This window comes from Atractosteus spatula, chromosome 1 (assembly GCF_055471065.1).
Source record: "Atractosteus spatula isolate fAtrSpa1 chromosome 1, fAtrSpa1.hap1, whole genome shotgun sequence".
Classification (NCBI taxonomy): domain Eukaryota; kingdom Metazoa; phylum Chordata; class Actinopteri; order Semionotiformes; family Lepisosteidae; genus Atractosteus; species Atractosteus spatula.
In genome coordinates this window covers 5042701-5114789 of record NC_142706.1, presented here as the reverse complement: position 1 = coordinate 5114789, position 72089 = coordinate 5042701, and the positions used below count along the sequence as shown (strand labels likewise).

The 72089-nt window shown below is 36.5% G+C and overlaps 2 protein-coding genes across 2 annotated transcripts; one reads left to right on the top strand and one right to left on the bottom strand.

Annotated features, from left to right (window-relative positions):
- The first annotated feature begins 22315 nt into the window (after positions 1-22315).
- neil3 (nei-like DNA glycosylase 3) lies at positions 22316-35929 on the top strand. The gene is made up of 10 exons (XM_088912613.1): positions 22316-22509; positions 23123-23232; positions 24401-24535; positions 26488-26701; positions 28095-28169; positions 31578-31744; positions 32950-33119; positions 33230-33653; positions 34058-34232; positions 35294-35929. Exons 1-10 carry the CDS (start codon positions 22411-22413, stop codon positions 35462-35464), a joined length of 1740 nt encoding a protein of 579 aa, XP_088768739.1. The 5' UTR covers positions 22316-22410; the 3' UTR covers positions 35465-35929.
- Positions 35930-38323: 2394 nt separating this feature from the next.
- On the bottom strand, positions 38324-48831 carry aga (aspartylglucosaminidase). Its single transcript, XM_088916906.1, has 9 exons — positions 48288-48831; positions 46842-46995; positions 45408-45520; positions 44306-44418; positions 42739-42847; positions 41542-41617; positions 40450-40557; positions 39594-39727; positions 38324-39351 (listed from the first exon to the last, which is right to left on the bottom strand). The coding sequence occupies exons 1-9, from the start codon at positions 48400-48402 to the stop codon at positions 39251-39253; spliced, it is 1023 nt and encodes a 340-aa protein (XP_088773032.1). The 5' UTR covers positions 48403-48831; the 3' UTR covers positions 38324-39250.
- Positions 48832-72089: the final 23258 nt, after the last annotated feature.

Sequence of the window (72089 nt, the reverse complement as noted above, 5' to 3'; positions counted from 1 at the left end):
TATGGTGTGTGGATAGAGGACCACCCGGTGTTAACCCATGAGCCACAGGAGCGCTATGGAGTTCCAACACTTTACATATTATTGCCTCTCACATTCAAAACAGCTGTTAAAACTTTCAGGATTTTCTGAGGGGAAAAAAAAATCTTTGTGAGCAAGAAGAGCTTGGATGCTGTTTAAACAGTATGCATGCGTATCCTACAATCTTTATTTTGGGACAATGTTTATTTATTCACGGCTACATGTTAGCCTCTCACTATGTTCGTGGTAGATGCTGACTTGTTTCTGTTCCAGTCAATCATTTGATTTTTGTTTCACCTGTTACATTGAAATTTGCCTTGAATTTATGACATTGCCTTGTGTAAGTCGCACGCCTGCTAACTACAGCTCAACGCTAAGATCTGTGTTGCTGTTTTGTGTCACAGCTGATAATTATAACTGATGAAAAGAAGAGCATTAGTGTGGGGCACTCTTTCAAAGAGATAGTGTTTCATCCAGAGGATGTTATCAAAACACTTTTTTTCAATGTTGTCACAGTCATAATATAATGCCAACAAACTCATGCTGCAATGTTCACTGATCACCCTGGAAATTTGTACCATTCTGATATCTTAATAATGTACAAAAAACATTACCAAGAATATGGGACAGAGACATACTGTATACAGAATGTAAATGCCTTATGGGTTTTTAGCATGGACATTAATTTCGTTAATTCATTTTCTTTTACTATGGGCTATTACAAAACATATAACATAACTCTAAGAACTTGTGCTACAGCAAATTTAAAAATATATTCGACTTTAGATTAATGATTTTTCAGCTAGGTATTATTTAGCATTTATAAATGTATTTAAATCTGTGTTTTAGTATTTTACAGAAACTGGTTCACTAGTTAAAATAACTCTTCTGGGTCTGATAGGGGAGGTAACTGTGCTATGAGTCTGAGATTCAATCACTGTAAAATCACAAAATCTCATCATTTGTTTACCAAGAACAGGAGCCACTTCTTTACCAAGTGGTTGTGGGACAATGGAACACGCTAACCAGCCATGTTGTTGAAGTCATAAACCTGGCTTCTTTTAATGATTGGGTAAGATCCTTGTATTAATTAGCTATTGCCAAATGGGCAGAATGGCCTCCTCTTATTGGTGAACCTTCTTATGTTCTTATGTAAAACTCAAGGAAGGCAGACAGCTGTACTGTAAGTATCTTGTGTGGTCACCTCTAGATTCATGTTTACATGTTGCTGCTCAGATGTCTCCACTTCACTTTTGACAGTAGTCTGGAGTTCATCTAGAGTCAGTAGCAAGAACATGTGGGTAGATAATACTTGATTTATAATACCACAGAAGTTTTCAACACACTATAGACTTGGCAGACTAGTTCATTCTGAAGATACCTTCCTCTTTGATATGGTGATACCCATACACTGTAATTGGCCTTCTTATCCTTCATGCCAAAGACTTCTCTGTGAAGTCTGCTGAGAGATAGGGATGCTTGTGTAATTTTGGAGAAAGTTTTCTAAGCTGAGTAATGGTATGAGAGAGATTACGTCAACCCTGAATCACCACAAAACAATGCTAACGTGGCATTGCTGACCTTGAATGGCCTCTGTCATGTTGTCTGTTGACATTAACAGTGGTCTGGTATTGCAGCCACATCCAAGAAGCCACACTCTGAGATGGATTCAGTGTGGCAGCAAAATGGGCTTGTTCAAGCATTATCCAACATACCAGCACCCCTGTTCATCATTTCTTTGATAAGATGTTAATATAGAGGCTGTCTTGACACGTTTCGACTTTTTTCAGCAGACAAGTCAGCGTCACCTAACTGTGCATATTTGTAACTGTGTATCCATATCTGTCAAACATGCTAACTCTTTCAGTGTGACTGTCTCACAATGCTTAATTATTTTGTTCTTAATATACTGTATACTACTCCAAGTAGTAGTGTTACCTCTGGCACATTGCTATCTGGCAATGGTTTTTGAAATCATAAAACCCTGAAGTTGTTTGGGGATTATCAGACACTCATTTTTGGAAAGTTGGATTTACTTATAATAATCAAACTCCATCTCTCCAAAAATAAGTGTCTGATGCTACAGTATGCTACAGTCCACCTTCTTCTCTTGGCCTCACTTTAGCTTAATTTACTAAACTCTAAAGTCACCAAATAAGTATCTGATATCCTTCAATATCGTACTACAGAAACTCCTGCCAAGCATCATTTAAGTCTGTTTTGTGAAGAGTTCAGTGATCATTGTTTTACAGCATGTGTTAGAACCAGCTTGAAAGAGAATCTTCCTCCTCTGATTTTATCTAAGAGTTTTAAGAATTTCAGTGGACAGGCTAGTTTACATGATCTCATCAGTCAAAAAAGATTGGATCTTTTTTAAACATTGTTTTGGCAACATTGTCAACAAACATTCACCACTTATGAGATTTAGAATTAAAATGACAAAAGCCTTCAGTCTAGCCCTGAGCTGTAAACTTTAATTAAGCAAAGGTATCTAGTTTGGCAAACTACTAGAGTCTTGAAGAATCCTATTGATTGGCTTTGCTCCAGAGAAATTAGAAATAAATGTCCATAAGCCATTACAAGCTGCAAAATGAACAGGCATCAGGCCTCTGTCGTATTACACAACCTAAGACATTTAGGAAGTTAGTTAAATTTATGGAGGAAGAAAGCATTACCCTCTCATTTAATCATTTCACTTTATTTACAAATAAATCTGTGTTGTCACAGATAAAAAATAAATGCATTATTTTTTTTCATTAACATCGGTTGAGTGTTTGATAAGTAAATACTTAACAATAATGCTGATTCAGTTCAGTTTGATGCAGTTGTGTTCCAGAGTCCTTTCACATTTGTGATATGCAGTAGTTCTGAACTGTAACCTGAGACTTGATACTAAATCAACAGTGCTTTTTAAAATTGGTCATAATGAACCTGCTGGTCACAAAGACAGTAAAATATTGCTTACAAAGCTTTCTGCTCATTTAATATCTGCTACACTGACCCACTTATTCAATCTCTTTTTTAAAACAGCTGAAATCCCGGCAGACAGGATGTCTGCCATTGATCCTACCTCTGTTCAGAGGGGGCGGTAATACAGAGCCTAACTGCTGTAGGCTTGTATACACTGAGCTTTTTTTAGATAGTAGTTACTGTACTTCTGAAAAGGTGTTTTGTTACTAGTCCTGATACTGCATCAATTCACATACAAAAATACAAAACTATACAGTACTGTGAATAATACAGTTTATAAAAAAGCTACTCATTGAAATTTTGAGCAGCTCCCTTAATAACAGTCAAAATATTTTTTGTTGCAGCAGGGCTGGTTTATAAATATCTACACATCTGTTTAAACAGTGTTGCAACTTTCAAAAATCATGCTAATAATTTACAAACTAAAGTAAAGTCCAGACTTTGTTTCCTCTTCATAAATGTCTAGGCATACAGTACACTAGTATGTTGGTACTCCTCATTTTGGACTGTAATGATGTTGTTTATGGTTTCTGGCTCCTGCGCAAGCCTGTTTTGGATAAAGAAGTTAAACAATGGATGGATGATGCTCTTTAGGGAATGTCTTCTAAAGCTGCTCTTGGGAGACTTGATGTTATATTGCTCCAACTGAAGATTTATGACTGGTTTCTCCAATCTCACTCATCATTATGATCTTCACTCTCTGATTGATTGGCTCTACCTGCATTCTAGATGAATGTTTCACTAATTCAAGTTATTCTACAAATCTTTAGATGGGAAAAACCTTCCAGTTTTAATAAGTTATGGCTGTCCTCTGCCATTCCAAGGTTTTAAGATGTAGTACTTCGATTAAACTGAACCTCTGAAGGGCATCAACCACATTTGGGAGGTAGTCATTTCAATTTTCCACTGTCAGTGATTGGAACAATCAGCAGAGTGAGCAAAAATTATTCACCTGGGTTTTTAGTTGCATTTAAATCATTTTCTGATACTTGTGGTTATTAACACTGCCGCAACATGTTCATATTTGGGTTATTATGTTATTTATGTTTTACAACAATTTACTTCAGAGCTGTAAGTCTTTTGGTGTATCAGATTTTTTTCTCAGCTAGCTTACTTGGTTAAATAAATGTTTTTTATTGTTATTATTAAATATGTAGCCTTGGTGACAGGTTATGATTTTACATAGTAGGGATGCATGGAATGAATATATAATGCATGTTGCACATGCACAAATTGCTGAGAAACCATCCACATGGAAACTCAGATGCATGTCCTACTAAACTGGTGTCTGCACGATTGCGATGTTCATTTAATTGGCACTGTAAGTGCTTTTACTAAAATGAGATCATGTGAATAACTACTGAATCACAAACACAAAACTACAAAAGATATGATATTTAGTTTACTGTTTTTCTCAGATCCCAAGCACATGGCAATTATTATGAATGTGACCTGTCTTGGAAAACAATTGCTACTGTACAGTACAGTGATATCCTGTAAAGTATACCACATCAAGGCACACACTCATATACGGTCTATGCTTATGTGTATTTATTTATACATAAATAAATGAGAGAGAAGTTAGTAATAGGGGGAGAGGGATAAGCTTTGTTCTCATGCCAGTGGGCCAAACCCTTAACACCTCTATGAAAAAAGCAGCCCCATGAAATGTGTACATTAATCTCTGTCGTCGGACTCATACAGATAGAAATGAAACACAAAACATTATACACTGTAAATACGTGTTGTGCAACCAGGGTAAGTAATAAGAAAACAAAAGATGTTTTTTTTTTCTCTCAAGTCATTCAGATGAGGTTCCCCATTGTGCTATTGATTTAGCTCTGGTTAAATTACTTGATGAAAGAGCTTTAAGAATCTTGCACAACTTCAGTTCTCAGATTGGCTGTCAGATTACTAAATAGCTGAGAGGCCTCTCCACAACAAGCACATTCCCACAGTCAAGATAAAGCTAATTAAATGTAAAATCAACTAAGAGGAAAATACCTGTCCTGTGATGTTGTGTTCAACTATGCTAAGCTTGATGCTCATCAATAGACAATATAAATCCAGGCCTTTTTTAATTCTTTGAAAACACTGAAAAATTCCAGATAAAATGTGAGACCTCCTTAATGCAATCTCCCTGTTCAGCTTTCGTAAAATGGGGTTGGAAGTAAGGATAAAAGCTAAAAGCACTATGTCTCTAGAAAGATAATGATCTCTCATTCTTAATTTACACTCTGATTGATGAGACCAGCTTCCATACCATGCTACAGCCAACAGTCTGAAAAGGTTCCTTTGAGCAAAATAAATCAGGCGTTCCTAACAACTGAACAGTACAACAGGAATTGAATTTCTGAATACAGAAAGTAGATTTTCCACGTGTGTAGTTTTCTTCATTATAAATAACCAGAAAATCTAAATTAAGCATTATTATCTCAATGTTACCGTAGTGCCACATGTTATAGAAATGACCAAACTATTTGACACAGTAACAGCAAAATATGCCTTTCAATCTCTTTGATTTTTTTTCCTTTTAACTTTCACAGAGGCAGATGTATTTTATTTTGTCACACCCTGAGACAAAGATGTACATACTAATACCGTCAGGAAGAATGACTTCCAACACAGTCTGTAGGATTTGTTACATTTACAGTATTCCTAAATTGCTTATGAACGACTAAACAGCAAAGTCAATTAGGCCATGTCAAGTCTTTGAAAAATGCCCAGAGGAAGGATCTTTAGGTTCCAGATAAAAAAATAAAATTACAGAAAAACATAAAATATTATATATGTCAGAGTATTTCAAAGCTGCTATTTCTCAAGTAAAATTCCTCCATTAATCAAAGGAAGGTAACCTTAAAATTGAAAAACAATTAATTTAATCCCTTCATGTAGGAGTGTGCACATTAAAGGTGCCTACTACTGCTTCCTAGGTATGATAAATACAATTCTCCGTGAACCACTTGGTACATGTACATAAAATATGTACAACAGTGCTGGTAAATATTAATTGGGTTGAGGATTATGTGTTAATATTAGTGCAAACACATCGGTGGTTATACATTTCAAAAGCTCTATGAGCCTTCACATGATAAAACATATCTCAATGAAAAAGATTATGTACCACAAAAATCTATTTTTTATTCTATAAATGCATAGATTTTCATTTTAATGCAACATTCTAAATACTCCAGAAAGCATTGTTTTCTCTTTTAAATGGTGAATGGAAATTCATAAAATAGCATAAGGGAGTTACATATTCCGCATAATAGGAACATGATAGTAACTTATTGGTTGTTTTCAAAGAAACTATTTTCAATTTGTTACAAATTATTCTCTTTAGAAGTAGTCTTTATAAACTGAGAGGCATTAAAAATGCAACAGGTGCTATTAGTTCCAGTATTAATTTGTTGTGTTTTAATGCCTTTCAATAAGCTCATTATACTGTATGTAAAATAAGATACAGTTATGTTGTCAATATTTTTCCCGCTCGTATAGATTTTAAAACTACAAAGTCTAAATAAACCTTATATAAGACAATGATGAAATAAAAAACACTATTGAAGAGCAGTACAGACACACAGGAAAACTATTAAAGCAATTGTACAGTATATTATTTTCAGTGTTATTAAAATTTGCTTTTTGCTGTCTAATACTGTACGTTTACATTTGACCTTGTTTGTGTTATCTTTTTTAAGATATTAATATCTTGAAGTGTTTTCAAGGGATTATAATATACAAATGCACTTTAGGTCAATAAATCTGTTTAGTGTCTCTTCATACAGTATATACAGTACTAGCTTCAGTACTGATTAGTGTCAACACTGGAGACACTTTTGACCTTATCGGATGTGGGGTTTTGTTTTGGTTTTTTCAAGTTTGTATCTTTTGTGGCTTAACTGCTAATTAGTCCAGCATTCCTGAGCAACTTCTGTTTTTTCAGGGTTAGTACACATTCTAAACTACTCTGGGATAAAGTTCATTTTAGTGGTATGTTCTGGTAGGCTAAGGGCCAAATGCTTGTCTGATAGAGAAGGTTACTCATTTGTTGATTTAACCCTTTTGAAACCAGCTCCAAAGGCAGCTGCTTCTTTTTCACATACTTTTTTTCCTAATAACTACTTACCTTTATCTGATTTCAGATAAGAACTACAATATACAGTACTACATTGTTTTACTTTTCTTCAAAAGGAGTTGCTACTACATCAAAGCAAAGAGAAGAGGTAGCTATAAAGGAAACAAAGTGATTTTTTTTATTTAATTTAAAAGGGAAATGTTTTTTCCCTTTTCATAACATTTGTTTTCTGTCTACAGTACAGAAATCTTAGATATCTTAGACACATTTTAGGAACAATGAGGAGTTACTATACTGTAAATGTACTGTATGTCACAGTACTGTATGTCAATCAGTAATTTACTGAAGGCCTTCAATAGTATTGTCTACTATTATTAATGTAGCCTTATTTAAAATATTAAAAAAATAATTTGTTTGATAAGAAACCAGGTCATGCATTATGAAATTATTGATTTACAATGATCAGAATCGTCAAAAATGTGATTATGCAGTAGCTCAAACTAAAAGATATGTAAGCAGACAGACTTGCTACCTCCTTCACAATAAATCCATCACATTTACCAAATAACTTATCAAATCTAATTGACTCACTGTAAGGTGTTGCTTGTCATTGACATCATTAAAAACTATTGGTATAATTTTCAGTAGATTACAATTCTACAGAAGTTTGCTATAGAATTGTATTTCTGTATAAAGAAGGAAAACATTGAATGAAAAGAATATATCATTGTGAAATGCCAAAAAAAACGTTTGCACAGCAATGAAGATTTTAAAGACTCATGCTGTTTCTGCTAAGAGTGTCATTTTACGACATAACTACAGTATCCGCTATATTAAAATAACTTCAGAAAAACTGTTATTTTTGAGAAAATGTCATTAGGAAGTATACTGTAGCACTGTATTGGCCCATAACGTTTCATTTCATCTTACTATTACCTCTTTCTATTTGCTTGACTTACGTCTTTAGTTAGTGTTTTCAGGATGTCCAGTGAGATCTTGCAGTGTTAGTCTGTAATCTGTATTTTCTAGGGGATGAAGAAAATAAAGCAAAGCAGTTTCCAACTATCTGAAACAGCTCATTATTTACAGAGTAATAGATTTTATATTGTACATGTACATTGATGAACATATTTGTATTTAAGATGATTATGCTCCATGTCATTACTGTTGATTTTTTTCATCTGATTTGCATAGACAGCAGGTGGGTGAGTGGACTCAAGTGTGCCCTGAGTATGATACTTCACTTATATTTCTTTAGCAAAAATTCACAGTTGTACAAATGAGTACAAATCCCTGGTATGTTGGATAAAGGCTATACTGCTTGCAGTTTCCTGAAAGATTGTTTTTTTGTATTTAAGCCAAGCATAAAAAAAAACACATTGAATATTTTTCATATTAGGTATTTATAGATTATGGTGCATGTAGTAAAATGAAGTAAAACTAGTCATGCGAATATGCTTTGAAGTGTTTATCTAAATTACAGTTAATAGTTTTAAATTGTAGTCCCAAAGAAAAACATGGTTTAGCTCAGATGTATAAAATACTCACTAAATGTTCTCAATAAGTACCGAGTGCAAAACAGGATCCCTCATAAAGGAATATTAACACTCAGGAAAAAAATAGTCTTAAAACTTCTGCATGGATTGTTATAAAAACACGTCACTTACATTCAAGGGATGATAATAGCCTTTGTTTTAAACACTTTTACAGGACTCATTATCCCAGACAATCCTACCTGACATGAATTGTTCCCTTAGTTCCTGAATAAGAGAGTAGTGGGAGGTCTGACTGAAAGATCCAAAATCTGAAGGGCTGTGTCAGATAAAGGCAACAATTTTCTTTCACTTTTCTTAGAAGACAGACCACAGTTCTTGTGAAAGAGATGAGCATGTGTATAGCCAGAAGTGTCACGGATGTCGGGAGGGACGAACTGCGGAATGGCAGGAGAGCGAAAAAAGACCCTATGCATAGCAGCGGGACGGGGGTTAGCCCGGGCTCAGCTTTTCAGGAAATGCCACCCCCCTTCATGGGCAGCTCCTGACGCCCAACAGATAAATGAGCTGCACAACTTGGGGGAGGAAAAACCTCATTTAACTGAAAGGAAACCTCCAGGAGTCCACGGCTGAGAGCTACCCCCTCCTCCAGGGTAGAAACATTTATTGGGTAGAGGGTAGAGTAAACCAAAAAACACATACAAAAGCACAAACAACACAAAATAAACCTGGGACACCAGGGTAACAAACCACACAAAACACAACACAGGGATCAGGGGGACCAGAGACAAGGGGTAACCAGGAAGTGAGAAAACCAAAACACCAAGGAAAAAACAAAGTAACAACACAAAACCCGGGAATAAAAAATAGAAAAACACTGCAAACTGGGCAAAAAACACGTTCAACATTCTATCACTAATATCGGAATAGACAACCCGAGGAAAGCCAGGCACTAGACCCAGTCACAGGCACGGATGTCAGGAGTGATATCCAGCAATGAGAATAGAAGGATGGAAAAAAGCTCACCATTCTATCACTGATATTGGAATAGACAACCCGAGGAGAGTCAGGCACAAGGGACGCTCACAGGCACAGATGTCCGGGGTGATATCCAGCAATGAGAATAGGAGAGCCAGCTCAACATTCAATCACGGATGCCGGGAGTGACAACCCGAGGAAAGCCAGGTATTCGTACGTGGATGTCGGGAAGGCATACCGCTGCATGATCCACTCACAGGCATGGATGTCGGGAGTAGCATCCTGCGATTAGAATAGAAGAACCGGGAAAAAAAAGCCCAAAACACTGCAGAAAGACAAAAAGCGCCATTCAGGAGATGGCTCAGCAGTCTGTCACTGATGTTGGTAGGGAAGAACCGTGGAATGGCAGGAGTGCGAAAAAAGACCCTATGCGTAGCGGCGGGACGGGGGTTAGCCCAGGCTCAGTTGTTCAGGAAATGCTGTATAGAAACCTATGCCCTCAGACCACGGACGTGGGGCGACCTGGTGCTTGGCGGGTCTCAGGACATCCGAACCTCAATGCTGAGGGAGGAAGAAAGCATGACCCGGAAATATATAGCCCCAGACAGAGATACACCGGAAGGACAAGCAAATCAAAGGAAACTAGGGACAGGACAGAGTAGGAGCGCCCTCTAGCTGTAGAGGGCGTGACAGAAGTGGAGAAAATGCAAACCCATCCTTTTCCTAACTGCTTCATCTAATTAAGCGTCACATGGGAGCCGTAGTGGGAGCCGTGACAAGAAATGGGAGGAAGGCAGAATACACTCTGGACAGGATGCCAGTCCATCGCAGGGAAAAAGGCAAACCATTTACAAAAAAATAAATTGAGTGTATTAATCCAATGTTTGTAAGGGAGAGGTACGTTAAAAAGTTGCAGGGCCCAGTTCACTCAAAGTGAGTTTGATTTGATTTAAGTAGGACAAAATTAGTTATTCAGATTCCATGGACAAAAATAAATCCTTGACTATTGTTTTTCTTTTCTTCTGCATTCTTTAACAGACATTAATAGATATTAATTGCCAGTGTGCTTAATATTATGCTTTCATGTAAAAAGGAGGAGTCAAAACTTTTGAATCCTGCAGACTGATGTATAAGATCGACACCAAGATCAGAACGCAAATTTGTGTTTTATCTTCAAAATACTTTTGATCCTATTTAATGGTTAAAAAAGAAGAGCAGAATATTCATACAGTACATACATTCTTCCATTGGTTCTTCCATATTAACAACATCATTTTGATTTTTTAAAACCTAGAACATACATAGATTCACTTAATTGTAGTTTGATAAAGCAGAAAACATAACTGATTCTAGATTATTTGAGCTATGGAACTGTAGGCAGAGATAGTGCTTCTCGGTGTCTGAGGGGGTTATCTCATCCTGAAATATCAGGACAAAATTACCTTTAAAACCTGACATGTACAGTACATATGTTTGACATGTACAGTACAGTATATACTGTAAATATATGTATAGATTTTCTTACAATGCTGTTTTGTGGTGTCTAAGCCAATGTGATATATTAAAATGGGCACATTTCTGAATTAGTAATGGTATTTAATAATCAGTATAAGCCAAACATTATGATGTTTTTTTTCAGTTCTTAGTATTGTACTTTAAGCACTAGTCTTGTTGCAAAATTAGATTTTCTCTTACCCTCTTCTATCATTTTAAACAGGTTTTATGATGTTTGAAAACAAAACACGACAAAAAATGAATTACAACAGATACACACAAAATACTAAAGATATAGGAAAAACACATGTGACTAAATAGTTAAAATTTCAGGAAAAATCCACACGATTGTACTGTACTTGTTTTCACATATCAACTTGTGTTTTAGTGCCTCTCAGCAGATATGAAAATGGCGCTGGGACTCACACTTGACCAAGTACTGTGTTTTAATCTGGCAAAGCTCCGGACTATTATGAATTATTGGTAAAGGTTTAGTTTTTTAAAGAACATCTTTCAGCATGGCAATTCACAATCCTTAATACTGTTACTGTTTTTAGATAAAGTAAACAAAGGTTAAGGAGTGTATGAAAAAACATAAATGTTGTTGGTAAAATGCAGATTTAGTGTTTCAGTTACCAATTATAAAGCAATCACAAAATATTATTGTCTAGATTTCTCTGAAATATTTACAGTACAATCTGTGTGTTTAACATACAGTGATGTATTTGTTGCTTAGTGTTTGTTACTTTCAACACTCATAGTGGATTGTTAACCATGAAAAAGAAATAAGGACCTGTACTTCTTCATTATAAAGTATATCTGCACAACTCCTCTCACATTTCTACTCATTTTCACAAGAATCTACTCTTGATTATTAAGTTTTATTGTGCTTACAGAGCACAAGCTGCATATCTAAATGACAGCTCATACTGTATTGTGTTTTCTCCTTCTGAGCCCCCATAGTAAATCTTTTGAGAGGCAATATTTCTTAACAGGACCTGAAGTTAAATAGGCCAAGTCAGCTAAAGTTGGCTTTTATCTGTAAGATGTTTTCACTATCTGTGATATTGGAAAAGCTGTTTATTTAAGGATGTAATTTTTTGGAATACAGTTTATTCAGGAGAGCTCAATATACAGTAGCTAAGCATAAGATGTACTGTACCTATACCATTAGGAGTAAGCTTCTGTCATTCTTTGAAATGAAGTGAATCCATTACTTAAACTGAGGATGAAAGAGAAAATACTGCTTTAGTGACTTGTCATATTATTGTTCAATAACCTATAACTGTAGCAGAGAAGTGTCAGCATACACTTAGAAATCCACTCAAAAATTTCACATTTCATTATCTCATCCTTAAAAAAATTCAGACTCCTGCACTAAAGCCAGTATGCCAATGTACAGTATAAGCAGATCATCGCTTGATGATTATTGTTTATATTAAAGCATGGGATTTTATTCATTTCTAATTGGAAAAAAATAGATTCCAAATGAAGTTGCAAAATGCCCAAGAGGTCAGAGAAGTTAAACACAATAAACTGACAAATGGTTTTCATCCAGCACACTAAAACTATCAGAGTAACAGTACTTGCTGTGCATGAATATTTGTGGTATTATAGTGGTTGCGGTTTTTGTGACCAAAGCTGTTTTCCTGTCGATATAATTCACAGCAGTCACACATTCCTGTAGCAATAAGAAAAAAAATACTAAACGCAAATTTAAAAATTGAAGTCAAACAAACACACGATGATACAGTATATACCCTATATGATATATTTACACTATACTGTAAACAGGCGCCGTCCTTCGGATGAGACGTAAAACCGAGGTCCTGACTCTCTGTGGTCATTAAAAATCCCAGGGCGTTTCTCGAAAAGAGTAGGGGTGTAACCCCGTCTTCCTGGCCAAATATCCCATTGGCCCTTACCAATCATGGCCTCCTAATAATCCCCATCTTGAATTGGCTTCATTACTCTGTTCTCCTCCCCACTGATAGGTGACGTGTGGTGAGTGTTCTGGCGCACTATGGCTGCCGTCGCATCATCCAGGTGGGGCTGCATATTGGTGGTGGTGGAGGGGATCCCCATTACCTGTAAAGCGCTTTAAGTGGAGTGTCCAGAAAAGCGCTATATAAGTGTAATTATTATTAATTAATATTATTATTATTATTATTATATACACAGTGTATACTGCATTAAAAGAGCTATTTTTCTGAATGCATAGTTATGTGTACAATTATTGGGAGCTCTGATTGTGATTAAGCGCAGTGAAAGAAAATAAAATCTCATTGAACACAGACAGTAAGAACACAGACACAGACAGTTTTTTTCTCATTTAAAATGATCATCGTCTGTAATTGGTCTGAATTGTATTTGTTACACAAAATCTGTAGTTGCTCCTCAATCTCTATTACATTGATAGTTCAATAATCTTGACAGTCCTGACATTGTGGTGGCAAAGTGTAAATATCACTGAGTAAAAATGATGAGCAAAGCGTTCGGTAGATATCGGCAACCCGGTGTAGCATAAGTGTTATAAAAGACCTGTCACTTTCCATGAAAAGAAGAAGAAGAACAAAACTGTTTCAATAAACAGCTGTATAACTGTCAATGTGTTGGGACATATATATTAAAGTAAATTAAAGTGTCTAAGCAGTAATTTAAACCAAGTTAAATTAAAACATTTATCTAGTGAAACATTCTAGAGGCTATTTATTATCACAAATAAATAAATGATCACAAATTACAACATGCTTATATATTGCTGTTCTTCAAGCACTTGTGTATTTTTCAAAATAACCAAACTATGTGCGAAAAATGTCTGCTCTAGGTGATTTATTTCACATTCCACAAAGCAGCATTACAATGTCTTGTTCTTAATGTGATCAATTATTCATGGAAAAAAATATTCAAATACAGGGTTGTAGGCACTAAAAGTCCTATACTATACTTACTATCTTTGTACTGTACGCGTAAAATGCTCAATACTGAGAAGACAAAACACCCTAAAAAAGCCACGATCCTGTCATTAGCTTTTCTTTTCTAAAACTTTGATGATTCAGATGTACATTCCTACCTTATACTTGCAGGAACAGAACGCTTCTCCTAATAAATGTTATCTAACAAAACAATCTCACTACATTTCAGTGACCCATTAACTGCAATAAAGCTGTTGCTCCGAGGACGGGATGTGACCCACTGTCTCATAGACTGCACACACTACTGCAATGCCCCATAAGGCAGCATTTGAAGTATTCTGAGCTTAATCCTAGGCTGCACAAAATAGACAAAACATATCCAATATATGCAGTTTGCATTGCAACAACTTACCAGGCAGAAGGGACATCTTTTCAAGGAGCTACTAATACAGAAGGGTCTGCCTCGTATCTGGGGTTATATGTGAACCACCTACTGTACAGTATGATGGGATCTGCAATCCAGGTCCTTTGTGGGTTTTTAAGGAGTACATAATCTTTAAAAAAAACACTTGTATTAAGTCATTCATACGCCAGCTGGAATGAAAAACAGAACAACTTGTGGTTTGCCATGGCCCAGGTTTGCAAACCTTAGGAAAACAGCAGAGGGCCTCCCTTCAATGTATAAGACAGCATTCATCAGAAAACGCGGTACTGATTGGCTGGTGTGATGTGAGCTATTGCATTTGATCTTGAGCCGAACCATTTCAAAACAGCAGCGCAGATAGCTGTAGATGCTCTATAGGTATCTACAATGTGTAGATACCTTTTAAAAAATGGTTTCTGTCAAAAGCTATTCATAAAATATTTACTTCTATTTACATCGTGTGACTTAAAATACGTTACCTTTTCCTGTGAAGAGTGTCTTATTGAACAGGACATGACGTTGGACAACAAGCGTTCTGCAACTTAAACCTCACAGCATGACACACTGTACATGTATTTAACACAAACATTATTGAAATACATGTTATTTGTCCATAAATTAGATAGGAGTCTTGTGGATTCAGAGATCATGAATTGTTAGGTTGAGTTCATTGTGCAACATGGGTTATTTATCATGGGCATTCTTCAGATTAATCACATGAATTGCTTACTACAGTAATTTGAGATAAATAGTTTTATCCCATTATAATTACTACATAATTACTATAAAGGACATTATAATTTGAGATTATAAAGAATAACTGTTTATAATCTGAAGGACCATACTTTACAGTGCTGTGTCATAAGGTGGTCAGACAAACGTTACAATACCTGTCCAGTATGGTGTCACCAGAATGACACATCTTTACAATCACTTCCAAAGTGCTCAGTGAAGCACAGAAACATGCCCCACATGTCACAGGATTAATGCCAGTACTCTTGTTCATGAAAAAAGGAATCCATGCTCATTGACCTAGTCAGTGACCATGTCTTCTTCCTAGACATATTCAAGTTTGAGTTTAATTGGACTAACTAGCATACTCATGAATCTCTGACAAATCAAGACTTGACTTTCAAATAAGCATCACTAGGATGTGATTCATCTTCAAGTCTGGGCGCTTCAAAGGCAATCACTAACCCTTGCAAAGCTCCAAAGGCGGACAATCAAAGCCAAGATTTACAAGGTGAGACTTCAACCTCTGATTCGGTCACTGAGGCGTTGATGGAGTGTGGTCACTGCACACACCCAATAAAGAAACTGTGACTCCTTTGCCTGACCTTGAAAGAGTAAGAGCTGCTGGAACATTAAGAATAGGATTTAACTTGAATATCACATGAAACTGTAAACGAACTGTAAACTGTATCCTAATTATAAACTATGATTGCTTATGGGGACTTCAATCTCTGCATGCTGAAGGCCATCTTTCCAATTTGGACTTATATGTGTGGACAGCAGTGTTGTAAATCCTCTTACGATGTTCTTACAATACAAAGATAAAAAGAGAATCACAAATCTCTTTGGTTAATTAATTATATATTTAAGTATCTGCCTGATGTTTTTTCCAACAATGCAACACTTTACAAATAGAAGGCCAAGAATGAAATACTAATGACGTTAACTAATAACTAATGAAGTTAGTTACACATAACCAGCAACTACACATAACCATGTAGAAGAGTTTAAAATGCACACTGGTGTGAGACAACAGCAGTACAGAATATTTAATAGAGAGATGGATGCAAAGGAGCAAAGGTCTGATACAAACTAATACAGATTCTGCATCAACAATGGATTATAGATCAGACCTACTGAACTCTTCTCCACAATATTGTACATGAAAACAAGTTGAAAAAACAAAGTGTTAATTTGACTGATATACTGTACCAGTATTAGTAATACCAGTGTTTTTTAAGGTTCTAGGACAAACATTGTTCTTTCAGATATCCCAGTCTAACTTGATGCTTTAATTTACCTGTGGAGCAAAAGGTGAGTATACTGTATATTTTGTATTTAGGGGATCTAAATGCACTTGTATCACTCTCAGTATTTCATATTTAAGGAGTAAAAAAAGAAATAAATGGTTATGGACCAAAACAAGTATTGACCAATATCCATTATGCTAATGTAGTTGACCATAAACAAGAATTCTAAAGGAATAAATTATAATATTTTTAAATTGGGGAAGGTCTTCGGCCATTTTTCTCTTTCAGTGTAGACTATGGGTTTGTGTTTAGTTTTTAAAAATGGATGTGGGCTGTAAACCACATAGCCTTAAATGTGCATTTTTCTCATCTAAATTGTTGAGGACAAAATTTAAAAATAATTTCTGATTTCATGCCCAAAAAAACACACCCTGTTAAATGATTCAGTCATATTGTGTGCAGCTTCCTGATATTTGATCTCAAATAAATCACAAAAACATTAATGATTTGTTTATGTTTTTAGAGAAGACTTTCATTTTAAACTAATTACAGAATATCTCTCTAACCTTGTCAGTTTAAAGTAAAATGAAATTATAATTTAAGAAGAATATGTAATTCATTGATAATTAAACCAAAATGTGTATCTCATTGGTGGAGACTTATAAGTTAGATATCTTAAACACAATTCTAATTCTAAGAATTCTAAGACTATTATATTTTATTAATACAGCTTAATTTAGCTGAAAAGAAACCAAGCTTGGCATCATGTAGTCTTTTATTGACATTTTATTAGTCTATTGTAGTCTTTTATTGATGAGACGCTTCAAAAACATAACAACAATTAAAAATAAACTATATAAAGTGCAAGAGTTCGGTAAGATCAGATACAGTAAGATGGAAATCATTGTTGTAACCACATGACCCATAACGTTGTGGAAAATGAGCTGTTGCCCACAATCACCTCACCAGCTCTGAGAAGAGAAATTGATCAAGTGATCATTTAAAAGCCAGGAAGCAGAGAATTATAAGATCACTTTACTGGCCATATACAATTTCTTGCATTAGGAATTTGTCTTTTCACATAACCCAGCTTGCTCTCCATGAGACACACAGGCAGGGAGAGAGAAGCTTGGAGTCAGAGCGCAGGGTCAGTGTCACGGATGTCGGAAAGGGCATGCCGTGGAATGGCCAGGAGAGCAATAAAGACCCTATGCGCAGCGGCAAAACGGGGGTTAGCCCGGGCTCAGGAGGTCAGACGATGTCAGGTAGAAACCCATACCTTCAGGCCGCAGAGGAGACGAACTGGTGCTAGGCGGGTCTCAAGACGTCCAAACCCTCAATGCTGAGCGAGGAGGAAAGGGTGATGCGGAAATATGCAGTATAGCCCCACACAAAGACACAGTGGAAGGACAAGCAAAGCACAGGGAAACTATGAACAGGACAGAGTACGAGCGCCCTCTTGCTGTAGAGGGCCTGACAGTCAGCCATTTGTATGTCGGCCCTGGAACAGCTGGGGTTAAGGGCCTTGCTCAGGGGCCCAATGGAGTAGGATTCCTCTGCCAGCCGTGGGATTTGAACCGGCAACCTTCCTGCCACAGAAGTTAGAGTTACAGGGTTTGACTGATCTGTGGATCCTCTGTGTGAGAGTACTGTTGCGAAACTGCTCTAGTGAGCTTTGATAGAAATTTTGGAGGGAAACCTGAGTTCTAGAAGAGTTAGTGAAAAGTTTTGGGAGAGTCTCAGGGAGATACTTTGTTTTGGAAGCTGAAGAGCGGTTTAGCTGCCTGGGTATGAGTAGAGAAGTATTGTGTAGAGTAATTTCTGGTTTGTGTTTTGTTTCCTGTACTGTAAATTTAACCAATACTTTTGACTTTGTGTCTGAATTCGTGTCTATTTTTCTGATCCTATCTGGGTGTGTCACAGAAACCAATATGAAATATGTGGTAATTAATCCATCACATTTACCAATCAAATTGTACTAACTAATTGTTATGAGTTCCTTGTCATTGACATTTTGTTCCTCGATATCCCTTTATAAAGCTAAAAGGCTTCCTTTGACACTACAATTTCCAGAATAACTTCTTAAAGTTAACAGAATAAATTCTTAAAACAAAAGTGACTAAAATCCGAGTAGAAGTTTGTGTAAAGTTTTCTGTGTACGACAGAGTGAAACTTCACTGTTCTCCATCTTCCTTTATCTTTATATCAGTGTTTGCAATAACTAATGGAAAAAGAACACACTAACCGCCCATACATACTGTAACATTAGAAAGGCTACAAAGAGGAGACCTGTTCAGCCTATTCAAATAGTAACTGCAAGTGGCATGGCAAAAAGACCATCACAGTTTTGATCCTTCATTCACAGGATATAAAACCAAACCCAGAAATAATATGAGCAAAATATCCATCACGTGAATCTCATTTAAAATAAACTATTTAGAGATTTATAAAAAATAATTTGGTATTGACAGGTGAAAGTAATGTTTGGATTTCGATTGAAAGTAGTTTATTATTCTAAAGAATACATGATACGGTCATTTAGGATTTTTTACTTTTTGCCTTTATCTCATATGACAACTTGGTTTTTGAGTCATCGTCCTGATTTGTCTCCATTTTACTTTCACCTTTCCTTAATTGCTTAAAGTCCTTAAACTTTTTTCTTGATCGGCATGCATTTAGGTTGTTTTTTTTTGTACTAAGGATTAAAACATAGACTCATGTGGGCTATGCCATTCAATGTGAATGTGATTCTCAAATGGTGGTGCACAACAGGCCAAGTGCTTGGCAGGTTTTAGTGAGCTTCTCTGTGCCAGGGCAGTGAACCTAGTGCACAGTAGTGACCTCTTCTGGCTTCTTAGTTGACTGAGAGAATTCCAGTATTACTTACACCAGGGTCTGTCTTCAATGCACTTTTAACTTTGCAGTAGGTACTACAGATCTTACAGTAGTAAATAAGACACATACAACAGAACACACATTGCAGGAAGTATGCATGTGTTATTCTGAAAGTTCTATATTATTACTGGCGCTGAGTCGCAATGGTTAGTGCAGCTGAATGACATTTGGAGATCTAAAATAAAAAAAGTAATAAAAAAGGACTTCCATCCACTTTAAATTTTCATTCTTTATGTTGGCTTTCGATCATGAGTTCCTAAGAAAATTCTGGCCCAAGGAACGTTGGCATCTAGCAATTTTTGGAACTTTCACTTGTGGTTGTGTTGACCTTTTGATTTAATCTTGCCTCATTTTTTGGTTTCAGAAATAATCAACTTTAGGCGCACTGTTGCCAAGAAGGCAGAACTCTTTTCAGTTTGCTCACAACTGTTTGATTGGATTGTTCCTGCCTTGTTTATGTTTAAAGGACTCTGAATAGGTTAGGTCAATAGTTAATAATGTGTAATCAAAAGTTTGCATTATGCTTATATCACACATTGCAATAATGGGTATACATTCATTAATTTTGCAACAGCCTAACTTCCTAAATGACTGAACGGCATTGTGAAACCCTGTAAATGTCAAAGGGCTAACGCTAATTTCTAACCTCGCACAACTTTAGAAAAGCTTGAAAAATAAGGAGAAATAAACTGGATCAAAAGTATAGTAGATCAGTTAAAAGATCAATTACAAAATTAATAGCTAATTTAGAACAGATAGTAGTGGACTTGGAGCAGGAGATGTCGAAGACCGCTTGAAAACAAATCTGGTACGGTTATTAAGTTTCGTTTCCTGGTACCTCTTGTCTGAAAACATTTAACCCAATGCTGCCACCTACAGGTTAAATAATATATATATATATATTTATTTGAGGCACCATTGCTTTATTTGCAGAATAACTGCACTCCCTGTTGAAAACAACACATCTTCATCTCACGCTTATTGATTTTTTTTTTTAAATGATAAAGGAAGACTAAGATCTCACTTTCTGGCACTCATATAAAACGTTTGAAGAAGAAAAAAAAACTTCATAACGAATAGGTGGAAAACTGCATTTCCAGATATTTTTTTTTCCCAGAAAAAGCTTTAGATTCCAAAAACATTTATTCCATCAAGCGGCTGAGAATGTATGGATTTTCGGTCCTACACTCTGTATGATTACACAGAACCGTATTTATTCATTTTTAATGGTATGCTAAGCTCTGTGGAGTGCTCACAAGCTCATGAAATTTGTTATTAGATAAGATAAACACATGTAGAAAAGAAGTTTACCAGTGGAAATATGTTATATCTTTAGTACAGGGGGCAACTGTAGATTAAAAATTCAATTGGATTATTATCAGTCAGTTCTGATGAAATTGCCATTATTAGATAAAAAGAAAAACATTAATAAAAATGGTCATCCTATGGAGATTGTTCCTTGTTTTAGTATGTGAGTGCATACAGTACATTGATAACAAGCATAATTTCTTCGACAACACAGGGTATGTTTTTAAAACTGCCATGCAGAGATTATTTTTCTTTATTATTATTATTTTTCTCCATGTCTTTAAAACCTCAATGGTTTCACTGCTGAGAAGGTTGATGAGGTTTGATGTAAGCAAACAGATCTTAGAACTGGCCTACAGTATGTAAGTCTTGTAGAGAGTATGCTTTCTTTTAACAGCTCTGCTTAGTATGGGCATTTTGGCGTCAGGGGTAGAGACAAACGCTCAAGGATTTTGAACATGGCCAGAAAAAATATTGTTCAGAAACAGAACCTGCTGAACCAGTTGTATGCTATGGGTGTTTACAGGTAAGCAGTAGTAGAAGCAAATGATGCCGCACGCCACACTCCATTCCTAATGGCAAATTCCTAATGCAAGAAATTGTATAGGGCTAATAAACTGATGTGTTAATTTGAAATACTACCATCTGGTAGTTTTTCAGAGTACCAAAAGGCAACATACATATTATTTCAAATTATTAACAAATTTAATTAGTAATTTGTTCCGAAAGCCATTTTTAATTTCTTAAACTCTGTGTTAAGCCCCCTCAGAACACTGTATTGACGGGTGTTACTGTACAGTACAATACTGTATACAGTGTATGCATGCCACACTTGAATCGTATGGTGTTTCTATTGTATTGTTATTTATGTTGCATTAATTGTACACATCTTGAAAGTCCATTGAGTGTTTCATGTATTCAGCACCTGTTCCCTTCAGTGAAGTCAAAGGATGTCCACTATACAGTATGTGGATAATAATATAGATTCTGATTCTGTGTCTAGATAAAAGGTAATGTCTATGTTCTTGTCATCTGAGGTTTCTTAATCAGGTTCCATAATGTTCACCACATACTTCAAAACTTTGGTGGTGATACTTACAGTATGTAGACCTCAAGGAGGAGTGGCATTTTCTGATGGGTTGCCTGGCAACCCATGCCATTGTCTCATATCAGTACAAGACTGCATTAGGTCAAAGAAAATGTTATGAAAGCTGCTCATTTACATTATATAATTTGCATTATATATCCACTGATTTATTTCGTTCAAAATGTTTCCAATACTGTACAAATATATGGTCTATTGGCATATAATAGGAAGGCTGTTTTCTGATGCAAATCGACAGCTACTACACATTTTTTGAATATTACAAATTGTCTGATCGGCAGATTAGATAAAAAATTATCTTTCATTACCTTTCATCTTTTTTTATCACTCTACATGTTTACTGTCAGAGAAACAAAAAAATGCCATGGCCGTTTCTGTCATTCAAGAGAGTGTACTGCTTCTATTTATCGACATTTTGTAATTGCTTGCAATATAGCGCTATACATTTTCATACATTTTTGCAGTTTAGCATGGGTTTATAATATCATGAGAAAGATAAATGATTTATTATCCAACAGTAGGCATTATTGCACAGTATATTTGAATACTAGCCCGCTCATGTTATCCGGCGCGAAACTAGGTGACGAAGTTTGCAGATTTCAGAGGTTTCAGAGCGCCTGCGCTAATTTGAAGCATCTGGCGGTTCTTCTGTTGTTTCGTAACACAGTTGCACTTCCTGCGAGCTGTAAAGACAGACTCTTTGTATTACAATACCTTACTTCTGTAGGTGTTATATTTTTAAGTTGATGTACAATGGTGGAAGGACCTGGGTGTACAATAAACGGGGAAAAAATCCGCTCTAGAGTTCAGAAAGGACAAAAAGTGAAAGAGATTAAAGGAGGGGCAACACTGGTAAGATTTCTAAACGTATCCATGAAAGACGTTTTAACTACGCTCTTTACTGTTTTAATTCTGAATACTGTTTTAAAACGTCCATGTCCCCGTTTTCAGCGTGTTCCACATTTACTGAGTGATCGGTTTTTGTCCGTAAACGGCAGTGTTTTCCAAATCCATGCAGTCAATGTGTACTTCTAAGTACATGTCAATAAGTTCTACTGTACATACACACATTTGAAACGCAGATAAGGGGTTTATATATTAAGAAGTTCTATAGTTTCACAAAGCATTGCATCTGTTTAGAAAGTACTTGTATACAGCACCTGAGATGTCAGTCCGTATGGCGCTAGAGGTTATACTGTACTGGTGTTTTGTGAAAATAAAGTATAGAATAAATTGACAAAATATACTAGTATCATGCCCAATGTACTGAATAGTTTATATTTGAGAATACATAAATCAGTGCATCACTTGTGATTTATAATTCCTTAATGTACTGTATTGCATTTATGATCAATTCATCATAATTCAGAGACAATTAATAAAAAAGTGAAGGTAACATGTATGTAATTGTTCACACTAAATGATATTTTTTTTCCCTACTGTTAACACATGTTTCTCCATACAGCAGAATGGACCTCATGCAGGAACTCTTCAGGTTTTCACTGGCTGTCAGTTCACAGGGGTGGAAACTCTGGGAAAGGAGCTTTTTATGTACTTTGGTCTGAGAGCGCTGAGGTACTGTTACTCATTTTTTGATTTTTCAAGCTACACACTGGAACAAAAAACTTTCTTATATAACTTTTTTTTACCGGATCTCTTTCCTAATGCACTGTAGTGGTTATCAAATGCTTCAAAGGATAAAAAATAATAATTTTTGGAATGAATGCTTTTTTCTACTGTAATTCCTTGTTGCGACTTTATCTTTTTTGGTATTTAATATGACTGTCATTGACTTTCAGTTTTAAGATGTTAGTTATCAAAAAGGGTGGTGTGCAGTTTGTATGAAGTATTGTAATGCAAAAGCAAATTCTAATTTTTGGTGACTTAGCACTTATAAACTTTAGCTAGGATTCATTCTTAGAGGGTTCAGTTGAATGGTTGATATTAAGTGGCCCGTAAATGCAGGTTTAAGTAGTTGTCGTGCAGCGCCAGCCAGGAGGCCTGCAGTCTGGTGACTTTTAGATGGCTCTGTAAATCATCTTAAAAGATTTTGGGGAGAGGCTTGGGTTAGCCCAGATAAGCAAATAATGAGACAGTAAAGAGGGCCTCATACACAGAAAATGCCTTTGTAGTTCTTGAGCTACTCACCTTACATTCAAGTGTTTTATTATTTTAAAGTCATCCTAATTATGATCTAGGAGACCTAGAGCACAGTGTCTTATGTCCATGATCTTAATACATGTCTTGTAAAGTAAATCATTATATACTGTAGCACTATGTGTTGTTTTCGATTTCATATACAGGTATTTTAAATTTAGCTGAATCTAAGACTGATATTAATACAGGTATGAAGTATTAATAAACTTATCCATTAAGTAGACTTCATAGCAAATTACTTTGGGTCATTTGAATTTGTCCTACATAGGTTTCAAAATGAACCTATCATACATACTGTATGCATCTTTATTACATTTATTTGTTTCTTAAACAGGCATGCTGCAAATGTCACATTTTGATATTCATTAATTCAAATAAATTTATGAATTTATGAATTTAATAAAATTCAATAATTTTAACATTCTTTACTGTGCAATATGTGCAACTTAGATAGATAGATACTTTATTGATGGTTTTTTGTGTGTGCAAAAATGAGACCTTAAGTAGTTTGATGGCAGTGATTTGTAACCCAAGGAGAAAATGTCCTACTAACATGGCCCTATAAGTTCAACCATTGTCTTTTCAGAGTCCATTTTGGGATGAATGGCTCATTGCGTATCAACCCCAGTGAGAGAAAGGACAGAGGCGGAATGCCATCTGCCCTGGAAGTTAGTTTGACCAATGATACTGTGTGCTTTTTTGAGTCAACAGTTGAAATCAGGTGATCTTTTTTTTTATCTTAACGCCGTAACTCTGAAAAAAAAGGCACAGCATTGGAATGTACTATAAAACGATTATTGACCTCATCACAATTCAGAATTAAGGCAAGATGACTTTTCTTTTTCATCCATTTGATCAAATTCAAATGGATTTTTCACTGAAGTTCTTTCATCTCAACAATCAACCCCTCTTTTTCTGAAGAAAGCTGTATTCCAGCTAAACATAATTCATATTTCTGCATAGCTTCTCATCAGTATCTTAAATGACTTAATCTGTTTTCCTTTAACTTTGTTTTCAGCTTTGTGAATTGAACACTATTGACTTCCATTGCATTTGTGACATCATAAACATTTTTCAAAGTCTATTAGCTGAAGCAACCAAAAAACCCCTTAAAATTCTGAAATATTGCAATATCTTCACCTATTAGTTATAGAAGTGTAACAATACCTTTATGAAAGTGAAAAAAGGAAATAAACATTTCACTGTATATCCAAGATAATTTAGTTATTTTGGCTTGGGCTCGGAAAGTATTCTGTTTTTGTTTTTTTTGTTAATTCAGCACTGTAGTGATCAAGCTGAGCACTTACAGTAAATGTTTTTAAATTGCAAAGAAAATATACAAATTGAATTTTACTGATTGCAAGTTTGCCTTAGTAGAACTTCCTTAGGCAGTAATTAGTGCCCTGATTCTTTTTTGTATACTATTGATCTCTAATGATCAGCTGTGTACAGTGGGAAGGTATATTTTTGCCACTCCTTGGCAAAAATATCTGGTTCTGACAGGCTCATTCAGGTTTGTTTGATTGTCTGTAATCTCTGTAGTTTTCTGTGAGATTGAAGTGAACATGATGACAGGGACACTAAAGGGCATGCTCTCTCCTTGTCAAACCACTACACAAACCAGTGTAGTTTTGGCCATGCCCTTCAGCAATCCTGCCATTTTGTTTTTCCTCTAGAATTTGCCTGCTCCTTGCATGATCCATTGTCCCTCATTCCTGACACACCCCCTTGTCCATGCTAACGAGAGATCCTCTAACTTGATACCACGACCACCATGCTTGATAGTTGTGATGGTTTTGACTGGATAATGCTCTGTTTTGTGTTGTGCCAGACGCAGTTCCTTCCATTAAGACCAAAAAGTTCAATTCAATCTGCACTTCTGTAATGATTTTTATTTTATGAAGACTATTGACTATAAAAGTTCATAGACTCTAGCTTTGTGCAGGGACTGTTGTTGGTGAAGTTTCTGTATAAACACAGACTCCCGTCGTGGATACTTTGCAAATGTTTCATTTACGACTGGTTTCACAGCAGCATCCCTAACCAGTTTCCTGCTTGCCCGGCTGCTCAGCTCTGGGTGGTATGACGCACATTATTCTTGTTAATGATGATCAGTTACTTTGAAGTTTTCTTGTAATGTTCCTCTGATCTGTGCATCTCTTCCATTTCATCCCTGGCTTGTTCTGAAAATTATTTTGTCTAAATGGTTGATTTGTCATGTGCTGTGTGTTTTTAGGTTGTGGCCTGAATTTAATATCTAACCAAGGGTAGTTACACAGACACATTAATTAACTCACATACACTCTAATTACATACAGCAAAGACAATTATACATTTTACGTGACCTTTCAGACTAATATTTTACACCTGAACTGATTTAGGGTTGCTGTAGCAAAGGGGTTGAATATGCTTCGATATTCTTGGGGGTGGATATTTATGCAGTTATGAACCTTCTCATTTTCTTTGGAAATCTATCATACTTATGTGTAGTCAGTTATTTTTTTTAACTTTATCCATTTTAAATAGATTGTGTAAAATCTAAATATAAATCCCTGTTTCAAAATTTCATGACTGCAAAGTCAGATGGCAGCAAAAAGTGAAAATGCTGAATATTTTTGCCCTGCACTTTTTAAAAAATATATATATATTTTTTTTTGTTATTGATTTTAACAGACTCACTGCTGATTGTCAACAGAAGGTTAGGGCATTTGAAAGCCTGGATGTTTGCTCTCCTAAATTCAGCTTCTCCAGGGCAGAGGATGAGATTAGGAAGCAGAGAGATGACATTCTTTGTGATGTGCTGCTGGACCAGAATGTTTTACCAGGAGTTGGAAACATCATCAAAAATGAAGCTCTTTTTGACAGCGGACTGCACCCTGCTGTTAAGGTACATACAGTAATTATACTGTAAACCCCAGAAAGCTGTAAAGAGTTTACCAGCATAAACATTGTATGGGCAAAAAGTAAGCTCTTATGTTTCTTAAAACTCTATATTTACAGTATTCTTATGGGGAAGAGTATCCACTATAAAATCCACTATATATGTCATTTTGCTATAAGTTGTGACTTTCTGGTCCATAACCCATAAAATGGCAGGCTGGCTTGATGGGTAGTATTAGTGCCATACAACTGTGGTGTCTTGGGTTTGATTTTGTGTGTTTTAGTCAAGTGCCTCACATTCCTGCTGCCTCTTAAAGACTCCAACTGTTCCATAATGCCTGTGTGTCCATGGCTCTGTGATGAACTGGCCTTCTATACAACCCTGTACTCTCTGTCCTGCCCTGTGCTAGTGTCACCAGGATAAGTGCTTTGTGAAGCCACAAACTGTCCTTTTTTTAAGATTATAAACTAGTGCTCTCTTTCTGTACCTGCTCTCAAAGCTTTTATTTATCACGGACACAGGCACACACTGTATTTTACCCGTTTGGCTAAAATTGTACAATTACTAATGAATATTTTTGTGTAATAAAAGCATGTACGATGGGTGATACTGTTGCAGAAAGCACACATTTTTTACTTTAGTTTTACAGTACAGTATGTACTATAAGTGCTTAGTCACAATGTCATTACTTCTTAGTATGACAGCAAAACTGTTTTCTAAGTATATGCAAGCAACACATGCTCATCTAAAACTTGGCTCAGCAAGAGTAGATATTATGTCATGGTAATAGAAATAATAATTTCCTGATACATTTTTGACATGCAATTTGCCATAAAAATTTTCACTTGCTCACAGCAGTGGCGGTGGCAATGTCATAATCTACTGGCAGAAGCTTATATAAAACTAGACGTTATATGCCAAAAAATCCAGATGCATGATTTAATTCTAATTCACAGTAAATGCTGAACACAACTACAAGGATGATCATCTCGATTCTTCTGCCGAACTGAGCTTGGAGCAATTCATTTTGCTTTGCATAATATTATTTTTTCTTGTAATAGCTGGAAATGTATTCACAGGTATTTTACTAATCCAGCACAGGTAAGACTTGGCAGGTACTGTACCTGAAACCCGCAGTTGTCTCATTGTGCCTTCTTGCACTTTTATTCATGAGAACATGAAAAAAGTTACAGATGAGGAGAAACCATTTGACCCATCGAGCCCATTTAGTAGTTTGTAGCCTTCTGACCCAAGGATTTCTTTCAACAGTTTCTTGAAGAAATCCAGTCATACTGACATTGCACATCACAGGTCATTGATGTTAAAATATCTTGCACTACTTGAATGCATGATATTAAAATTGCATTACTGATTTCTTCTCTGTTTTCTATGCTCATAGGTCAGCCAGCTGACAGAACTGCAGATTCGCCACCTTGTGAAAATGACCCGTGATTTTACCCTTCTTTTTTACAAGGTAAATGCGCAGGCCTTCTGGTACAGTATAGTGGCTATTATGCAATTTCTCTTCCTTACACTTAATGCAATCATACTGTATAAATGGGTGTTGAAAAAGATCTGCAAGTATCATATAAGTGTAGCGTTCTTCAAAGATGAGTTTTTTCTAGTTACAGTACTTGAAGTTATACATGAAATTAAAATAAAGTTGTTTTTTGGAATGTTATTTTAGTGGGATGCATTGGAAATAGGAAATTTCATATGTATTCATATAAATATGAAACATATTTAAACAGCTTAAGGTCAGTTCAGTACACTTTTCTGAAACATTTAGGGTCTCATGATAAAAGTAGACATTTTCCCTCTTGTGACAGATTTGAATATTTCACAAATACAAAAAAGGTCATGATATTTTGGATTTTTAAAAGCAGTCTACATTTCTATTATGAGTACAGTTGACTATGAGTACAAACCATTGTCTTAAAATGAATGTATTATGTTATGAGTATCTGTTAGCACATGACAGAGTTACGTGATTGCTTCAGCTAGGATTCCTAACAATACAACGCAGATATGCATTATTCATTAAATAATGCAGTGCTTAAGAAACACCACACATAAAGGGGTTGGAGGAGAGAACAGTATTGTTTTTTATTTTTCACTGTGAACAGGCAACTGTCTTCTCTTTTAATTGTCATTGATGAGGATTGACCAGGAAGTTTTTTGAGTAGCACTTACATATGTTCTCCATTTCCTGGACTGCCTATGGGTATCTTATGATGCTTTACATGAACTGAGCATCAAAAGAAACATATTGCTCATAACTGCAGTAGATAAAAAAAATTATTACTAAGAGTACTGTCATTCTTTTGAACAGATGTGACATAGGTAGGTTCATTAATCTATTTAGCATTTGCCATCAACAGCGTTAATCAACAGGCAGTGTACTGTGAAAATCACAGGTTCATAGCATGTGTGGCTACTGTGGGAAGCAACACAAGCTGTACATCTGTGACACATGCTTTGCACTAGGCTGCATGTTTTGTTTTGTTTGTTTCTATTCCTCTCATAGAGCCTGGAAGAGCATGTGCCTGTTCACTGGTCTCGGAGCCCTTGATTCCACAGGCCATTAGAGCTCTTTCTGTAAATGTTCAATGGGCCTCAAGGCTGGTACATACAGTAGGGCATCTACAGTATAAGAGTCACAATCTCATCTCTTGGGAAAGCTGTTTTTACACTAGCAGCATGAAGAAATGAGTTTTCCTGCTGGAATACTGTCACATCAGGATGCATGTACTAGAAGGACAGAAAGTAAGGTTCAAGGATGTGATCAATACAAGTGCCACGCTGTCAGGATATTCTGTATACAGGTGCAACTCTTTGTCAAATTGAAACTCCTGCCCAAATCATCACCCTTCGCCCTTCCCATTAATTGCCCTGTTGTACACAACAACTGTATTAGCATATTGTTACGGACATCTGCACCACATTTGCTAATATGGAGCAGGTTACTTAACATAAAACTATTGCAAAAGGAAGCTGTTGCCATGCCCATCTGGGATTTTCCTCCAAAACATAGATAGCTTGAAGGTCCTGTTGTCGTGTTGAACAAGTAAGGTGGCATATTGGTTCCTTTAAGTATTTTTCTCTCTTGGGTTTCACCAGACTTGACATTCTACATCACTTCATCACCTGTGCTCAACCAGCCCTCTCACTAATGAGGTGATATACTGCTAATGCAAAAAAGTCACTTGATCTTTTTATAGTCAGACATGATTGATCAATGAATCACAATGATGCCAAAACATATAACCTGTATGGCTTTTCTGAAATAAAATACATGCAGAAATTGAATTATATATTTCTTTGAATGCTCAGTATATACTAGTCATAAAACACAGTTATATGTGTACTGTATGTCATTTAACAGGATATTGAAAATGCCATTTCTTACAAGAGTAGCCAGGGATATTTTTTATGTTCTGGGGCCTCACAACTCTTCTTTGCCTTGAATAAGGCAGATATAGTAAATAATAACCCAAGGCATCATCCTTGTCTCGTTCAATCTATGATATTGAACCAATATCATTATATGCTAGACCTGTGCCTTGTGGCAAGTCATTATGATGGGGATCAAATGTAACCAGTGTGTACTGTAAAATAAAAAGAGCACGTATAGTTCAACAAGGACTGTTCTGAGATAGTCAGCTCTCTGAACCTGTGTTCTCTTATTCAACCCTGCGTGACTTACTTCTGCAAAAGTTTGCATGTTTTAAGAGGCAGGGTAAATTATTTGAAGATTCCACACTAGTATGAGCAAAATGCAAAATTCAAACATCTAATTTTCATTTTTGTTCTATGTTTCTCCAGACTGCTGCGTGTGTAACTCTTCATATGCGTGTCTAACCCTGTGTAACCTGGTTACACATGCATTTCACTGAATGTGTAATTTGCATAGTTTAGTGCTGACAGAGTGTTAATCTGTTGGTGAGGACACTGTAACCCCGATTAATACCTTTCTTGCCTTTCTTTCTTTGAAGTTGCTAAGGCCCTTTTTTACAGATTTTCCATACATTTCGGTGGCATTACTATGTCAGTGTGCAGCCACGATTTACTTTGCTACCATACAGCCATTACTCCTGTTATCTTTCCTACAGGAACACATTACTAGTACAGGGCACAGTCCCTAATTCCTCATAACTAGGATGCTGGCTAGAAGAAGATGTGCTTTAGGTCAGGTGTTCCATTTCTAGCATAATTAAAAAGCCACAGGTCTTGTTCTACACATAAAATAGAATAAACATACAGCTAATTCAGCCTATCTATCACAGCAGACTAGGAAATCAGAATTAACAGATTACTCATGCGGCCATTGAGAATTAAGTTTAAGCTGTGTAGTAAAATAAATAACTTACTCCAGATCAAAAAACAGATACAGATGTTCTTGTTTTGGTTTGTCATTGATGGAAATAGATAGGAAGAAGAAAAATCCATCCCTATTCAGAGTTTATTGCATGCATTTTTCAAATATTTTTTTGGTTGGTAAAATTTAATTTGACCCTAAGCCCTGTGAATGCTTTATATGCTGCTAAATGCAAGAAACATTTTCAATTACTGGCACATTAAGGTTCTATTAATACAATATTTGCATCCCAAGGACTGTGTTAATATTGAATGCGTTACAGCACATACATAACAGAAAGTCAAAATAAGTATTATGCTCAGTTGCTCTTTTCTGGGATTATCAAAATCCTGGCAAGTAATCTTCAACTACATGTTATATTGTTAAAATTGCCTTAAAGTAAGGGAATGTTTTACTTTGGATCTGTGCAACATATACTGTAAATGTTCTCCTTTAAGGGGTTCAAGAAATATGTGAAGGAAAAGTTCACCTTATTTCTCTGATTTTTCTTGTTTATTTATTCAGTGTCGGAAATCCGGGTCTCCACTTTACAAACATTACAAGGTGTACAAGCGTCCTACATGTGGCCAGTGTAATGGACGAATCACTGTCTGCCGACTTGGGGAGAACAGACGGATGACATACTTCTGTCACCATTGTCAAAATCAAGACCCAGGCCAGGTTGATGTTAAGTAAGAAATGTCTGTTTTCTTTTAAATAATTCAATATTTACAGTGGATTTAAGGCTTATCTGGCAAACTCATATGACTTCCTCCTTGGGTTTTGTTCCAAGATCAAAGACATTCTAATTTGCAGAAAAGGAAACCTAAAACTAAAGAATCATAACTGGGAATGTATTTTCATGCCTATCGTGCAGAATGTAAGCTTAACTTCCTCCTGCTTCTGTTGGACGAAGCTTTAAGGAGTTTGATCACAAAGCCCCAGTTGCATGAAATGGCTGTTTTAGAATTTTGAATTCTTAATTTATCTCAAAACTTAAGATTTCTCCGCTGTGTCTATTTGTTCTACGTACTCAATGCTAAGTAATTTATAGATCAAACACTGTTCAAATCAGTAAAATAGCATAATGGTGAAAACTAAAGTAAACTTGTTTCTATTTGTGTTTGGATGCTAAAAACATCTTCTCTTCTGTATTTTTGCATTTTTTATTTATAGATTTGTATTTATGGATAAAGGTTCATAGCATTACACCTAATTACATAAACATGTTACACAGCATTTTGGTTGTTGTACCTTCTTCCAGGTAAAGAAGGTTTACTCCCGAAGAAGGCTCAACATCCAAAACAATTCTTCATTCTACTTTTTAGTGTGGAATTTGACTTGTTTCTGTACCTTAAAAGTCATCTGCCACTCTTAAATTCTACCAAATATTATACCAATTTCTTTTGCAGCTTCTAGTGTTTTGTAATCCACCTATTTTGCTTATCATCTCTGTGACTAAATTGGTACCAATAGCAGAATCTGCTAGATCATTGATATAAATATAGAGGAAGATCTGTATTAGGATCACTGCGCTTGCTAACTGCATCACCGCAGTATGATCATTCACCCCTTATTTGTACTCTCTGTTTTCTAATGCATGCATTTCCTTTCATGCCTACTTCTTCCAAATTAAGAATTAAACTTTTATGAGGGACTTGATCAAATATCTTTTGAAAATCTAAGTATACCACATCATATTCTCTGTGTCGATTATTGCAGTCGCTTAATATGTTAATTAAACAAGGCCTGCCTTTTCATAATCCCTGGGATCCTATTTCCATATAGATGATCCTGTAGTATAGTTCTAATTATTGTTTCCATAACCTTACATTTGATAGAAGTTAGATGTACAGTATAGGTCTGTAATTACTTGCTTATCTTTGATTTCTTTTAGCAAACTTCCAGTCAGGAATAGTTTAGTAGGCTTGGTATATCAAGGACGGATACAGTCTAATGATCAAGTTGCCAAAAAGGAAGAAGAGGAATGGACTTGTGAACTGTGCACTTTGATAAACCAGCCAAGTGCTAAAAGCTGTAATGCCTGTTTAACACCTAGGCCTAAACGTAAGAAAAACCTTAAACTTCTTAATATTTATTGATTAAACAGAACGATTTTTTGCTTATTGTTCTTTTACTACTAACTTATGCTTAACTACATGTTTTTCCCTCTGCAGTTTCTAAAGTGGAGATTAATGAAGAGTTTTCATCTTTTTCAAGAGATTTGATCAAATTTCCTCATAATGCCTTTGCCAAGCCCCAAGAGGAGATTAAACTCAACAGAAAAACTGTGTTTGGAACCTCTACACTTGTCTTTACAGATTTCAGCAGAAAGCCTTCCCCATCAACAAGTCCCCAGCTAAATTCTGAGAAAAGTCATTTGAATCCTTTGGTCACACACAGCAGTTTGAATAAACACAGTTTTATCCATGGGAAAACAGGTCCTAATTACACACTTACTGGCTCTTCGAGCAAAAGCTCAGAGCCGTCTGGCAGGGAATATGCCTCTTCCTTCCATCAGCCAACAAAGAAAATGAAAATTGATAGATCCTCTTTTTTAAGTAACAAAGCTCAAACCTGGAATTCTAACTCAGTATTCAGGTATGTTGTGCTTTTTTCACTTGGATGGGTTCACTGTGTAAAGTTCTTTTTCCTTAAATGAAGGATGTTTTCATTGTAATCGAAATGTAGGAATGCAGTCACACAGGAAAGAGCTGATTGCTAAGATTACCTTTTCACCTACTGTAGCTTGTCATAAGAATCATAAATCTTTAGGTTTTCGAAAAGTCAGTCTCTTGTATTTTTTTAGTGATACTGTCGGTACAAATGCATTATTTTGGGGGGAAAGGAATTTCTGAAAAGAAATTTTAATAATTGAGCATTCGCAGCAAGTGAAATATCATTAAAAGACATTTTTTATTGATACATTAGGTTAAAAATAGTTTTGAAGGAATGTGTCTTCATCAGCTTGCTGGATAGCAAAATAACAATCTTGTGGTTTTCAGTGAACCCGGTGTTAACAAGACAGATGGCTCAGCTCCAGCATCTCATGGGAAACCGTGCTGCACCACCCACAGACAGCCGTGTGCTCTCAGGGTCGTAAAGAAGGAGGGTGAAAACAAAGGAAGACAGTTCTTTACGTGTTCTTTACCAAGAGAGACCCAGTGTGGTTTTTTTGAGGTAAGCAAAACTTTGAAAAGTGTCTCCTAAAGCTTTCTTTTCATTCTAATGTGCAATGCACTACTTACCTTGATTACAAAGCATGATGGCTGCCCTGCCCTGTGTCGCAATGTGATGCTGGTGGTGCTCCGACTTGTTCAGGCTTCAGCATTTTGATCGCAGCAGTCCGAAAACTGTAACTCAAGCATCATAGAGGTCGAAACAATTTCAGATGGGATTTAGAGATATTCCTTATGCCGGACAATGTTGAAAACATCTAAAATTTCCTAAGTAAAACACAATGATGAAATTAAAGTAAAATTCTTTGCAATGCATTGAATTGGATAATTTTTCATTACTCCATCCAAAAGGTTTTTAAATGACCCCAAAAATAGTGTAAGTACTGTAAATAAGACTAACGAGGGCATAAGCATTTCTTGTTAAGTGCCTGTTAATTTACTAGTATATCTACTAGTTGTAGTTTATTCATCATTTTGTCTACAATATGTTTAGAAGGGTCTCAGTACTATGTGGGAAACAGCACTTTACCCTTAGGGTGCCTCTAATTACATTTTACAATACCACTACATATGTGTATTTTTTTCTTTCCTACTGTATATGTTTTTGTATATGGTCAGGAATACAATAAAGTAGTAATTGCTAATGCTTTTCTTAATGAAATGGGACTACAAAGTACATTTTTATTTATACTTGATTAGGTTATATTTTCTGATCATATCGCAGGTAACAATACATGTGCTGCATTAGTCTGGAACAATTAAATTAATGCAGAACAAGGGGCAAAGTGTTGATAAATCAGTTTACTTCTTTCACTTGTGTAAAAGTATGTAATTTATAGTTAATAGTTCAGGTGGGTAGCTGCGTCAGCATGCATAGGCTGCAAAGGAACAAGTCATAGGTTTATTCCATGCTGAAAAGAGAAGAAAGAAAACGCAACGTTTCGGCTGTGGAGCCTTCTTCAGGTGTGAGAAAGACTGCCCTGTCTTTCTCATTCATTTATGTTCATTTATAGTTAATTATGCATATGTGAGTGAATATTAATGACACATTTTCTTTTTCAGTGGGCTGATTTACATTTCCCAACCTGTCACCATGGTAAACGGTGCCTCATGAGAACTGTGCTGAAACTCGGCCCCAATAATGGACGGAACTTTTATGTCTGTCCTCTAGGAAAGACTAAGCAGTGTGACTTTTTCCAGTGGGTTGAAAACAGCCCAGCAGACAGGCCGTAATTCTGAATGATCGTTGAATATTTTTAGTATTATTAGTTTTACCCGTTGTTTTGAATTTTGTAATTCACCTAAGGAAAACTGAAAATATAAAATTAAAATACAATCTGCAGTTTTAAAATTTGGAAACGCAAAATTATAACCTGCATTTGTTTGCAACAGTCTAGATTGCATATGACTGATTTGCAAAAACTCCTTTCTTGTCATTCTCCGTTCATGACTGAAGAGCAAGCACAAAGAACGTAGCCTCTATGTCATCCAGTGTGTACACCTCCTGATTTAAATGAAAATGTATTAAAATGTATTTATGACAGTTTTATATACTTCCAGCAGTAATCTCCAGTTCAGGTGACAATTTTAATATTGTGATTTTGTGTTTGTGAGAAAATCCCATTAATTTCCTGTACAATCTTGAAATGTGTATGTTTTAAATTCACTCATATAATATTTCAATTAAATTGAAAAGTCTATATAGAAAACTTGCATTACCGTTTATTCAATTTAAATTGCTGCTTTCAGTAGCATTTTTAAAATGCTAAACTTTTCAAAATACCCTTAGAATGTATTGCTTTAATATTTTAATGATACTTTAACATACAGGAGTGTAGCATACCATATGATTGCAGAGGAATAATCTAACCATTTACTGATGCATACTGTATATAGTGTAGTTCTTAAGGAACACAAGAACCACCTTAGATTCTAATGTATTATTACCGGTGTCTGCACTTTGGTCCAGTTTCTTTTCTTTAGCCACCACTGCTAAATTTTATTATAAGCTGGAAAAGTGGAATTATAATGAGCTAAAAGTAGAACATTAATTGCTTTATACACAATACTACAAATAGAGCAATCTGTAATTATTCTGGCGCTGCTGTAAGTAAACTCTTTAGAAAATACAAACTTATTTGGTAATGGAAAACAGTATTATTTATTTTAATGAAAATATATTAATATACTGTACACTTAATATATATATATACACTTCTACGTAATTGTTCTCTGCACATACAGTTTTTATGGAATGTGGCACTTCTTTTAATATAGTTATATCATAGCCCACAATATCTTATTTCAAATTTCATAAGCATTCACAATTCCGTTTCCTCTGCCTTAGCTAACAAGGGTTCATTTGAGCTTAATGTTTTTTTAAGATTTTAAAACCATTATAAAATATCTTATACACAAAAGGTGTAGTGAGCTAAACTCTACTGACAAAATACCATTGGAATTCATCTTTCAAGTAGGAAAATCCATTAATAAAAAGACACCAGCTCCACGATTGCCATTGCTTTCTTGTTTGTGTCTACTTCAAGAAAAGATTACATCAGGAAAGCACAGCTGCAGAAAAGAAAAATCAAGCTTGAGCAACACTCTACCCGATAAGCAGATTATTGTTTGGGATGTCAGGATTATCTGCTTTGCAATATTTGCAGTTTTTGTTTTATCTTCATGTCTACAATTGACAGTGTGATCCTTAAAAAGGGATTAAAATTGTAACAGACAGTATAACTTCTATGACCCAAGCATTGGATACAACAATTTAACCAGTCAGACATAGCTTTTGCGGCACTGTATTACCTGAAGTGCTTGAAATGTCATGTATTAGAGCACAAATTTCCATCACTGGATCTCTAAACCTCTGGCAGTTATAAAAGTATTTCTTAGGGATTCAAGTGAAAATAAGCCTTGATTTTCTTTATTGCAAAAAAATCAGTTGTGTTACTGTAATTTACTTTTACTGTGTTACTTTCGGTTTTAAAGGCATCCATTTAATTTATAATGCTTAATTTATAGTGCTCTTAATACTTTGAAAGTCCATTCTAACACTGTACTTACGATGAAGTAAATATTTCTTTTAGGAAAAATTAAAACGGGCCAACCTCTGTTGGTCTTAAACCAATACATGTTTTTTTTCAAATAACATGCCAGAAATCTAAAACATTTTGTAGCAATGTGTTGTGGAATTACCAAGAATACAATGGGAAAATATACACATTCATCATATTATATAGCAATGCATGTCTTAATTAAAACAACCATTAAGCTACATAATTAAAATGATCAACTATGTGAAAGTTACTACTATATAATTTTACTGGTGTCTGGATGTGACTCAATTTTAAACATCTGCATTCTTAAATATCTAGCAAAGTTAGTGGTTTAGGCTGGGAACTCGCTTAAACCTACCTGATATCACACGCTCATTTAATATATTCACAACTCATTTCACTTCCTACATGCATAATCTCATTATCTGCGGAGTACTCATTAATCATTCAACAGCTGATGACAACAGCCAGCGGATGTCAAGGCCAGAATGTTCAGGTTCACCTCCTCTCTCCCGTCTTGGCCTGACAGGGAAGGTGGTGCAGTCTCTGACCAAGGTTTGCAGTTCACTGCTGTTCTGGCAAGGGCAGCTGTCACAGTTACTGGAGGCCAGAGGTGACCATTAAGGCGCTGTTGCTGTTCTTTGTCATCACATAATGTATCCTGACTGAAATTTTTTTTCCAGTCTACAGACCATGACTGGCACTAGCAAATCGATCCATCCATTTTCTAACCCTTTTTATCCAGGGCAGCCTGAGCCTATCCCAGCCAGCAGTAGGCAGAAGGCAGGACACACCTTGGACAGGACCCTAGACCATCATTGGGCACTCAGATACAAACACACACAAGGGCCAATTTTCCCAGCAGCCAATTAACCTACTGTACAAGTATGTCAGTTTAGCACAGCAGTTAAGAGAAGTGTTTTCAATTCCAAGGAATGCTCTTCAAATCCCAGGCAGTATGTCTTTGAACTGTGAGAGGAAACTAAAGCAAATGTGGGGAGAACATACAAACTCCACAGAGACAGCACACAGGTGGCATAAACCCTGTTTAATAAAGTTTAGTTACACTGAAAGAAACCTTATTTAAATCACAATCCACAAATGGAGGATTCCAGCACTTTTCATTAGCGTCAAACATTGATTTGCTAAAAATAGAAAAAAGAAAAACCCAAAAGAAGCCTTATGCACAGGACATTGGAACAATATTAAATACAGATATACTTCCCCAATCAACATCAATGCATGCCCTCTCGCTATTTCTTTTAACACTTCCAAAACACAGGTGAAAAATGGCCTGGAGTAAATCAACTGCTCCCAACTGTGCTGCTGAAAAGGTTACATTGCCTCTCATTCGTATTGACAAAGTCTCTTAGGTATACGAATACTGTACATTCATCCTTACAGCTGATCTCTTAGTGAAACCATGCCATGTTTCACTAATTTTAATTGTAATTCCCTGATGGAGAGCATGGAATATTCCAAGTCTGAGGGGAACCTGATCCCCGTTTATTTCTGGTTAATGTCACACCAGGTGGTTTTAATGGAACACCATGCAAACGTATTGGTGGACTTCACAGCTGTAAAGAATACCAACCTTAAACTCTTGATTGAGCCCTTTATGGTTACAATTCATTGCTGACTAAGTGGGTTTGTGAACAGAGCTCAGGTTGAGTTGTCAACTGCTCAATGAAAATGGTGCCAATTCACATGTTGGAAGCAGGTGATCTGATCTCCTTGTGTTAGTTAATTTTCCAGTTAACAGCATTAGTATTACTTGATCGATTTCATGTACAGTATTTATGGATGAGCTCTTGTATATAAAGTGTTTGTTTCCCCCCCCCCATCTTCCAATAAAATAAATTTGATCACAACACAAATGCAAGGAAAAATCTATTATCCAACAGCAATGATCAGGGACATTCACATCATAAAGAAATGTTCCATTAACATCTGAAATTTAAATGCAATCCACCACTTTCTGAACTGCCGAATTTAGCTCGGAGTTGTAGATCATGAAAGGAAATTGAGAAAATCCTTGAACTTTATTGCATGCTGCACCTGCAAGCAAAAAAAATAACAGTAAATGTATACCAAACATTACATGAGAGCTTTTCAATACATTTATCATTTGCATTTTGAGGGGGGGGAGAAGAGAGAGACACAGTTGTCCCCATTTAGAAATCAGATGGCAACAAAAATAGTTTACAACAGAACCCAGGATAAATTGGCATTGGAAATTTACAGGAATATTGTCCCCCACAACCTGAAACAGTTAAATATTGTCCCCCACAGATACCCACCATATCCTCCTGTTGCATTTGCACAAATCAATGCACCGAAGAAGCAAGGAACGTGCTCTTTAATTCTAGCAATCGCAGTTTCACATGCGGCGGCTGGATTCATTCCTTTCCTCATTAATTCCACAGCAAAGAAACTTAAATTCACAGAAGAAAACAAAAATCCATATTTAGAAAGTAGTGTTTCTAATTTTTACATTTTATAACAAAGGCATCGAGTAATATTTTCCTTGGCATATTCAGCAGGACTGTCTAGCCCAAATTGTGGAGGGCCATTGTGCTAGTAAACTTTTGTTTCAGTTCTGGATTCCAACAGAACTACACACAAAAAAACAAAAAAAAACATTACTACCAGATATTTTTGGTATTCAAAATTGAAATTTTGTACACAATAGCTTATTGGGGAGCTCACAAAAGCAAGTTTACCATTTATTATAAATCAAAAAGATCCAATCATATTATATACCTAGACATTTGCAACACAATGTGCTATTGGCCAATTCGTGTATGTATTTGAGATGTTGAAACTGGCAAGCCTGGTTGTGTGTTACTGCACATGGGTTTAATTCATCAAAGAAGTTTTAAAACTTTCTAGATACCCAAGGGTTATGGTTGCCGGTTAAAGGCTTAGTAAAACCAAGTCCCCCATACTGGAGATGAAGAAATTGAATATTCGATATGTGCAAGAGGCTGTAGAATTAGCAGATCCTCCTCCACACTGCAAGGAAATACTTCAGTAAACTTCCAGCTGACAAGTACGCCCTTTCTGCTTTTTGAGCACCTTCTGCCATGTCGGGTCATTCAAGCTGAAAAATCTGCTTAACGCGGTCTTATCAAAGTCTTTTACAAGTCCGAGAACCTTGGAAGGAATCGCATCATAATATCCCCATTTCCAGTAGCTGCGGCTCCCCCCACTGCGCTGTCAGCGTAGGCCCCGGCTCCAGCGATCGGCGAGTCCCCGACTCGGCTGTGGCACCAGAACAAAACAGAGCTACATTCAGAAATAACGCACCAAGGAAAGTTGAAATCTGGAAGCAAGGGATGGGGAGTATACAAGAAAAAAAAAGGACTGAAGAGTGTGCTTCACTTCACCCATGAAACGCCCCCCCTCCCCATAGGCATTAGACTTCATACAACTTGAACAAGAAAGCCTTGAAAATGACTATTTACCATAAGCAAGATAACTGCAGGCTTTCAAAATGCCAATACCAGCTTTCAAACATAATATTTCCAAACTTTAGTACCCAACCACTGTGAGCTCACAATAATCCAGAGTAGAAACGTCTATCATATTGCATAAAACAAGCCATTTTTCAGCACACCATTTTCTAATAGCTACATCCAATACAGCTTTCACAGACTAGACTTCAATTTGAATAATAAATGTCCCACACAAGTTTCCTGTAAAGAAAAAATTACAGACCGTATGCGTCACATTTGGATTCTCAAATTTGAAATACAAAAGAGACTAGAGTATGGGAAACCTTTAGTATGGAGTTGCCCATTTAGAAATATTAATGGACATTGAATACAGTTTAAATTAAAACAGAATGGTGAACTAGGTAGATTAGCACATGCAGCTATCATAACTAATATGTTTGTGTTGAGGAACATTAAAAATGGCAAAGTTAGCTCAATAAAATGATCTGGTTCATTAGCATCAGCACTGGTCACAGTGGTTGCCAATTGAAATGATCCTTTATGAAATAGTTATTGTTCTTTCAACCACATTTAAGGAGTGGGCTCACTCAGCTAACTGGACACAAAAGGTAACCTGTAGCATGGAACACAAAGTTAAATAAAAAGTAATTTTAATTCTCACTCTCTGCTTAATAAAATTCAATATTATACAGCAAGGACACAACTACCCTGACACTTATTTCAATCTGCTGGAGCAGAACACTCACAGCATAATCCTTTACTAATTGATACACAGTAGTTTAATACAAACCCTGGGACCTTGTGCTTTGCTCCATTAGTTGATGTCCCAGCAGCAACATGTCCTTTCTGATTGATCACAATCATCCCTAAAGGAATGGAAATAAAGAAAATGGTGAGCCATGACTTTCTGAATAGCTACTGTATAAGCACATGTACAGTACACAGCTGCAGACCTTTTTAACAGCTCTCCGCTTCTTGTCACTCTGTGCGACGCCAATGCAAATCTGTCCCAAATGATGTCTAATGGCAAATTTTACTTTCTCTTTTTAAGCAGCTTACCAAAAAGTGAGCCTTTTAAACTAGGCTGGGAGCAAGATACCATTCTTTATAAAGAAAGATCAGAATTACAAAAAGGATTTTTATTCTGTTAACACAATTTAACACTCCAATGGGAAAACAAATTTGTCCCAATACTTTTAAAAAGCAGTTGCATATACTGTAACTTATTTCTTAGTTACAAGAAAATTAGAAACAGCTGGAATTTAATCAAATATCCCAGTTCTCAGAAACTAATTTTTAAATCACAAAAGCACCGTAAATGCCAAGCCTCAGACAACAGTATTCGGAAAATGAAATAACCATTTATTATTCATAACCATTTAAGAAGAATGTATTCTCAGTCAAGATGGTGACAACTAGATGCTAATCCTGTTTCTGCTCGACACAGCAGAAAACAACAAAAAAAGATTGTTTACCATCACAACCATAAAAGTTTCATAAGCAATATTTTAAGAAGTTTATAGTTTTCAGGCAATTTAATTACAAACCACAGAAGCTCATTTAGTTCTTGGTTCTTTCAATTTGAAAGTTTTTGGCAATTGAAGCATTACAGCATTGTTCTAGATTTCTATAGGATAAAATACTCCAAAAAAATCTTATTTAATGTTACTTTGTAAAAAGAAACAGTTATTTGATAATGAATCACCCTTTTGAGGATATCAATTTCTAATATGAAATGCATATTTTGTAGCCATTCAGAAAATTATCCCACAGTTCTTTACAATATTTGTGAACTGAAGTGCAACCACCTCTGTGGTTTTAAGTGGTGAAAAGAAAGCCATCTTAAATTTTTACTATTCAGATTTCATGCTGCTCTGCATCCTGTTCATAATTCAGCCTTCAAAAGATAACCCTTACCAATATTTCCTTCTTAAAACAGCCAAGCTTTTAAAGGTGCTTACAGATAAATAGAAAACAGGCACTGTACCAATAGTGTCATGTATATGGATATCAATATGCCTGTCTTTCCTTTCGTCCTGAAACCTGGCACTGGGTTTGTATGGGCCACATGATTTTGAAGCAGGTGGTGAAACATTCTGTTTTTTGAAAAAAAGTGAAAAAAGACATTGTAAACGCATGTAAAGATGAGGAACAAAAAAAAAACAAAGCAAAGAAACATTTGCCATTTCAGAATTTTATGCTCGTCTTACAAAATAAAACCGATCTAAAAAAAGTAACTTTTTATTTCACTGTCCTTGACACCACATTTCCCACCCCCCCCAAAATATTTAGGTCTACCCCTTCATCTGTTCTATGGAGAATAAAACATGCTTTGTTGCCTGTTTTGATCAAACTGGACCACAACCTAGCAGCTTTAATCTACAGTACTTCTTTGGTGGGTACACTCAGCTCAATAAATATTTTATATAAGATATCAGTATGAGGTTTCACGTCATATCTCCAGTGGGCTTTGATCAAGCCAAGTCGAACAGCATGTTGGGATCAAGAGCCGTCCTTCTCATATAACCCACAATTAATTATTCATGCCAACTTTAGTACATTATGCATAATTTTGGGTAAGGATTAGGGTAATATCCTTCAGCAAGTTCTCTGAAAAGTACACACCATGGATGCAGCATTAAGAAGACACCACCTATACTGTATATTTCCCCACTGAAACTGTACATACAGTACCTAAATCAAATCAAAGTCTAATAAAGAAAGGACAAACTAACAAGCTTTGACAAAAAAAAGGCCATTTTCACAGCAGGATTTAGAACACCACTGCTAAGTGGGGGCTTTTGCAGTACAATTTTTCTATTACAACAAAAAAAAGTCAAATTTCCTGTATTTCCTGATTTTCTCATCCAACACACTTATGTTTCAATTTGCATCTTAAGTCTGAAATAAATTCAAATTTAAAATTTGAGTCTGAAAATGCATTAAACGCGAAGAAAACCAACTCAAAGTGAGACTCTGAAACCGAACAGGATGTTTCAAAATGTCAAATCAAAACAGAAGGGTTTGTTTAGAAAAGAACACTCCGTTAATACTTTTCCATTTCAGTTTATGGCGATGGTGCTGTGCCATATACATAAATATATAGTAAATTAAGTGTTTAATGATGAAATACTAACCCACTGGCTTCTCCTTGTTAGCATCTAAAAATGTAACTAGTGGTCTCTTGTAAATGTCTCTAATCCTGACAAATTAAATTAGAGAACATCAGCAAAAAAAAACTACTAATCACATGAATTTAATCTACCTACCTATTTACTAGGGGCTTCCTTTATTATGATGTCAATGAGGTATTTTTTGGAAATAAGGAGATGCTAAAGGACAATGATGAAATGCGTGAATACATGCATTTGATCTGGAATTACTCCTGCTTTGTTAATCAATAAAACACTTTTGAACAATGAAAGTAGGAAGAACAGATTCCCCCCCCCCCCCCCAGACAGGTAGTACATCATAAACAGCTACACCTCAGGGCATAAAACATTCAGTGCTATTGTTGCTTTCTTTATAATAGAAATAAAAAGAAAATCAGGTACCTTTCGATAATTGGGTTGACAGTTTTCATTCAGCCACTGTCTATGAATTGAGAACGACTCATTGGTTGTCAAGTCTCCAGCAGTAAATCCCATATTTTCTGCAAATATGGATGCTTCAAGCAAAAAAGGGAACAACCGTTTAGTCCTTGCAAAGCCACAACATTGCATGAATTTCCAAAAACTGATTTTTAAAAGAGAGAAATTCTAGAAATCATAACAGTTAAGCTTTCATTTGTATTTCACAACACTAAAATTACTAGTCCCCCCATCTGCAATAACACATGGTTTGCAGTATTTCACAGATTTCAAGAATGCACTTCACTCTAGGCAACTGTATAGAGACAAGCCCTGCAAACAACTTTTATGCTACTAGCGTTCCATTTGCCGCTTCAAAAGCAATAAAATGCTCAGTTTATATAGGGTTAAAGCCAGTGTTGCTTCTTTAATTCTGAACGACAGTAATCTTTGAAATTTATATTCAGAAGTCCTCCAAGGATATATTTTTTTGTTGTTGTTTTTAAGTCTTGGGTAAACAGCAAAATTTGGATCATCTGGTGTTCTTAACAAGATCCAACCACTTACACATTAGTCAGAGAGCAAACACACTGACTCAGACATGCGTGACAAAGTGGCAGCAATTCAGCCTTTTGACTCCCCCCCTCCCCCACAAGTATCCAAGGAAAGATTTTCTTTTGGCATACTTGATTCTTTTAGTTTGCAAGCAAAACATCTCATGTACCTTAGATCTCAGCACTACTTGTCTATCTCTCACCATTAAAAATATATATATATATTCCTGTAAAGTATTTTTTTTAAAAATTGACATTTCTGGTGCTCACATTATTGGACATGTCACAGCTTTCAGTTTCTTATCTTTTGCGATAAACAATTTCTCCAATTTATAAAATACTACAACTCCATTCTATTGATGTGACCTGAAGGGTACATACTTATGTAAAAACAAAAACTGCAATAGCATTTTAAATACATTCTGCTGAAATGTATTGGAACTCGCTTTGGGACAAAAATAAATAAAACTGTACTGTGTACTTGATTTTCTAGAGCACTTGCAATTTTAAACACGAGGGACACGTGACAGTACCTGATTCTCCCACTAGGAAAGTGTGCCATGTGTGCTCCATCACAGCCCGTGCCACACCAATGGCGTTCCTGATTCGTCTCAGGTCTCCTACAGCTCCAACTTCCATAGTATCCCTGCAACATGTACAGTAAGAAATACAGAAAGACAAAATAGCCCACTCACCCTCCACATTATCACAGACCGAGGAGGTTATTTTAAGACTGCTTTCTCTTATTTAAAGAGTGCTACGATGAATATCGTTGACCACGACTATCATCTGTTACATAGCCAAATGGCAAAAAGATCTGCAATTACACATTGATTGGGTTCAACTGTACTTTTACCACAAACAAAGCCCAACATCAAGCCTATCCCCTGATGTTACACTAGATTACAGCCCCTAAACCCTTGGGGATAAGATGTGAGGGACATGCAGACCTCTGTAAATATATAAATATTTAAAAGACTCAAAAATAATTAAAGGACTCCAGAACGTTGGAAAAAAAGACATGAAAATCCGTGAAATTGACCCACCACCACCAACACCCTTTTTTTTTTAAATCTGTGCCAAACATGTTTTCAGAGAAAAACAAAACCAACAAAAAACAGAGAATCTCATTTTCATTTAAATCATTTCTTTTAAATCATTTTCACATCAATTTTAAAAATTACAGAACCTGGATTAGTTAAACGCGATACTAAATTCATTCAGCTTTATGTTCATAGAAATGTGTTCAAAAGAAGGTTACAAGCTTGAAATTTCCATAGGGTTTTGTCCTTTGGCAGCTTTTTCAGCAGTCTTTCCTTTTAAAAGGTAATTATCAGTTGCCCAGTCTTCACTAAATCCAATTTAGTTAATGGTATTTATAAGTCCCTAAGCTTAATTTAAAAAAAAATAAACTAATGACTTTAAGCATCCCTGCTTTGGACCCACTGCTTACAAGGATAGGGTCTGGCTCCCCTTCGACCTCAAACTGGAAGAATGTTTGAAGGTGGATTTGACAACTGTGTGCCATGTACAGTGCATCCTCGGTCTGTTATGATAATGATTGCCTCAATATTACATTTAAATGACGGCAACCATTAAAAAAAAAAATCTACCCCAGGACTGCAGTGCGTGTTCAAGAGACTCAGGGAGCAACCTCGCATTTAGGACAGTGACAGGGTAAAACACAGAGGTTGTAAGCTTGTTTCTCACTCCTGTTACTTTCTTTAATAAATGTTAGCAATTTATACTGGGAACCATAGTGGGTCTAAGTGCAACATCAAAAAGTCTAAAATCACCTCACATGGGCTTGTGCAATAAACTGAAATAAGTCAACTGCTGTGCAGTGGAAGTCTCATCAATCTCTCCCGTCCTATTAACACCAAGACCACAGGACGATGACTTGAGCTCTTCCAGATCACCCACTTTCAAATCGAACAGCATCAGGAACCGCACGGAGGAGCGCTCACCCGTTCATGATCATCGCATCCAAGGTCGTTTCTCCCGTCTCATCGGGGTTCCCTCCATAACCTACGCTGCCATCGCACTGGTAGATCTCACACTCCCCACAGCCCTTTACCACGGCGTCTACCGACGAGCCGCCGGACCGCAGGATGCTCCACGCTTCAACAAGAAGGGGGGGGGACAATTAAACAGCGCACCACCAGGTACAAAACAGTCCTCGCCACTGGAGCGACAAAGATATGTTAATGGATCCAAGTAAGGAGCCTTGAGAGACAAAGATTTGCTTCTCCGTCTAAATAAGGACCCCCCCCCCCGCATTACAAATAGACCCCTTTCAGAAAAATCTCTAACCAAAAAGTTCAGAAAACACTATAAGTGTCACAAGATGGACATCCCTAATAAGCTAGCACAAAGCTCTGCTTATTTTAATGCCAAACCTGTTTCAACACTGTGGGTATACTGGGCTACTGTACAGTATGTTGGCAGAAACATTCCACATATGAAAAACCTTGAGAGGGACAATTTAGACTTGCCACAAAAAAAAAGTCCCCATCTCTAGAAGAGAATAGGAAACCAGAGGACCCAATTAAAACCTACACAAACAGGGAAAAAATGCCCAAGCTGGATTTTTAACCCAAGACTCCCGTAATCATGATACCCCTTTTCAGATATTTTATGGAAAACGCTCTATAGGGTTTCAAAAATTTGATCCAATAGTACGAATTTCTTGTTACCTACCGTTTGAATTCCTGAAACGGCCGACAGATATTAAGGACACACATTTTTGGCTAAGGTAATCAAAATAATCTGAGGGGCTTCGATTTCAATTTAATTTGGATAATGAGGTTTTGCGGGGGCAAACAGGGACTATCCAAGAAAACAGAAAATGTGTTTAACTGCACCATTTGGCAGGTAATTCTTTTGGTGCCATCCTAAAAAAAATAAATAAAACCCCTGCTGCTACCGTTCCTTTTGTTCAAACAGCTTGAGTGTTAACAGCCGGATAATTATAGAAAACACCGAGGTTCAGAGGGAGAGGAAGAGCATCAAAGCAACAGAGGACATATTTGCGAGTAGTGAAAATGCCAAGTGAACAGAACGCTGATGCTCCATGCTGTTGACAACAGTGTTGCTACATTTATTCCAGGAGCTCTTCATAAATCTTCCACATGGCTTGTCTGAGAGAAAGCAACCAAGAGTACACGCAGATTTATGTGCCAGTCTTACTGCATGTATAATTCGTGCTTTCAAGATCATATAAATAAACGTATGGAGCAACATACAGTATGACTTCTAAAGCGTTAAATGTCTAGCACATACAGGTACTGTAGCAACGAACATTCACTAACTATTTATTACGTTTTATGAGCACCACGGAAACAAATGCGTTACAGTTATTATAAACAGGAAAAACTCATCCAAGTCACACATACTGTAAACATGGTATTTACCTTTTTCTGTAGCTGGCTTGAAGGACCAAGTGTTAATGACCAAGGGTAATACAGCGTGGCTAACACTCACCAGGAAGAAGAAAATACCTATCTGAAAGATTCGACTCATTTTCATAAAAGACGATTCTAAAACAATAAAAGCTCTCTGGTCGAGCTGCCTTTTAAAACACCTACAGTAGAGACGTCAGCTAATAAAACTAACCTGTCCGCAGCTGAGGATACTTTACAGTAGTTGCCGATTTCTTTTGACTTTTACTCAGAACATCTACAGTACAGGACCAGATCTGTTCAACACACAGTAGAGCTCTATGCACACATGCAGTCACTTGCGATTCCTGAGACGACGAGTGCTGAAATACTGTATAAAACAGGCAAATTAATTCAACTGAATAATAAAATGAAATTCGTAAGCAGACACTAATGCAGTAGTTTCTACTTTACTGTAGGTCAGCTGCAACATTCCTTCTTTTTTTTACCATTCTTCCTTAATGTAGCAACTTTCTCGTGACTTTCGCAGTGCCGAGCGCATCACGTGCTTGTAAGGAAAGTGCTTTGAGACAAATAGTGTTTTTAAAACACTGGCAATGTAATCGGTTTTCATATGAGAGATAAAATATTAGTTTCTCTGAATCCTATTATAAATAGCAAAAAAATAGGTGTTATGCATCTATACATCGACTGTTTATTATAGTGTGTAAACAATGAACCCTTAATTTGAACGTTTTATTAAAATGAGAAAAGCACATTCTTTCTTCCTGAACCTTATTATTGTACGTAAAATTGCTCTCCTTTGGTGTACCTCACTTGCTGTATTTAGTACACACAACGTTTGTAGCATTTTGAGTTTATGTATTACTTTAAAAAAGTCATGAGAGATTAAATCAAATTTGCTGAAATATCCAGGATGTTGTACTGTACATGTCCGACAAACTTTATTTTGAAATAATTATCACTTGTATGTAGAACAGTTAATTTAAACTTAAATCCTATAGGACAGCCTGATAACGTGGCATTAATTACACGGTAATTATTAGGGATACACGGTAATTCTGTATCCTTTTACTGATCCGATACACCAGCCGACACTGGCTCCCAGTGATCTTCTCATGGTCTGTACGCAAGCAGTGTATTTTGCTAGTAAATCTCTTATTTCACACATACAGCGATATCTCAAACATAGCCGACACAGCTCGAGTACATACTGTACATCGCAAGTTAAATCTTGCAGTGGTACACAAGTCCACACAAAATATACTGTACAGTATACTGCATCTCCCCCCAGTGATTAACTACAGGTAAGCGCCTAAATGATTATTACAACGAATACGCCTCTGCGCATAACAGTGTGACGAACACGCCCCTACGTACAGCATAACAGGGATCTCAGCCAGCAAGACGCCGGTTCGCGGCAAAGGGGTGGAGGGACAAACCGGGTTTGGGAGCGTCGAAGGCACAAGCCCTAGAACCCGAGTACAGTACATTACATTATAAAATGAGCGTTCATGCACATTTAAAATAATACCATAAACTTAAATCTAAAGCTTTCCACTATAAACATTGGTAAAAAAATAAAAAATAAAATAGGTTTAAGCCACTGACTTAAAAGTATTTGTTTAATATACAGTACAAACAGATTTACACTATCTGTTCCAAGTCTCTGTTTCTATGCTGTCTTTGCACACGCAATGCAGTATTTTCTATCCCTAAAGAGATTTTTTTCTGTATTGTACGTGTTATTTATTTAAATAAAAAATGCGGCTGCTCGCTGGAAACAATGTATTATAATCCGTAAAAGAGTTCTGAGTAAATAAAAAAAATCTTACTTTTTTTGTTGGATTGTTATACTAGTATGGTTTACAATTTAGCCATTTAATGTTCTGTACAATTTAAACAAAACAAATCAGTAAACAATGAGGACCCACAGGTGACTGCTGAAATCTGTGGTCAGGTTGGGAGGTGTTTAGAATGTTGTCTGCGACTATTAACTAATAGGAAGGCAGATATGGCCGATATTGGAAGATCACATTAGTACATCAGTAGTACAGTCAGTCATTAAGAGTCTGATCCTTGTTATTTTCATCCACTTCCATCCCGAATCTAGACACCGTGGGTGAGTTACTGTACACCCACATGTAAACCGGTCTTTCAAACATATTCATTAAAGCTGTAAGCAAGAGAAAGAAAGACATACTGTACAGTACAGTGTGCTCAGATTAACATGGTAAGAAAATAAATTAATGGATTCAAGAATGAGAATCTGTTACATTGCAGAGCAAAGATTATTACACATTACCAACTAATTAAAGAAGTAGTGGTGCTGTTCCCAAGGATCAGAAAACTGGGCATGATGGAGATAGGAAGACGAGCAGATGATTCTGGACACTTTGGAAACACGAAGGAGCAGTTTGTAACATGCGGAATGGCCTTGAAGTGGAATGGCTTTCATCTAATAGTGGAATGAGAAAATTCGGTGATAGCAAGTGTACAGTATACAGTATAAGTGTTTACAATCATCATTTCAAATTCTAAAGAAGGGGTGAGTTTCATACTTGCTTTCCATTAAAAAAATACAGTACCTTTTCCACAGTATGTATGGGAAGTTTGGTATAAATTGGAGTTGGAGGAGTTAATGAGTTCATTGGAAACAAACCAATGATACCTTTGCCATCTCAAGCATACCTGTATACAGTACAAATCCAGCAGCACATACTATAATTGTGCACTGTTGCATTAGGAATTCTGGTCACTTTTGACTGACGATACAGCCCAGACTACACTCCTGTAGTGATGGAACATGCTGCATTCTTTCCACATACTGCATGCTTTCCAAATGAGAATCCTGACTTGTATCCGTCACTTGGTATTCCACAAGCAATAAAGATTATGAACAGGGATTCAAACAGAGATAGAATCACTTATGTTAAAATTCCTGTTCTGGTAATGTGCATCTTCCAGACTGCCTCTCTGCCATGCCTCATCATGGTGCAAGTGGGTCTTCTGAGTAGGTCAGTCAGTAAAGGTGATTCTCCCATGCACAGGTTGAGCTCTGTGATCACAGATTCAAGCCTTGGTCTTGTCACTAGCTGACTATGACAAGAATTATCTGAGCTGCAGTGCAGAACTAGCCGAGCACCACAGAGGATAGTGTGATTCCAGGCTCTCTAAGCTCTTGGTAGCACAGTGACCCCACAGTGTGGCGACGTTGGTGGTGGACATACCTGTATCTCTCCTAAGAGGAGTCTTCATTCTTCCTCATTCTCTCCTGCAGTTGCAGGGTTCATAGCTTCAGAGCTAAGATGGAAAAAAACAGAACTGCCTATTCCAAACAGGAATAAACTCTATGAGTATTACAAAAATAATTGATTATTCTAAATTTCTTAGAAAGGGGAACATTGCACAAGAATGCCACATTATACGAATGCTATCAATCTGTGAGGAACTTGTGCAAAAGAAGGAAAGAGGTATGGAAGAGGTTTTCAGCTTGAACTGTCTTAAGATACAGTTATAACACAGATGAACTGTGTTAAGATAAAGCTCACATTTCCAATAAGGACAAAAAATATCATTTATATTTACATGTAGAGTGACAGACTTGACATTCATGCTTTTCCAAAAAGGAATAAGGAATTCCCGCAGGAGTGTGTCACAAATATTTACCTTGAAGTTGGTCAGAGCAAATCAATCAGACAAATAAAAATCTCTTTGCTTCTTTCTCTTGTGCTCTCATTGTTTATATGCTTTTCATGCATTTACTGCATTTCATCTTATTCTGTACCTTTAAATGAAAGCTAATTGCAGATTCAGTTATATCTTTGAATTAATAATCATGAATGAATATGCACTGCATATACCATACTATATACATACAGTATGTTATACATTATATAGTTTTCCCTGGGTGCTTGCTTCATGTTAGGGAATTAATTTTGGAATCTGAATCACTATACAAAAAGTGATTGTGAGAGACTATGTATGAATGCTGCCTCACATCTTCCAATTTGCAGATATAATGTGGATTTGCAAAATCCATGTTGGCACTAAGATTGCTACAGCTCCCCCAATGCTCTGCTGCTACCCCATGTTGCCTTCCAGCTCCAACTGCTTACACTTGGCTTAAGAGCAGGAAAACAAGAACTGATCTCTAAGACGAAAGTACAATTACACTGTTATAGCTTTTTACAGAATTTGTACTGGTTCATTTCACTGTAACCTTATCGAGTATTTAGAAAACATACTGTACAGTATATAAAAGAGATGTTCTTATTTAATGTGAAATGCCTTGAATATTATCATTGAACAACCCTTAATTTCTAAATTAATAACAACTTAAATATAAACCAGGCCTTATTATTATAGAAGTTATAAAATCTCTTTTTTGGTTCATTTCCATGCACTCATAAAATGAAAAAAAGTTACCCAAGAAAACCATACAGACGTTTCATGAAATCATTTTCTTGAATAGTAGTTATCTGACATTTAACAAACAAGGTATTTACCCACCTGAATTTTATGCTTTATGAAATGATGGTTTAAACTTTCATTTTCAAGGTTGGTGGAAATAAGCAGATGCAGTGCTGTTGTAAACAATAAATGCTAAAAAACATCATTATTTTTTCACAAATACATGTACAGCAGTAATGTGGTAACAGTTTGCATATAATCAAAAGAGAAAGCAATTCAGAATGTATTTAACAAGGTATAGAGGCCTTAATGACTGGAGCAGCTGTAGAAAGGACATAGTTCTACCACCCTTTGATGAATGACCAGGGGAAATACCATGCGACCTCCTTGCACAGTGCAATTTAAAGTGCAGCAGGAGAAACTACTGTAGATATAATCCAGAGGAAGGCACTTCCAGCCCTCCAGTGCTGCATTTGTTTCAGGTTTTCATTTTAGCTCAGATTGCTATAAATTATTTAATTGAACTAATCAGGAGGATATAAACTCAAATCAGTTACAGTATGTTTTCCAGGTCTAAATCAGGTGCTTATTAAAAGGTGCCCCATAAACCTGCAGGAACCTGCAGTTCAGAAAACTGATATAACTTTGACTAAATCAGGTAAGTCACATGAGAGCAAATTCTCATTTAACATGACCACCCAAAGATTACCCATGAATATGGCTTGTCTGCACCAGTCTTCTAGCGTCAGTGACATGCCTTGCTCAAGAATCCAACGGCATGGGTCCACTCAGTCCCTGCACCTACAGTCTCCCAGATACCCATCCTGGGCCTCTAACCACCAGTGCACTTTCCTGCCTCCCCTCAGCATCTCCCTATTTTGCTGTACCAAATATCCCAGAGGCATTCCATGGTATAGAGGTAGGGACTCTGAACTGGCCATGAAATGTTTTCTCATTTAAGCTACTGTGTCGCACTTCCAGCCTCATACAGTAGTCCATAGGGTTTGCCAATCGGTCAGTGACTGTTGTGGGATTAAATGGCACTGATGTATTTCCACTTACTGTATTACTGTACATATTAGCTCTAAGTAATAGCACATGGCCTGTGATACACTTCAATCATATTGCAAGGATTCTTGTTCCTGTCTGTACATGTCAAATTAAAAGACTCCTTACTATATTTTGATAACTGTTTTTGATAACACTAATATAGAACCATATTTATTTGTACTGGGACAGATCTTTTATTTTCCTTAACATTAATTCAGAACACCATACTGTACATATTTCCTTAACATAATTTTCTTCTTTATTAAACGATTAACACATCCGGGTGAAAATAAAACATATACAGTATATGCAATTTGAATTTTGAAGTGGTATCCAAAACACACTGTAGATACTGTATATGATGATATAACGGATGTCTTTCCCAAATTATTTCTATTGTGATTTTTGCATTGAAAGCAAAACATAATTATGGCAATTGTTCATCCTTCAAGATAAATGATCTAGATTGTTTTATGTGCAAATATATAGTGAGTGTTTTTAAATGAATTTCCCACTTCATTTTTTCCCTTGATACCTATAGAAGTCACTGATCACCTGCTGAGCCCATAACCCATCGACCATGTCTTCTCTGCCTTGTTATCCTGGCTCTAAATCTCTGGATGTTGGCAGTCCTGGAGATAAGTATTCCCAAAAAGACTTGCTAACTATCTCCCCTACTGGTTACCATCATCATTGCTTATACACACACAGCTCTCTTGCAGCATGTTGACTATATTTGGAAGGACTAATTGGGTGTTCTGGTATCATTGTTAGAAGAAATGACACCTTTGAAGTTAGTAAAAATCTCTTGTGCATTGGTTTTTTATCAGTGGTAACAAAACAGGGGTTGAGCAAATGCATTCTCAGTTGAATTGACAGCTCATTTTAAGAAACAGTCTTTGGAACAAATCACTGCTCGTCCCATTATTATGGCACCCTTGTGTAATTATAATCCCACAAGCTGCAGAACAAAAGTTGCAGAAGCCTGGCATCATAAATTACACTCAGGTAAACACGTCCCTTTATTTTATATCCATTACAGGCGCTCCATCTAACCTGAAATGCTCACCATCACATGTAGGCTGGCTCCACATTTAGAGTTTCTACATTCTTGTAAAAATGGATTCAGTTCAAAGCTGTTATACTGTAGAGCATAAACTTTTGGCTTGTGGATAGAAACACAATACAACTTTCTTGTTATGCTCATGATTCTAGAGATCAAGTGATTTTAAAGTTAGTCAAATTAATTGCTAGTGATGCCCTTTAAACCTGAAAACAGAAAAATGTAAAAGCGGTAGAAAGTCAAAGAATGATTTAACACAGACAGCAAAAAGGTGTGTCACTTTTGCCTCATGCCTTCCTTATTAAGACTGTAGCAAGATAGAAAATGGGAATTCTGAGGAGCCCAAAGGAAAACTATGCAGATTTGGGATAGTACAGGGAGGTACAAAGAACATCCTAATGGGGATTTTATCTGCATTTTGACATCGTCACTACATTCTAGAATACTGCAGCAGACTGGCTTCCTATCCAAGGTGCGTCCTGCCTTGTGACAATTGCTTGCTGGGATAGGCTCCGGCTCCCCTGCGACCCTATATTGGATAAAGTGGCAAGAGGACGGATACACTCTAGAATGTGGTTTGCCATTCATTTAAAAAGCACGTTAAATACCTAAGAAAAATTATGTAATAATTAATAAGCATTGCTTACACTTATAGAGCGCTTTTCTGGACACTCCACTCAAAGCGCTTTACAGGTAATGGGGATCCCCCTCCACCACCACCAATGTGCAACCCCACCTGGATGAAGCGACGGCAGTCATAGTGCGCCAGTCTGCTCCCCACACACCAGCTCTCAGTGGGGAGGAGAGCAGAGTGATGAAGCCAATTCATAAGTACATTCATGTACTTAAATGTGAAATTCCAACAGGAGTTTTCTTGGGGTTGGGTCCTTTATTTGTAAATGTATCTACTAGTTAATACTTTTTCCCCCAATTTATCCAAAACATGTTTGAGAAAGCCATTTAATAACAAAATCATGATAATAATAACTTCTTTCATTTTTCATGGTGATTTATATAATACGATGTTAACATGTTAATTTCAAAGGAAAATAGAAAAATCAAATAAGCAATGAACAGACTATTAGTTAAGGAAATAAAAATCTTAACACATTGTGGATGCTGCAATGTTGGTGGTATAATCAAATTTTGATTTTCTTTTTGCTGAGAGGCGACTATGTACACACTAAACTGGATGTTTCTTGCTGGTCGCAAAAACATCAACTACAAATGAACACTTAGCCCGAAGAGGCTACTTACGAGATCTTATGGATCTTCATCTTCCAGACAATGTTGGGAGCAAAAGGAATTTCAGAATACATAGTTAAAAGCATACAATTTTCATCAAGAGGATGTATGCTAAAACATTACAAGAAACAGTAATTTAGAATAACATAATGATAGACCTAATTTAGAATAACATATAAAATTTGGGCAGCAAGATACAAAAATATGATTACCGAAGAGCAAACAGATAGATTGCTGGGCTCTTATGAATGTCCTGACACTGACACTGACACTAACACAGAACTCAACCTTTTTTATTCTTGAACAGAGAAGGTGTTTAGGGCACCTGATTCAAGTCTTGAAACTCCTCAAAGGCAGTGATAAGAGAGCCCAGTGAATGTCCTGAGAATCAACCGTGAAACTCGAGAATATAGGGTGAAGTTACAGTGAGAGGAAGTTCAACACTGAGAAGATAAAGGGTTGTGGCAGTATGGAACCAGCTGCCCCGCCATATTGTTGAGGCAGAAATCCTGGCTTCTTTCAAAACCTCGCTGGATGAGGTTCCAGGATTAATTAGCTGCTGAAGGAAAACGAAAAAAACAAGATGGGCTGAACAGCCTCTTCTCACTCTTGAATCATGTTGTGGAGTCAGTCATTAAATACCAGGAAACACAAAACACATACAGTAAAAACCCTCTAGCTGATTAAAATAAAGCAAAAAGTAAAACAAAGCATTATAATATTATCACAAAGCTGGTATTCCTGGTAAGGATACGGGTCCTGGCCGTGGTCCTGGAAGAACAGGTGCAAGGAAGGACTGGAACTCTGACACTCTGAGTGGGACTGCAGAGCACACATATTCTCACAGAGACATGGTCACTTTGAGACCATTTAACCTAACCAGCATGCCCCTGGAAAGTGGAAGGGAAACCAGAGCACGTTAAGTTGATGAGAACGTGCGAAGAAGACATCTCAGTCCAGATTCCAGCCAAGGACCCACGAGTTTTCAGACATTAGATCTATCTGCTGTGCCACCACACTGTGTTAAAGACTAAATATACAGCAGGGGGCTTGTACTATTAAGCTTAGAGATTCATGTATGCTATAATTCAGCTAAAACCCTGGGTTAGACAGCACTTTCCTAATTCAATATGGTAGACATTAACTGGTGAATAAATGCTGAGGTTTTTAGAGATGTGTGTTTTTCTGTGCTTAATTTAGTGTATACAAAGCTCAGTATGACAACCTACAAGCCCCTGGGAATATTTACAGCTGTTAAAACTCCTAGAGTATGTTCAATTTCTTACAGGTCATATGTTCTGTCTCTTTTAATAGGTGCTGAAAAGCATTTCTTTGCGGATAAGTGACATGCAAAAAAAAAAAATGCACTTCCCGCGGGAGCCCAGCATCTTTCTCATCACACTTTGTTATTTTCCCCTCAGAATGACCCCTTCTTGAAAAGCTCGGCAGTTCGGGGTTTCAAATGGAAAACCTAGGAAATACTACTGCAGTTTCACTCTTTTTCCAGAAGGTGGCACAAGAGATATTTCAACAAGCTCTCCGCTTGCTTGCAGACCTTCATTGCAATCGCTCAACACCATTTAAACTCATATAGCATGAATATATACTGTTTATACTGTAATCTTGCAAATCATAGCATACCAGTTATATTTTTAATTATGCCGGATAGTTTCAATGACCGTATGATTTTAATGATTTAATTTTAACGTCTGTTTAAATGTTGACCTGAATCGAATGTTGCACTAAATGTGACATCTAGTATTTGTTGTTTTTTTTTTACTACCTCCAGGCCCATGCTTTTGTAAATGTAGTCATGAAAATTCAAAATTGAAAAAAAAATGCCACAAGAAAAGAAAAAGTAGTAGAAATGGCAAGTCAATGAGCATTTTTATTTTGTTTTGATTTCCAATTAGGCTACTTTAACAAACATTGGGACTGAAGGGTACATAGGAGGATAATTATTAGCAGACCATTTACAGTATGTAATGAATCTTAAATGATGTAGTACCAGCAAATATAAGTAGCCACAAGGCGTGTTGGTTTATTTTTTTCTAAGCTAATTTACCATCTGTTCAAGAGAATGAACTAGCTCCATATATATACATTATATGGCTTTGTGGCTCCACTATTTTACCAATAAGTAACTAATTTTAAATAAAGGGAAAACAGTTTTAGTGGATGTCAACTATGAAATTGGAGTCTGGAGTGAATTGGTGTTTGTTAGTTTGTAATGTGTAGCCCTAAACAGTAAAGCTAAAAAAATCCCTAAAATGGAGATACCCTGTAAAGGTTACTATGCATAGGAATTGTAGTAATGCCTGCTCTTTATACGATTAGTTTTTATTTTCTGAGATTAGATTTTACATTCATCATTTAACATCCCTGTTCAGACATTTTTTGTTACTCTTCACTTTCTCTTTTGTTTCTCCAGAGATTAACTATCTGATACAATCAAAATAGCTGCAGCAATGTCAAGGGTGATTGCCAAAAAAGGCACAAAAAAAGGAAAATAAGCAGGAGATGAAGACAAAAAAAAATTAAATAGTCGAAAAAGAAGATTACATTACATCTACATTATGATAAGACATAAAAGTAAAGTGAAAAATTAAAACTATACAAATTATGAATGCAGGCAGGATTCACTGCACCCTGAATGCACATTGCTCTTCAGGTTTTGCTTTAACTACGAAGGCCGGTATTAAGGTTTTTGCTAATGATTTGCATATTATTATTTCATTATACTGTGAGTGACTAAAGCAGGCCCCACTAGCGAGGGCGAACTTGTTTGTGCCGAAGTGTTGTGTTGTTCTAGTATTTAAAGAAACAAATTAATTCAAATACTAGAAGCAATTTGAAGAAACAATTAATATAATATAACTGTTAAAAAATACTTTTGGTAATAGCAACAGAATGTTTAGGTCACCATTTTGTGTAATATTGATACATGTGTTTACAGATGTTATCAATTGAAATATTTGTGCCTGTGAATAATGTGAAACAAATTATTCTGTGTTTCAAGCCTCAAAATGCATTCGACTTCCATGCATTGTCCACATCAGTGATGTCATAACTGATGGGACTTTGAGTACCAGGGATTTTCATGACTGGTCCTTAATATATTATTAATTAAGTCATCTCACAGAAGTGGACAGCAGACACTGGACCATGATATCGGTCATGGTTCTGAGGTCTGGCCCATATATTCCAGCTGTGCTTTCACTTGAGCGTGCTGAGTGGAGCTGAGCTCGTGCCCCTGCTGTCTCCAAGAAACCTTCATTAACACTCGGGCTGCTCTACATCTAGAATTCAAAGGTACAGTAACTGTATATACTTGGTAAGAAATTTAATGTGCCAGTTAGACATAAAGAATGTGTGTCATTAATATCAGTGTAATACTGTAAAAGGAAGTGATAACATACTGTATAGTAATTAAAAACAAAGGGGCACTCCTCACACCCAAAAGAAAAGCAGAAATAACAGTCATGCAGGGAAGATCTCTGTATCTCTACTACTTTATCAGACAGGATTAGGCAGGCACAAACCCCTCTCCCAGTACAAACAAAAAAACTCGTCTAAATGAGAAAAATGCCAGACACAGTGCTCAGTTTCTCTGCTAGTACTGTATGTGCACATTTCACACTTACCTGTTGTGGTGTCTTTATCCGATCTTAATATCAGATACTGATTGTGGAATACTCTATAATATATATTTTATCAGGAACTAGAAATGTGATCCAATGGTTTAAAAAAAAAGATAAAATGAATTGTAAGCTACACCTACAGTAGGTAGATTTTTGCTACATTAATGTGTGATTTTTTCTCAAACCCACAAGCAGGGAAGAATGATCTATTGCTTCTCTTTTTTTCCCCAACACCAGACATTTCCCCGTTGTCTCACTTTTACTTAATGTCACCACACGACTGAATGCCACACTCAGGTAATGTATGTGCAAGACACCATGCTCAAGAGTGAATCGATGCTGTGCCCACATCCCATAAAAAAGATGATATAAAGAACATTCATTAATATGTTGTCTTTATCAGCTGGAATGTAGGAGCACCACAATTAATGAATGTTCAGCCCTTGATTCTTATGGATCGAGATGGCTGCTTGTTTTTAATCAAAGCTCGTACTGCCTGACTAAAACTTCCTTTGCCAAATAGTTAAGAATCAGGTTGAAGGCGTCTGATGTAGTTTGATCCCTTTTGATCATAACACTAAAAAGATAAGGCCATAATGTAGCTTGCCTCAGGGGTGTTTGAGCCTTGGCTTGGTTTACCTCATGCAGAGTTGTGAATATTTCACAGGGTCCCTTGGCTTAACACAGCCTGAAGCAGTGCAATTTTATGGTCACAGCAGTGAAGGAAATGAAAACAAGGATATTCATCTTCCCGTCTTAGAAACGCAAACAAACAAGACAGCAAAACAAAACCCTTATATTCTTTTCGCTCATGCAACAGCTCATAGCTGTTATTATTAGTATTATTGTACTATTTGTTTTTTCAAGAACGCCTTGTAGACTTTTTATACATATGCAAAAATCAATATAATGTAGTTTTCCCTTGAGAATTAAACACAGAGTCAGTCTTGGCATTTGGGAACTGTCTGTTTTTTTATTCTGTAATTGGAAATACTCAGTCAAAGCATACGACTACCGCTTGCCTACAGTAACAGCTGTTACAAAGCAGATGAAAAATGTCGGTATAATGGTTGTTTCTCTCATGCAGGAGAAGCAGTTTTCTTACCAAATATATTTAATGGTATGGTGCATTAAAAAGTGATTAAAAGTTACATGAAATAGGGCAAAAAGACTTGGCACATTTCCAAACGAATGTGAAATGTTGATAAATACAAGATTGTCCAGTTTGTATGGCTGCTTGAAAAGGTGGTCATGAACACTTAAAGAAGGACAACCTTTATAATACACCAAGATATGGGAAGCTGAAAATAGCAATCACCCATTGCCCAATACATTAACAGCAGCAACAATTGGGTAAGTTCATCAGGTCATTTTTGCAGATGGAGGATTTGCAATTTAGATATTGCAAGCAGGCTTAACATTAGGAAATACTGTCCTAGAGATCAGTAAGATCATCCAATGAACATTTACATGCAAGAAAGTCTCTCCATGTCAAGTCCTGTGAATGCTATGCAATCAATATAAATGTGACATATTTGACATTAGTATTGTACTGGTGCTGTGTTATGATATAGAGCACAGTAACATTTCTTCATGACATAATCATTGATAGATCGAACACTTCAAACTTCGTATCTGTTCCTGGAGCACATAGTGGCATCGCTCATCACCCTTGTCACAAGTCTTTTCAAGGCAGTGCCCTCAGCATTAAAATTCATTCTTGGAACTGGGACTGGAAAGGAATAAATAACTCACAAACTTTAAAAACATTTTGACAAAATATATCCTGTTTTACCGCTTGCAGTAGTACTTCTCCTTCATGAAAACCTCTTATTTCTTTGATAATACTAAACCAGATAGCTAACAACTCAAGAGATCATAATGTGTGTCCTCACTAGTCCTGTAACGTAGTCCAAACACTATGTCTGTTCTTGGCTTTTAAAAACTGTTTAGAACTTTGTTTTTTTTATCTTTTTCTTAATAGTTTGTTTTATTGTGCTTATACAACCATGATAAATGTTACTGAACAAAACAGAACAGCCCATTCCTGGCCAACCTGAATGCTGATGTTCCCCCACTGTGCTGTTCATGCAATGTCTGAATTTTAGCCAGTGCCCTTTAATGTGGAAATGCCAGGATTTAAAATGCTGAAGCATTTTTTGCATTAAAAAATAATAAAGAAACCTTTACTGATAAGTAGTAAAAAAATGCCATTACTTTTTTTTTCAAAGCACCATCCTATGTACTGTAAATACTCTGCCTGCTCTTCCAAAATGTCACAGAACGTGATAATTCTTTACAGAGACCTGCCCAGTCCAAAGCTGTAGAAATACAGTACTGTAGCAAGGCATGTGGTATGTCCCATGTTTCCTAAAGACAGAGAAGCTACAGCAGGCCGGCCATTGTCTTCAATGTGCTGTGCAGGAAAGCGGGCTGATATACAGGCCACAACGACTATGGGTGCACGTGCCTCAAGTGCATCACTGAAGGCAGTGGCAGACCTGGGCATCAGGCCAAATCCGACAGGCTTAAGGTCTAAAGGCAACAGTTGGCAGGATGCACACCCATGTGGGATGTTCTGAAACATTGTGTCAGACACCATTCACCACTATCCAAAAAACATGCTGAGCCACAAGCACTGAAACAATATGCTGCAGCTGTAATCACCATTGGAGGTGATACTCCACCATTAGGAGTATTCTCTAATTATTAACTGGGTTATTATATTCAGCTGTTTATTCTGTGCACACACATTGATTTCTAACTAGGACAGACACATCTGTATCATTTATTCATTGTTCTTAAGTCAAGCTTTAAACATGCAATATGTAACATGTTATTTCAAAGACATTATATCAGGAGAGAGAACGTTATTAGGAACCTCCAAGGGCAGCAAGTATTTATAAGAGTGGCACATTTTTTTCTGTATTATTGATCTAAGTTAAAGATCATCAAGTAAAAGGGATTGCCCTTTTAGAATATAGCTTCATCAATCACATCTGCCCTTTTTAAGACTTTTGGAGGGTGTCCTCCAAGGCTTTCGTTCTGGGTAAACCATTTCTTCTTGGCTAGTTTCAATTAGCTTCAATTCATTCCTAAGGAAAGAGCTAGAAACTTGTTAGAATATGCTGCCTTGAATCCATAGCTTTTTGTTTCTCGCAAATATACCCAAGATATGCAATTTCCATTATTTATACAATATAGAGTATCTGTTATTTTCATATACTGTAGAAAACGAACTCAAAAACATTATTATTAAAAAAGGTGGTAGGAAAATAGAATATTAGGATATTTAGCTAAACGTGTAGAATTTAGACAATCAAGAGGATTTTTAACGAAGACTGTACAACAAGCTAGTAAGACCTCATTTAGAATATTGTGCACTTTTTTTCTTGTAGATTATTTTTTTTGTGGTTAAACAGAATTGACTGGTCACAATTATATCAGATCTCAGGAAGCCTTGCATGAGACATATGCATGTTGTTTCTGCTTTTAGACGTCGACTGTATTACCTTAGAGTTTTTGGCTTCCACTGGACCAGGAGTACATAATTAAAAGTCTTCCAGTGCTATGAATTACTGTTATAAAAGAACTGATAGCTGTAAAGAACTTTCCACAAATTAAGGGTAAAAACACTTGTATACCAAAGAAAATCTTTTGATAGTAAAGTATCAATTAGTATATCACAGGCAACACACATGATGTCATTTTTATTGATGTATTGCTTCAGTATTCACGTTCCACCCCCTCAGTCATCTAAATAATTCAATTTCATTCTGCTTCTAAAACATTCATTTTGCGGTACATGCTGATCATTTGTGTTGGATATTTTAATGAGCTTTCACCACATGCTAACAAAAATGTCTGACAAATTTGACATGAGGTGGCAAACAGCTAATTATTGACTTTCCACAACATTTTTTCATAAAATGATGGGTAGTACAGGAGATGCACGTTAATATTGGATATCTGGAATGATCTAATTGATGGAGTGTACAGAAATCACACTAAATGGCTATTTTCATGTCACAGATTTGCTCATTTTGCTCTCCTTTTCTGTTTTAACTGTTTGCCTTACCAGGGAATCACTCAACACTCGGGAGAGAGATTTAAGTTAGTCAGAAAAACTTTTTCTTATAAACAGTAAGTAAACATTGCAGAGGAAAGCCTGAGGGGAATTACTGCAAAATATTGCAAAAATCCTTTGATTTGTACCAAAATATTAATTGGCAGGAAAATTGCAAGAAATAAAAATTAATTTAAAATGTTCACTAACATTTGCAGGGGTCATATCTCTCAACTTTATTTTATTACACGAAAAAATAACACTAAACCTTTCATTTTGCATCTTTAAAATCAAATGATATTTGAGCTTGACTAAGCACTGTACTTGTATCAATGGTTTAAAGTACGAGCAAAAAAGGTCATTAGCACCCAGTTCTGTATTGGGTTTGTAACTTTGCAAGTGGGTTGAAGTTTTAAATTAATCCTGACCTTGCTCTAGACTCGAGTATGGACTGTCCAATATTAAACAAAAAATCAATACTGTTCGTCTCTGTTGGCAAATTGTGTTACAGATTTTGCCTGGGGAAATCACAATATCAAAGTAACTTGAAGTGTTTATGACATGTTAAGTAAGTTATGCATAATAAATAATCCTATGTATGATATACTTCCACTTCTGAATTCTCTGAAAAATTCATATAATAATATATAATACATAATCAATTCACTGTATATATTGACATTGCCGTAAAGGCCAGTAAATGCCAATAACTAATGCAATGTTTATTGATATGCTGCTGTACATCATAGCAAAGTAAAATGTTGAAAATATAACATTGAGATGATTTCTAATCACCTGCTGATCATCTCTGTTATGTATAGTAGTTCAAACTCTAGACCAGACGATCATGGCTGCTGCTGTAACCCTGAGCGTGGTCCTTCACTCAGCTGCTTCACTCAGAGGTTTCTATTATAAATGAGAAACTGTTCTCAACTGATTTGTTTGTTTAAATAAAGGTAAAAAAAACGTATTGCTTTTGACACTAAATTGCCATTTTGTCTCCGGAGGCCCAAAATAAAGGCAAATGGCCAACAAGAAAAAAGAAAGTGATTACCTGATACTTTCCATTCCTAGTGTTGGACTAAATTTATGTCTTACTCTTCACTTGTTTCAAAGATCAACTCTGTAAACACCATATTATATATAAGCTTCGATTACAACAAATTTTATCATCATCCTATTATTATATTATTTTATAATTATCAGCATCTTAATTAAGATGTTAGATATTTTTATCTTAAATGTTTCAAGTGCAGTTTGATGTTCGACGAGAAGATTCAGATTAGTCTTTATAGTATTCCTTGGGGTGGTGAGGTGCCTCACACCTCTAGGGTCCTAGGTTTAATTCTGGTCTCTGCAGTCTGTCTGTGTGGACTTCTTCTCACCATGTTCATGTGGGATTTCTTTGGGGGGGGTGTTTCTCTCGTCTCACAGATTTTTACTGCTTTGGATGATTATCTGTTTATAGTGTTACTGCTGGTTTATCCTCATGAGAAAGGTGGCTGATCCTCCAATCCTACAGCCCATGCATACAAAGAGTAGATAGACCTTGGTGTCTCTGCCCAGACACTCTGATGTCAGGGTATGGGATTACAGAGAATGACAGATGCTTAATTGCTCAAACTGCACCACATGTTGCATTGGTAGTCATTTGCTTAAATGAAGCACAATATATCATATTTGTAGAGATTATCTCCCATCAGTTAGGTACACTCGGGTAATTGGTTATTTATTATATTTTTAAATTTCAGTGCTTCAGGAACAATAGCTTGAAGTTACTGCACTTGACCAGAAAAGGCCCTAGGCAGTGTCACAAGACAGTTACAGTACCTCCCCCGCCCCAGGTGGGATGAAGCCAGAGAAGCAAGTGGAGGATGAGGAAAATTCAAATATACAGTAAGACATTGGGATTTCAGATAATATAAACATTCTCATTTTGGCAGTTTGTTTAATTCCAGTCTATCAATCATCAAATGGGTTGCTAGCTGCTCAAGGTGACAATGTAAAACTGCAGACAATTAGCCAAATGCTAATGCATTATCCACATGCCTGGAAATGTTCTTAAAACATGTAATGGTTTTAGTCATCTCCCTGTATGAACAATTGCTGTGCTCGCCTGCAGTTTGTTTGCTATTAACAGGAGATTTCTGTAGTAATTCAGAATTCATTTGGAACGTAATGCATAAGAAAGTTTACAAACAAGTCAAAGCCATTTAGCTTATCCAGCATGTTTGGAAGTTAGCCTCTTTGCCCGGATCGTGGTCACCGGTGACCACGTATGTAATTTCTTTTTTTCTTAAGATAAACAACGTTTTTTTCAAACCGCTCCACAAATTTTCTCACATGCACGTATTCTCCAATATCATCACAACAAAACTATAAAGTTTGTTTCCACAGATATGACACTATTGTGCAATAAACCAATAAATTAATGAACTAGCAGAACCCTAATAAAAACACCCGGCCAGCACAGCATGTCAATACCATACATTTTCACCAACAAAACCGCAAAAGCAAAAACCAGCAAAATATATATATATATCCCATGTTTTTACCTTATTCTGAAGCATGGTATATATCCAAAATAACCAGACTAGCCTATCTCCAGACCTGAAGACTCTTGAACGTCATTGACTTTGTAGTAAATGTTTGAAGAAGGACCGCGAGAAATAAGGCGATCTGATTGGTATTGTATTTTCAGCCATTCAGAGTCCTTAGGGGGTGAGACTTCTCTAGAAGCCTCAGGCTGCATTCCGCCTGCCTTTTAGCTGTCAATCATTGACTCAGAACGGGTAATCAATCAGTTTTTTATCAGTTTCTTATCAGTGCTCCTTTTTTTCACACCAGAAGGCAACTCTGAGGTTTCTTTTCATTGCATAACAGCAGATAAAGGCTCTCTAGCAGTGTCTCAAGGTTTTTATAGCAATTGCAATGGTTTTTATTCTTATTATTTTCAATATTTTTATGATTCTTTATTATAGGCGTGACATTTCATTCCAGGTCCAGTCTTCACAAAACATGATGTAGAATTTTTTCTAAATGATAAATTTGTCCCAGATTTTTATCCAAGCTAGTAGTCACCTAGAACAAGGTTTTCAAATCATTCCCAGGACCCTGACAGGCCTAGAATTGAAAATTCTGACCTCTGCAGACCAAAAAAACATTTTTGCCTGCTGTTTTTTTGTTTTTTTTCATATGTTTGTCTGCTGAGTGGAAACATTAAGAAATATAAGAAATGTGACTGTTCACACTCAAAGCCAAGGGGGTTAGCTTCAATTTAAGACCTGAACCAGGCTCTTGCTATGTTCTGTTGCAGAGATATAACAAATGTTTAAGGGGGAGGAAATTCCAGGCGGAAATTGGCTAAATGTGTCAATGGTTAGAAGTGGTTAGTAAACTAAGCTCCCTACCTCCATGTTTCTAGTTAAATATGCATGGAAAAAATACTTCCATAATACAATATTCCTTTCAATTTGTGAAGTGTTGTTCAGGACCCTATGCAGATGGTATAATCTAGAAGTAAGTGGAGAAGGACATTAGGATAAGACGGGTAGACAGACAGGGTGACAACGGTGATCCGGTGCTCGGGGGGTTGGGGGTAGGTGTGGCGAAGGCAAACAAGTCCAGACAGTCCAAAGGGGGAATCCGGGGCGCAGTCCAGGGTCCAGGAACCGGGAGATCCATCCGAGATGAGACAAACAAGGTTGAAATCCGGAACAGGGACAGGGAAGAAAACCAGGGTAACAAGGCCAGGTGCTCCAAGCCCTGGACTCAGATGGCCAGGAGGCCCTGATGAAGGCTATGCCGCTGGGTTTCTCATGGGGCGTCCTCATGGGGCGTTGGGTTTCTTCCGGGCGTCCATCTCCCAGTGCTGAGCGAGGCATAAGGGGAGCGTCCACCTTAAATAATGATTAAGCCACTTCAAAGAATACCATATTTACCAGAATATAAGCCACACTTTTCTCCAAATTTCAGGATGATACAATTATCATGCATCTTATATTCAAATCCAATGAAATAAAAATTCAGAAGTTGATATGGTTGTTGACATATTTACCACTAGAATGCTGAACAGTGTTGAACTGTTTGCGGATACTGTAACTAACGCCCGTATTACATTGCATTGTTGTGACTGAGTAATAAAAAGCTGTTATATACATTTTAGGTGTCTGAAATGAAGAAGATATCACAGTACACTTTCATGTTTAAGAAGGAGGTGATACTGTGTGCTAAACAACATAGGGATTATTAGGCTGAAAGGCATCTTGGAGTGGATTCTCAGTTTAAAGATAATGTTAAAAGCCCTTGAGGCAGCTACACAGCTCAAGATTCGAGTTCAAGAATTCAGGTTGTCCCGTGCCGGGGTAACACGGTTCAGGAGGAGGAATGAGTTTTATCATTGTGGTTCCTAATCATTTTTGCTTTAGGCAAGGTGACATTGCATATCAGTTTGCTTTAATCTCATCTCTCCAAATAATCCTTGTATCCCGAACCTCTTCTCCCCCATTTTTTCCAGATATGAGAGAGTTTACTGTATTATTTGTATTTTGTTTTGTTAACTCCTCTCCATTTTCTGCTACTTATTTAAAACCAAGAGAATGTGTCTCATTTCAACCATTTCTGTTTTGAAAGGTAACTTTTGCTATGTAAATTTTTTTTTTCCAATTTCCACAGATCTCTGGGGGCAGATTATATTTATCATATTTAATAAATATATGTATTATATTACAGATTATATTTATATTCATTACATACAGATATTAGTTATAATGTATTAGATATAGTAGATACATTAACATCTGAAAAGAGCTGGAAATGCTTGGATAACCTCAAACTAAATTTTATTGTCATAAACTTGTGTTCATAATGGACACATAATGTATTATCCCTACACGATCTTGTAAGCAAAATCAAAATCTCTGTTAAACAGTACATCTATCAATTTTCTAACTGCTTTATCCAATAAAGGGTTACAGTAGAGCTAGAGCCTAACTTGGCAAGCAATGGGCTCAAGGATATACCCTGGATGGGATGCTAGTCCATCTCAGAGTACACCTCAGAGTACACACACACAGACATGCACGCACTCTTACCAGGGCCAATTTTCCCTGAAGCCAATGAACCTTCTAGTACTGTATGTCACTGGACAGTGGGAGGAAACCGGAGAACCTGCAAAAATTCACACAGATACCATCCCAGGACCAGAATTGAACCCAGGGCCCCAAAATTGTGAGGCAGTAATGCTTACCACTGTCCTACCATATATGGTATGCAGAAGTAGAACAAACTGTTTATTGATCAAAATAATCATGTTAAAGCCAAGGGTATACAGTAAAATTTGCTCGCATTTTCTAACACCCTCACGATACTGTATGTACTGAAGATGCAGATGCGGGTGGCACGCCCACTTTATGAAGAAGACACTTATTAAGGCTTAAGAATATATAAGAATGAGTAGTTATAAAGTGCATTCAAAATGCTTTGCAGCCCATAAGGAAGAATTTATCAACTGTGGTTCTCATTTTAAACATCCTTGCATTTAAACCATTTGTCCATTAAGTAACAATTCCTTGATAATAGAACAATTATTGACTGGTCCTTCACCAACACTGTACTTCAAAGAATCATCATCTCAAAACTGTGTGCCAAGAAACTTAGACATCACCTACCAATTTACTGTAGGCTCATGCTGGTGAATCCTTGCCTGTGCAAATCTGGCCGTTTCAAAGGGCATATTGCCAGAAAATAGTAAAACACCATATTTTTGGTCTGTATGCAACTGGGCCAGCAATTCATCATAATATTGATCACTATTTTCAGTTTTATGAATTGATCAGTATGCCGTTTTGAATCAAAGAAAATGCTGGCCATCAATTCGCTACCTGGGTTTATGGTATGGAACTAGTATTTCATCGATTCTCTACTGTAGGTTTCAAGGTCTCAGTGGTGAATTCATTTCTTATCACCTGTAATCATACAAGACAAAATGTCTGCTATAACAGTGATGAATAGCTTCAACAACTCTTTGGACTTAAGCTCTCTGGTGCAAACCTTGCAAGCTGAGATTTCAGGATCTGCTAAAGATTTTATATATACCAATGTGTTCAATGAAAATGGTTTCAATGCCCCCAACACAAGTGCCAAATTATTTTGCAAGATCATAACCTTGATTTGACAGTTACAAATTACCATGTTTTTTAGAACAATGTTCAAGGGTTGACCAGGCCTTGAGATGATCTTGTATTCTGTTATCTAGTTTTGCATGTTTAAGCTCCTTTAAGCTTCTTCATAGGGGGCAGCTTACTTTTAAATAACAACCATACACCCATAGATTTGCTTTGCATTGTATACTCTTTCCACAAAACGAATGATGACTACATATTGCTCACACTTTGAAACAGTTCTTTATTCGATTATCCTGGCAAGAGCAGGTCATAATCTGACATTAGTGTATCTTCATTTCTCAGTGAGGCATGTGTGCTGTGCAGTTGGCAGTTGTCACAGTCTAAGTAGACAAATGGCAAAACATTTTGTGTGCCTCACATATTCTTACAAGGAGAAAAGAATATTGTAATATTGAATAAAAACTAAATTTTTAAACTGTGAGGTTGTATTGTATCTAACCATTCTGCACAGGAAAATGTACTAGTCACAAAAAATAAGGATATTTATCATTCTATTTTTACAGATGTGGGATTTTTGTTAAATGTAATCCATTAATTACAGTAGCTTGTTTCCTCCAATACAGCACAGGAGACAGCAATTTGAGCTTTCTTTGCTGTTGATGAACCACCAACAAACACAAACTGCAGTACTCATAAAAATCAATATCAGGTTATATCCCCATGAGCACCAATAACAGCTTGGCTTCAACTCACATACCATTTACTAGACTACAACTGTTGTCCTGAGACAACACATTCCACTTAGCAGCAAAACCAAAAAAGAAATTATGGAAGGCAACAGCATTTCTGAGTTATAGATCAGTCTTCTGTCTACAGAACAGATCTAAGAGTTGGGCGTTTGAGTTGGCAAATCCTTCTGAGGAACCCCAACTTTTCACAGGCGAGCTGTGACTACATGAGTGTAGTGCAGTGTCATGTTGTCATCCATGAACAGGGGTTGCAGTCTTTAGCCTTTATTCAGAGGCACACTGACACGCAAAAGGTTCTGTCCTTCAGATCTCTCAATAAAGGCATCAGCAAGGGTTAAGCTCTATGACTGTGGGTTGGACCTGAGTTATATCAGCAGCTGACTGTGGCTGGGATTCACCAGTTAGTGGCACACAAACGGCAAGGCCGCTGGGAGCAGGGTGGGATTAGACGGCCAGGGCTGAATTAGCTCTCAGCAGCACAGTGACCCTTGCAGTCTCCCAGGTGTGGGGCTGTGGTGCCTGTGTTAAAAGATGAGTGTCTCAAAGGCAGGCAGATCTGAGGAATCTGTACATGCTTCCTCATTGTCCCTTGCATGTAGTTTCAGGCTTTGTAGCTGCAAGCTGAGATGTGACAAACACACAACTGGTTATTCCAAACAGGGTGGTGGGTCAAAAGGTAGCCAAGTCCTCAGATTAACATCTCATCCAAAAGGATCTGCATCCAAACTATCCAAACTGGGGGCATTGGTATAGGAAACTTTGGTCCAGAATGAAGAGTATGCAAATGACTTGTTTTTCTTTGGAGCTCAATTCAAGTACTAACCAGGCCCTGCCTTTCTTAACTTCTGAGATCTGACATGATCAAGAAACAAGATGGTATCACTGCTGCTCTGCTGTTACTAATGACTGGCTTACGGTATATCGTCCAGGTGGTGCTGAACTTGTGTGATGAATGAAATGGGTCCTGTTCTATTTGTAAAGTAATATGGGATCCCTTTGGATGAATGCTTCCTCCTATATAAAGCAAGTAATCACTAATTAATTGAATCAGGCCCCCTTGTAATCTCTATCCAAGACTAGATTAAGTTCTTTTAGTCTGGTGCTATGAATCATTCATCAGCTAGGGAGTGCATCTGGTCACTTTTCTTTGGAGTGATTCCAATATCTTTTTTTGGTGACCAAAATTGTACACAATATTCAAATTGAGTTTTAACTAGTGCATTGTTCAATTTTAGCATGAAAATCCTTAGCTTAAATTCTGTGCTTCAAGTATGTACAATATATTTAAGGCAATAATTGCCCTTTTTTATTGCTGACCCACCTTGCACACTAGAAAATTAAAGGAGATGTAAAGTTCACTCTCATTACTATTTGGAAGGGTGTATTCTATCCCAGATCTGCTTGTTTATGTGCTTTAGTAATGTAGAAGATGACAGAGTGGATCATTATCCCTTTTAATTAA

Bases quoted from the DNA above. Each gene is read 5' to 3' on its own strand.
- neil3 (XM_088912613.1), top strand. From the start codon at position 22,411: ATGGTGGAAGGACCTGGGTGTACAATAAACGGGGAAAAAATCCGCTCT. The intron at 23,233-24,400 runs GTACTGTTACTC...TTGTCTTTTCAG, and splicing joins TTTGGTCTGAGAGCGCTGAG to AGTCCATTTTGGGATGAATG. The intron at 34,233-35,293 runs GTAAGCAAAACT...TTTCTTTTTCAG, and splicing joins CCCAGTGTGGTTTTTTTGAG to TGGGCTGATTTACATTTCCC.
- aga (XM_088916906.1), bottom strand. From the start codon at position 48,402: ATGAAAATGAGTCGAATCTTTCAGATAGGTATTTTCTTCTTCCTGGTG. The intron at 40,558-41,541 runs GTTTGTATTAAA...CTGGTGCCACAG, and splicing joins GCAAAGCACAAGGTCCCAGG to CCGAGTCGGGGACTCGCCGA. The intron at 39,728-40,449 runs GTTCTCGGACTT...TGTGAATTTAAG, and splicing joins ATGATGCGATTCCTTCCAAG to TTTCTTTGCTGTGGAATTAA.